We start from the raw sequence: 60,948 nt of genomic DNA, 5'->3' as shown, positions 1-60,948 counted from the left end.
TTTATACCTCTGCTACTTTTGCTTTCTGTGCATCTTACACCATTATGAATAAAATTGCCCTTTTGATGTGATTGCTGTTCATATTACCAGAAATCTTATAGATTCTTCCCTCCTGTATTTCAGGTTCTTGGAGTACAAGGCGGGGCAAGAGACAGATGTCACACAGCCAACTATAGTATCGTTTACCCAGAATGTGCAGGTCTACAGTCTACATTCGCCGAGGCAACAAGCCATCAATGAAGCCATTATCCAGGATTTGATAATTGGGTGTTGTCTGCCTCTGTCAATTGTGGACAATGGACATTTTAGACACTTTCTTGGGATTATGGACAGTAAGTACACACCAATCTCTAGAAGAACAATTTCTGGGAAACGGATACCTGTGCTGGTGAGCCAGGTCAAGCAAACTATTCTGGAGGAGCTAGAGACCCAATCATCTGTGTCATTAACAACTGACCTCTGGTCCGATCGCAGGCTACGCTCTTTCCTTGGAGTAACTTTTTGGCTACCATGCTGGATCCACAGTTTGGCCTTAGCTGGGTGGATCTGGACGCTACCAATGGGGGAAGTGCAACATCACAGAAGAAGTTCAGAAATGAACTGAAGAAGACACTCACAGGTTAGTATACATTTTTATCCAGTTATCTTTTCCATTTTGCAAAAAATATAACATACACTCACTGGCCAAAATAGTTGGAACACCAGTTTTCCATAAAACATAAGAGCTGTCACATGTTTGTTAAGCAAAACCTGCTCTTACTGTTCTTAATCTGATAATCTAAGATGTTTGACTTCCAATTCATGTGCAACTTTTAGATTGTGACTCGCTTTTTTGATGAGCATGACAATTGACTGGTAATCGTATAATTATCAAATAATTTCTGAATCAAATGCTGCTTTTGCCAATAATAAGTGAGGATACTCTCCTGCTAATCTATGACAGAACTAGCAAACATTTTGGTCATCATTCATTGATTTAAACATCATCATTCAACAACCGAAGACTTTCCGTATTAGCTGAAGATTGTACTTTAATGGTACTTGGTTTAATCAGATTAAGAACAGGGGGTGCAGGTTTTGCTTAACAAAACATTTGACAGCTCCTTTATGTTTTATGGAAAACTGTGTTCCACTTATTTTGGCCAGTGAGTGTATATAATGTAATCATGTCATTGCAAAGTGAACTATCTAACCCTTTAAATCTAACGTAACCATTTTTTGTTTGTTTGTTTTTGTGTTTTTCAGATACTTTGATCTTGGAGGTGGAGAACATCATGGAGAGTGGAGATACAACTGACTCAGGGGCCACTGATGTGGATCCAGCCAATGACTCGCCACCAGCCAAATGCCCACGCCTTCTGTCCCGCTACAAGGCCCACAAGAAGCGTAGCTCAGGCCAGAATTCAAGTATTGTAACACAGATCAGCAAATACTTTGATGTCATCCAGGACTCTGACATTGACAATGCACTTGTCTTCTGGGAAAAATACCACGACAGATTCCCACAACTCCACATGTTGGCACTGAAGGTGCTGTCAGTCCCTGCCTCCTCAGCACCAGTGGAGAGGGTTTTCAGTCGAGGAGGCATTATAATGAGACCCCACCGAGCATGTTTAGGTCACAGAATGTTGCAATCTCTCATGTTTCTAAAATGCAACCAAACTCTAATTTAAATTAATTTCCCATTTTGCCATGTTTGTTGTGAAGAATAATTTCCAGCTGTAGAGTAATATTACCAAGGTTAGAGTCATACTGCCTCGCCACTTTTGGCATGCATCATATTGAAAAATGTCAAAAAAAAAAATCAAATCTAGTATATCTGTATTTTGGTTCATTACAGACTCGCCTTTCAAGTGTAGATATGTTCTTCATACATTGATTGTGACAGCAGTTATTGGTTGCTACTTTTGAAGGCACCATATGTCAACTTATTTTCCACTGTGAAATTTGAAAATTTGAAATTTTCTACTGCAGGCCAACAGGCTTTACATTTCAAATAAATATGTTTTTCAATATAACCACTATAGACTCATGCTTCGGTTGATTAACAGCACACTCCCGCATACAGATCATATACTGTATCATCATACAGGTTATTACTTACTGAATAATTTAGCAATCAGTGGCTGATGTGACAATTTGGGGGAGTCATAATTTAGCAGCAGTGAGGTGTTTTTACACTTCTGTTTCATTCTGCCCACTGTGTTGAGCCTTTCTGAAGGTCAGTGATATGGAATTGCAGTGTTTCAGATCAAAGGATTGCCTTCTGTCACTGAGTATATTCTGTACATCCATTTGTGTTTTACTAAAATTGCTAAATAATGCTTTCTTTCGTTGGGAATTTTAACAGAGGAATGGTGTAAATGTTGAGCCAACACTATGATTACAGTCATGGTCTTGAAAACGGTCTCGCATTGGTCTGGTCTCGGTCTTGACTCGGTCTCGCCCCCCCTCGGTCTTGGTCTTGACTCGGTCTCGCCCCCTCAAAGTCTTGGTCTTGACTCGGACTTGATATGCTCTGGTCTTGGTCTTGACTCGGTCTCGGTTTAGGTGGTCTCGACTACAACACTACCAGTAATACCAGTAACCAGAGGCGTCAATTTATCCATAACAATCGCCACTCGTCATATTCTCTTTTTCCACTGCATGAACTTGATACTTTTAACTGCAACATTTGGGCCCAAGACCGCAGAACTGGTAGGAACAACAGCAATGTTGAGGAAACAGACTGAATAAAAAAATTGAGAATGTCTCACAACACTTACCTTGGTCTCTTTCAAAATAACGCTGGTAATGTTATGTAACGTAACGAGTGTTGCGCCTTACGTCACGTAACGAGCAGTTGTCCAGTCCGGCTCTGGTACACACTACTCGGACTAACCGAATCTGCTCTCAAATTCGGTTGTCAATACCTGAATTTTCAGGGAGTGAGTTCGGTTGTAGAATGCGGTTGTCGCTCTTCTTAATAACCGAACTGTGTGTGAACGTAACAGGATTAAGCACTCCAATGAGGAGTGACAACCGTATTTAGTTGCAGTGTGTACGTAGCCCATGAGAGGATCTCTGTCCAGACCTTGTACACTTAACACCGCTGTCCCTCAGAGCTCAGTCCTGGGGCCCATGCTATTCTCTCTGTATACTAAACCCCTCGGCCATGTAATCTCCTCTCATGGCTTCTCCTATCACTGTTATGCTGACGACACTCAACTCTACCTCTCCTTCCCCACCTCAGAAACACAAATTGATGGCCGCATCTCCGCATGTCTTAAAGACATCAGTGCTTGGATGTCTGTGCACCACCTCAAGCTCAATCTTGACAAGATGGAGCCACTCTTTCTCCCAGGGAAAGATTGCCCAATCACAGACCTCTCCATCTCCATTGACAACACCACTGTGTTGCCCTCTCAGACTGCCAAGAACCTAGGGGTGATCCTGGACAACCAGCCGTCCTGCTCTGCCTACATTGCAGCGACAACCTGCTCTTGTAGGTTCTCCCTCTATAACATCCGCAAAATTCGCCCGTTTCTTAGGGAGGGAGGAAGCGGCACAACCCCTGGTCGAGGAACTTGTCATCTCCTGCCTGGACTACTGCAACTCTTCTGGCTGGGCTACCCGCCTCTGCCATCAGACATTTACAGGGCATTCACAATGCTGCAGCCCGTCTGGTGTTCAACCAACCAAAATTCTCTCACATCACTCCCCTCTTCCGGTCACTTCACTGGCTTCCCATGTCCGCACACATCAAATTTAAGACATTGGTAGGCACCTCATTCTGTCCGCTCCTCCACCCTTTCAGGTTGCCTTGCCCCTCCATCACTACGTGGGCTCAGAAGTCGCCCATCCCAGTCGTGACTCTTCTCATCCCTGGCACCACAATGGTGGAACGAGCTTCCCCCTTTTGTCAGAACGGCCGAATCATTGTCCATCGTTCGGCGGAGACTAAAGACACATCTCTTCAGGTTACACCTGGACCCCTCTTGAACTAACCTAGCGTGTAACAATATTCTTCCCCTTCAAAAAAACAAAAAACAAAAAAATCTCTGATTCAAGGAATGCTACTTATTCCTATTAAAAGGCTTAGCTGATGAAGACTGTGATACACGGTTGGTTTCACTACTGTTGATAAAATGCACTTATTACACTTACTTTTTGACCAATAGTTTCATTATATTCAATCTGTTAACATAATCATGAATATTCAACACTATAAAACTAATCCCACTTGCTAATGTCTTACTGCAGAAGTTTTCTTTCTTTACTGGGATGCTCTGTTGAGTAAATGCCTGTGGCAGGTCAGTGTAGTCCTCTAGGCTGCAGACTTCCAGGTCAGACAAAACATAACTGCTCACTTTCTTTTTCTGTCTCATGGTGGTGAGTAATAGCCGGGCTTTCCACCCTTGTAGATTTAGCTGGTGCATGAGCTTTTCAGTGCAGAATGTTGCCGTGCTTTCCTAATCCATGAAAGCATAGGTTGTGACCACCTTCCCGCTTCTTTTGTAATTTGAACTTTACAGGAACAATAGCAAGAATACGCTCAATGTTTCCGGCCCCAATATCTCCACTGGTTTCACTTCCTGTGGACACGAGTGCATTTGTGACTTCACCGGGGACTTCCACACAGCTGTTTTCATTCTTTTTAGTTTTTTCAGTACCTTCCTTTGCCACATGAAGTATGCTTGGATGTTTTCCTTCACATTCTTGACATGACTTTCTCTTTTTGCAGTCCTTGTTCAGATGGCCTTGACAGCCAAAGTCCCTTTGACTTCAAAAACTGTATTCTCTCTTGAAGTGGCTGTTCTTTAATCGCATTACAAGACTCCAGAGTATGACTTTTCTGACAGAAGGGCTTCTGGAAGGCATCTGCAGGTGTGAGTGGATTGTACTTCCTTTCAAAGAGGGTTTTATCATTGTGCTCTCCAGCTGGAGAGACACTAGCTGCGAAGCTGCTTCCCTTATGACCACTTTTCTTAGAGCTTATCTTAGGCTTACCCTTTCCTTCTGAACCAACGTCCAGGATGTCACAAAACACAGGGTCATTAGTGACCTTAGCTTGCCATTATATGAAGTCTACTAAATCTGAAAACCTGGCTCTTCTTCCTTAGCATTCCTGGATCTCAAAGCCTTGGGTTCTCCTCCGCTCTCTCATTTTAAAGGGGAGTTTTGCAACAACAGACTTCATATTCTTTGGATTATCCATCTCATCCATGAACTCCACATCATTCATGGTATTCCGACATCCAATAGGAACAAGGCATATGTAAGTAGTGCCTTCCTATCCTCTGCTTTGATTGCTGGCCACTCCAGAGCCTGTTTTCTAAGGAACTCAGCACATGCTAACAGTGCTTTACGATCTGCCTCTATTCTCAAGCGTGCAGAGCTTGTAGTGGACATCTGTGATGTACGGCTAGTAATAGAGCATGCTGGCTTACTCTCAGAACGAGTGCAGGCTGAAGAAGGCCCTGTCCACACGTACGTATATGGATATTTCTGAAAACGCATTTTTCCCTCCTCAGTTTTACAAAAAAATCCTGTCCACACCAACAGTGTTTTAGAAAATCTCTCCATCCACATGAGAACACAAAAACGATTTAAAACGCCTCTCTCCATCCACATGAGAACACAAAAACGACTTAAAACGCGTTCACATTGCGGATTCCGCTCAAATGCATCATTTTCTATGGAAGGGCGTGGATTTTTCCGCCGTGGTCGGTCACATAAGGTTGTGAGCGGAAAATAGTTCAACTTGAGCGGATAAGATCCGCGCTCACTTCTCACAAGAGGACAACTCAGCGCTACTTTGGTTGCCTGGCAACAAACTGAGCGCTCCGCTTCGTTTCTGCCACTTTTTTCAAAAGCGAGGCGGATCGTGGATTTCAAGCAGAAGAGTGATGTAAGAGAAGTACAGTTAGGTTGACTTGTATACATGTAATCAAACCTAACAGTACTGACTACATATAAACAAACTTGTGGTCCGCCATCGCTTGTAGGTTCCTGACGCATACTCAATACAATTGCCATCCGCAAGTTGAGGTCATGATGTCAGTGTTTTCAAAAAGCTCCGATTCACCAGTCCACACGAATACACAAAAATGTGTAATTTTTCAAAACACGAGTTTAGAAAAATCTCCATCCTGGAAGGCGTTTTCCAAAAGTTCTGTTTTCAGTGACCTAAAACGCCGTTTTCGTGTAGATGGGAGGCCAAAATGCAGTGAAAATACTACGTTTTCAAAAATATCCATATACGTGTGGACAGGGCCTCAGAGACGCTGTCACTGGGTTTTATACCGTCGTCATCATTGCTTTCTTCAGCAGAACCTTTTTGTAATTTCAAAATCCAATCTGTTGCTTGAACAAAATCCTCAAACTCAGCTCATTTGGGCTTGAACCAACTACCGTAAATCCTCTAATAGTGCCCTGTAGTCAATTAAAAGCCGGGTCTCCGATAATGGCCGGGGCCGTGGTCGACACGAACAAATAAAGGCCGGCCTCAAATACAGGCCGGGGAAAAAAACAAAGGAAAGAAGACTAGGTCAAAACCTAGTATATGGCTGGACTCAAATATGGCTCGTACTAAAATATGAGCAAATATACTTATCAAACAGAGGGAATTAGAAATAAAGGCCTGTCTCTAATATAAGCCTGCTTCCAATAAAGGCCTGGTGCCGTCTGCAGTTGAGGTAAATAAAGGCTTGGGCCAATATTAGAGGATTTACGGTAGACTGGTCCTCTTTTCTTCCTTCCTCTTCTATCAGGGGCAATAATTCTGCATTGATCTCTTTAAATTTGCAGAGAAGCTTACTAAACACAAACAGTGTTTCTTCCTTGTCTTCTTTAAGACTTTCTCTATTTCCTTCTTTTTCAGGGTAAGCTGAGCCAATTCACCTTTAAAGCAATATTCCACTTAGTTTTAACATGGGGGTTGTTTGGCAATTGACCGCCATGAAAACCATAATATAAACTAATCACCAAGATTGGATGCAGCTGGGACAAGTTTGTAGTGTTACTTCCAATTCATTTGAATGAGGCCACGGAAATAACCTGATAACTGACATTTAACACGTTTGTGAACAGATTCAACAACAGATCCCGCTACTGTGATTTTCAACTGACGTTTGGCCGTATTTTTTTAGAACATAATTTTGCCAAATAGCTTTTTTATTGATAGAAGAGAACATAGCGGAGGGATGCATGTCTCTGCTATGTTCTTGTGGTGGAGGAATATGCCTATGGTCAAATTATATTTATGTTTACAAACTTAGCTAGCAAATATCAGCTAGCTAGCTTTAGGCTAGCTATAAATAGCTAATCAAACTACAGAAGTTGGATATCTTCCTATCTTGAATATCAATCACACTTCCTTGTCCTTGCAACCTCCACCAGTGGTTTGGTAACGAGGAGAGCTGTCCCCTCTGCAGCGCCCCCAATGCAAGTCTCCAACACATGCTGTCAGGCTGCAAGACCGCGCTGTCCCAAGGGCGGTATAGATGGCGGCACGACCAGGTCCTGAAGAAGCTGGCAGAAGTGTTGGAGGTTAGCAGACAGGATGCGAACAGAAGCATGGCACCACCACCAGAGCACCACATCCAGTTCATCAGGCAGGGAGGGAGTGCCGAAGGAGCCAGACCGAGAGCCCCAACCCGCCTCCTCTCCTCTGGCAAGGAGTGGAACATGAGGGTTGACCTCGGCAGGCAGCTACAGTGTAGGGAGGCTGGCTGGACGTCCATCATCTGCCCTGTCGAGGTAGGGTGCAGAGGCTTAGTCGGTACATTGACAACACGCCTCCTCAGGGACACAGGAATCACAGGAGACAAGTTGCGGAATGCGACAAGAGAGCTGGCAGAGGAAGCAGAGAAGCTTCCGGCTTCTGGAACAGCTTCTGGCTGTGGCTCAGGAGGAAGGATAGGAGTTGGGGAACAATCAACTGACCTGAAGGCCAGCTGTAGGGAATGGCAGGGAGATGTCCCTGCCTGGTCTGTGCATCTCCAAATGACAAACATGATGTGCACACATCAGGCACATTAGAGATCAAATTAGATCAATTTCTATACATTGACCAACTTTTGATTTTTTGCCTCTATGGGAAACACTGCATCTCGCAGTCAAAGACATCCTCTGGAGGCCATCTCACGAAGCGTATGATCTCACAAATGACTGACTGACCTGAATTTGCCTTGTGTCTCCTTAATCCCCCTTCTAACAGTGTACAGCAACAACGCACATATAGCAAGTTTGTTCTCAAAGTGAAGAATTTCATTAGAGAGGAAGTTTGATCAAGTAAAATGATGGGAAATGTAAGAGGGCATTGTTTAAGTTTTTTTTATTCTTTATTTCCACAGCAGAAAGCGTCCGATACATATCCAAGCCAGTATGTAGAACAGTTCATAGGACACTCATTCCATTAAATGAATACATTATGTTGGCTATATGCATATGTATATGTATATGTGCAATTTTCTTTCGTTTGTTTTTCATTTGCTGGATGGAAAGAAAATGAATTCTCCATAAAGTGCCCCAACGCAGCATCATGCTGCGCATAGAGAATGACAAACAAGAAAGCTTAAAACAAACAAAAAACTTTTATGAATTCAAAAGCCATTAATAACACTGCATTGCAACAGTTCAACAATCTTAAAGGAACTTCATACAGTTCCTACAGGAATCTAAGGAACCTGTGAGAATATTTGCATATATATACCAGCATGCTTCATTTTTAATGTTTTGGCTATTTTTATGACTACATGTTTTTAATAGGAGCCCTTTGTATGTAAGGATTGTGCATATTACATATTAAAGACACATTAATGTAGGACTAGATATCAGTATACTAGAAGTTAACAATACAGTCAGTGTCAAAATATTGGATATTTCAAGTAATTGATCTGTTTCACTGTAATAACAGATGTGTATATTTGCAATACTACTGAAAGACTAAAATAGGATTAAGGCTATAGGTTCCTAAACAATTTTGCTTTCAAAATCCCATATTTTTTCCAGACCTTAATTTCTTAACTGGTTTCAAGATTTTTTCCAGTGTTCTATATGATTTATGCTGACAGTCATGTTTCCCAGCCCCTATTAGCTATGCCTGTGAACCGTTTTTTCCATACTGCAACATTTCAAGACCTAGAAATTACTCAATTCTTTTTGCATATGCTTCACCAAATTCTTTTTGTATACATGGATTTGAAGACCTGTGTAGTGATATATCTGAACAGCCATGTGCTCTTTTCCTCATCAATGTTGCTAAGGTCAGTGCACCTATGCTTTTTAGAGTGCAATTCTTCCAGTGGAACAAGATGCAAAAAAAACACTGTTCCAGCCCTGAGTCACATCAGAATAAATAAACAGTAATTCAGTTCAGTTCAATGCTGTTGCAAAGCTTTTAAATCATGCTTTTTTCATTATCTAGCTAACATCTTTATGCAGGACTCCATTTTCTAAAGATGATGGCTAAAAACACAGTGGCTGCTGTGGCATAGAAAATGAAGAAAGCTGTGTTGATTCTTTTGGCCACTCTGGTCCAGTAGCCGGGCTTCCCTCCTTCCTCCTTGCTGCTGAGGAGCAGAGCCAGGCTTTTCTGCAGCTCCCTCAGCTCCTCGGAGAGACTTTCCAAGCCATGGGACTCTCCTGTCAGTTTGCTGCTACTACCCTGCAACAGACATGTGGTAGATTAAGGTTTATGAAGTGGATTATGACCCTGCTAAGATTGCAGTCATTTGACATTGAGCTTTTTGTGAACCAGAATTGAAGTGCAACCCCGTCCTAACCTCTTTGGCCACCGACAGCAGTTCGGACGGTGTGTCGCCACCAGACACATCGCACAGGCATGAACAGCGAGTCCATTTATTCCCTTCTGAAAGGATAGGTTTGACATAAGGATGATTATACCATATTCAAAATAATATGATTCACCGTTATGTATTATAAGTGTGCATGTGACAGAAAATAACTGAAGGTAGTCATTATGATAGAAATAAAAATAATGGAGTGGCCTCTTGGCCTCTGCACAAATTGACCTGATAACTGTCTGGAAGATTACTGTCTTTTTGTGGTCTGGCACATCAATATATGAGCGTTCCTCTTTTTCTTTGTTATAGTGGGTCTCACCTCTGTCCCATTTATGGGAGTTGCCCCTGTCCTGTTTGTCTCCACAGTCCTCGCTCAGGCTGCAGCCAGCGTCTGCCTCCTTCTCCTGGGATGGAGAGTCTTTCCCTATCAGATACATCACCAAGATCGTCTCCAGGACACTCAGCAGCATCAGAGAAAAAATCCCAATGCAGTAGGTCGCTGTGAAGAGCAAGCAGTATCATTAATACAGACAAATAATACTCTCTGTATCAGTATGTACTGTTCCTGTTCATATGAACGACTGAGTCGGAGCTCTTTACCTATAAGTGGAATCCTGTTGGACGTAGCGGGAAGAATGTCGTTGAGGATGAGCTGCATCACCGTGACAGCAAGCAGCACGGTGACTTTGAAGCCCAGCTTCTCCCCCCCGCTGTCTGAGAGGAGGAAGGAGGCCAAGTCCAGAAACAGGAAGAACAGGATGGGCAACAGGAAGTTGACGATGTAGAGGACGGGTCTCCTCTTCATGGTGAACTAGGAGGAGAAGGTCAAGGGTCAGGCTGGATGGACTTCAGGCGGGTTTGACGAATTCAACCAAAGCAACTGTTTAGCATTTGTGTTGGAAAAAACAACTAATCTGCACTAATCTGCTCATGTGTCCATCTTGTAATGCGTACAGTGTATTTGATGCTGCCATGACCTTCTGAGCTGCTGCTATTGAAAGGGTCGACTGTCAGGCTGTCAAACGTCCACTCGTCCTCGCCCTGCATCACCATTTTAGACCACGCTGTAGCCACTTTTGAGTTGGCGAGCGGGCGGAGTTGCAGTTTCTCGACTGAGGCAGGAGAGAAGGAAATAGTGAGGTAACCCAGGGTGCCTGGTGGTGTGTGTGTGACGTAGACAATAAGCCATAAAATTTTTTGCAGCACACGCACATACACACTCACACAGACACGTGCACTTGGACACACAGATTGCCACTCCCTCACCTGAGTGCATGACTGAGCTAAATGTGAGGCTGCAGTTCTGGGTGTCAAAGGGAAAACTGTAGATTTGCATCTTGCAGCTGCTGACCATCACCAGGTCGTTCTTCACATAGACCTCCCCATTGCTGTAAATGGAGAGATAGGGACTTGGAGGGGCCTTATCCTTCTCTGTCCTAGAAGGAAACACACACACACACACACATTATGGCAATTATGCTTGCATCAATATATTATGGATGGCTCTTTCTTCATGGAATACTGCATAACTAAATCTACAGTGTGATATGATATGAAATAAATGCATTGAATGCTACATTCAGAAAGTAAACAATATAGTCATTTCCCTCTGTCTACAAAGAGGGTATGGCAAGAGTCTGGTGATGTTTATGGGCTTCAGACTTTTAGAAGTCATTGTACAGTAAGAATACGCTACACAATAAAAATTACTATTTTGTTAAATAGAAACATAATCTGTTTAAATACTTTTTGTACCCTCAAATGGGGGCAACATGTAAAAACTGTTCTGTAGTTATGTTCTGATGTGATTTAAAATATCCTCAAGTTATTGCTGAGACGTGTGTGTGTGTATGTGTGTGCATGTGCATGTGTGCACGCATACATTCACACTTACATCTCAGCAATACTGATGTCTGGCTTCCACAGAAGTTCAATAGGAAGAATAACTTCATCGATTCCACAGAACGCATCCGGCTCCCAGGAGATGTACTCATTATTCCACATCTGCAGAAGACAACCAGAGGAAAATTCCCAACAAATGAAAGCAATTAAAGAAAAAAGTAAATAACAAGAACAATGAGAAAGAGGGGCAATAGGCATGGGGGACTGAGAGAAAAAGAAATGGATGAGATGATGCCATTTTAAAAAAGAAAGACAGTTGAGTTTCCTAACAGGGTGAGAGGTCAGAGATGCATCGTGTTATCATTTGTTTTAAAGAAAGTGAATCACCCTGAGAGAACTCACCATCTCAACCCAAACGTAAGGAACAAATCTCTGGTCTATCTCAATCTGTGAGTAAACAAATATGTGTCAGAATCTTTCAGGCCAGCAAACATGGCAGCACAACCAGCATAATGACCCCCACACAGCAAAATCATCAGTGTGAATTTAACTCTGAGAGAGTGTCCGCACCCACCAGTTAACTAAACACTTTAGAGCCATAGCAGCTCTATGAGTGAACAAACCATTGATACAACTCAAAGTAATTGTCACTGAAAAATCAACACTTACAAAGTGCAGATAAACACACACAGACACACAGATACACTGATAAATGGACATGATTTGAAAGCCGTAAACCACTTACCACATCTAGAATGGCATAGAGCGTGACATGCAGATCTACCACTGTAGGTTGTGTGTGGTTCCTAACGGGCCGTGTCAATGTGTACAGCTCATTACTTTTGGTCAGGTTCAGGTAGTTCAAGACATCCTGGTAACTACAGCCACTCTGAGAGGACACCCCATCTACAGCCAAAAGATCAACACAGTTTCTCTATGGGAGAAAATATTCTTAAAACATCAGTAGAATTAACAGGGAAATGTGACGCTGATTTTCAAGCTCAAAATTTTGCTTTTAAACTACAATTTGCTTGCCACTGTACAGTAATTGCCTTGATGTCAGAGTTATGTGCTCTTTCAGTTGCTTAATGCATTTTTGTCATAAAAAAAAAAGTACGCAACATTAGCCTATCCTACAGACACCCTGCAAATTGTTACCTGCTCTGGGTATGAATCCATGGTTGAAAGTCACTCACTTCTGAAAACCAAAATCCTTTCAAGTAGTGCTGGTTGTGGTCACTGAGAGGCCATTATGAGTTCTAACAGTTTGGGCGTTGGCAGACATGTGAGATGTTCGCTCTATATTAATCCACTGATTGATGGTTAAATGTGAGCATTTTACAGTCCTTTGAGTTTAATTAAGGCTCTCCATTAGAGCTGCTATACCACCAAATGTTGCATGTTGATCAAATCAAGGCCAGCAGCACGCATTTCTACCCAGCTATGGGTTTAAAAGTTTGATTCTGTTCTCCCAAGATGCTTCTAATCTAATGCAATCTAATGGCCCTTGATTGTAAATATAAGCTGTTAAAAGGTCATTTTGAAAAGAAATAATGATAATTTCATATTCATCCGTTGCAATTCTCACTTTTTAAATTTTTGGTATTCGGTATTAATCAGAAACCTCTGAAATACATGTTTGTCAACAAGACATTTACTGCTGACTGTTTCACACTGGAAGTCTTATTGTGGCTACTGATTAGTTTCATCACCATAAACCCTTTCTGCAGGACCCAAACAGCGGCATGCAAATGGGAAAAAAACAGAGCATAGAAACACAGAAAACCATTCCATCTTTCCAGTTTCTTACCCTTAGAGTTTTTAGTAAGACAGTATATAATAAAATGATAAAGAAAAGGCACTGCTGTGTAATTAAGTTAACAAGCCTCAGCATCAGCACTCCTACTCATCACCAGAATGTTTAGGAAAGAAGTTTATCATTCATCCAAACTGCAAGAACGTTCCAGATAACACCTCACACACCATGCAATATACTGAACATTATTATAGCTTACCTGAGAGGAAGAGTAGCAAAAGAAGACCAATACACATTATAACTGCACCTGTGAGTGTGTATGTGTGTAGAGAAGCATGTGAAGTGCAATCTATGTGAGGAGAGAGCAAATGTGTATCTCTGTGTCCTTCCCCTGCTGTCTGACAGTGTTAGTAAGTCTGTTCCAGCAATAATGCCACTTATACACTACAGGAGGGCTGGGCAAATTGAATGACAAACCTTTTTTTTAATCTTATTGGTCAGTGTAACAGGCATTTGAAGTTAGCGGTCACTCCCACAACGGATATCACAGTAATTCTTAATGGCCTGATAGGAGAGGAGGAGGCAGGAGCTGTGTTGGAAAGAGACTGAGGGGCAAACTGGGCTATAATGATGTTTAACAGCATAGTGCCACAGTAGAGAGCAGTAAGTTGAACAGAATAACACACAAAGACAGGTGAGAATGGCACCTCAATATACACTCCATGTGTTCTGGGCAAACAGCAAAGCAACAATCACAATAAATGCAATACACCAAACAACAACTGTTAAGTGCCTTGCTTAACAGCAGGGAAAGAACAACAACACAACTGTGAATACTTTAGTTGACATTTTTCACCCAAATGAACTGTCACACATACAGGTGAACATATATCAGGTGACTGGTAAAGCTTACAAAACTCCAACAATGATATAACATTTTTGTCATCTCTAAATGCTCCATTCTATACACATGAATATTAGAAAAAGTGAGACAGCGATGACGTAGCAAATGAAGAAAGCTGTGTTGATTCTTCTGGCCGCTCTGGTCCAGTAGCCGGTCTTCCCTGCTTCCTGCTTGCTGCTGAGGAGCGGAGCCAGGCTTTTCTGCAGCTCCCTCAGCTCCTCCAGGATCAGCAGTAACACACCAGACTCACCTGACTGTCTGCTGTTACCAACCTGGATTTGGTAGATGAATGTTGAAGTTGATTATTCTCCTGCTTAGACTGATGATACTGTATTTGACACTTATTTTTTGCAACAAGCAGAGGTGTGACCAAGTCAACTTTGCTCAAGTCTTGAGGCACAAGTCTCAAGTCAAGTCCCAAATCTAAATGTATATTACCAAGTCAAGTCCAAGTCATTAATGTCAAGTCTCAAGTCTAAATGTAGAACAGCAAGTCAAGTCAGAACAAATCAAGTCCAGTATCAATTTAATATCTTAAAGAAAACTAAATATCTTTTCAATGCAATATGGTTTTAATAGGATAAAAACTTGGTAAGAGCATCATGAGTTTGATTTCTATAATCAGATTCAACTTCAATAAATTCAATCATTCCATACAAATTCAGAGAACAGAATTTAAATTCAGTCGTTTGGTGGAACAAATCTGATCACTTTTAAGTCATTTACACACAACAACACAAGATCTTTTGTCAAGACTTGACAAGTCATCAAAATACAAAGTCAAAGTCAAGTCCCAAGTCCTCCATCAGATACGTCACCTAGATCGTCTCCAAGAGACTCAGCAGCATCAGAGCAAAAATCACAATGCAGTAGGTCGCTGGGAGGAGGAAAACAAATTAAAAAGACCAAAAAATACACTATTTATCACTACGTACTGTTATGGCTGATATGAATAAGAAATCAGTTAAGCTAAATGTGTGAGTGTGCGTTGTACATATGGGTGGAGTCTTGTTGGACATGGAGGGCAGGATGTCGTTTAAGATGAGCAGCAGGACTGAGATGGCCAGCAGCACGGTGACCTTGAAGCCCAGCTTCTCTCCCCGATGATCTGAGATGAGGAAGGAGGCCAGATCCAGACACAGGAAGAACAGGATGGGCAACAGGAAGCAACTCAAGAGAAAACTGTGCGGCCCAAGACGAGTTGGAGGAAGGGATGAGTCGCACTTCATCAACTGAGGAGTGGAGAGAGGGAGATACGGAGAGAAGCCAGGAAGGCAGGGAGGAAGGAATTGGAGGCTTACTATTGGTGCTTACAAATGAAAGGTCCAAGTTGTTCGAGTTAAGGTGGATAAATCACACATACAAATGTTCAGTCACTCACCAGTGTACATGACAGTGCTGAAGGTGATGCTGCATCGCTGTGTGTCTAAGGGGAACTTGTGGACGTCCACCTTACAGGAGCTGCCACCTTCAGGTCTTCCTTATTGGAAACTGAAAGTGCAGCTTTCTTGATTCTGTATTAAACTCACTTAAACTGTTGAACTTCGGCATATAGTTGACGCGTGACAAAAAAAAAGTCTCTTCACTCCAAGTTCTTTGTTTTACCGTTTACTGAGGATATGCAAATCAAACAAAGGCACAGGACACGCTGATAAAGGCACGGTCAAAAACTAGTTTTGCGTTCTAGCTAAATGTTGTAGTAAATGTTGAGTATTAGCAATAAGTAAATGTTGAGTATTAGTAATATTTATCAAAACATAAATCTATCCAAACAGAATAAGTCAATATAAGAGATACAAAATATAAATAAAATATATTAACGAGAAATGGCTCTTACATAGCCGGCCCCTAATTGACTAGGCTGATAGCATATCAATTACCATACATGTATACCATTCTAGATACTCCAACATTTGCCGTAACTCTCTCTCTGCGCCTACAAAATTAGTGCCGTTGTCAGAGCGAAGGATCAACACCTGACCTCTTCTGCACATGAAGCGACGCAAAGCGTTGACACATGAGTCTGTGTCAAGCAAGTGTGCCACTTCAAGGTGTACTGCTCTTATGGTTAAGCATGTGAAGAGCACACCATATCTTTTAACCACACAGCTTTTTTAGCCACACATCTTTTAGCCACACATCTTTTAACCACACACCTCTTCTGACCTCGAAGGGTCCGAAGTATTTGTGAATCAGGGGTGGTCAGGCAGTAACCAATCTTCACGCAGGTCTGACATTTTTTGTTCACCTGCCTTTGCGTGTAGTCTTTTACAGGTGCTGCATTCAGAGATCATTCGTCGCACTGCTGAGTTGCCTCTTGGTATCCAATACCGCTGCCTCAGTTTGGCAAGGACATGATTTTTTCCAGAGTGCCTGGTTTCTTGGTGTATGCGCTTAAGGATAAGTGAGGCAATCCGATGGTCCTTATGCAAAATGGCAGGGTGCTTGGCCTCCACAGGCATTGCGGATCTGCTTAATCGCCCACCTACTCTCAAGACTCCTTGGTCCAGATAAAGATCTAATTTGAAGATGTGGGTCTTCTTTGTTTCCTCGCTGTAAGGCTGTGATCTCTTGGTCATACATTTGTCTCTGACTGAAACGAATCAGCTCTAACTCTGCCTTGAATAAATCCTCCACAGTAAGCACTTTCTTTTCCAATCTCTGCTTATGTTTGAGAAGGGATTTTGCTTTGATATGATCACTCTCATGCTGGCAAATGGTCTGCTGGAATTCCTTTCTTTTCTGACTCGTGAAGCAAGATCTCTTTCAAGCGTAGGAACTATGCTGCAGCCATTTGCAGTTTGTACCAACTGGAGTCAACGAGTTGACTTACTGCACCTCTTCTTTCTCTCAACATCCTCCTCTGTTACATGGGTAGGCTGCACTCTGTCTTTAACAAGAAGTCTGGCCCTTGAATCCAGTTTTTACTCTGTAGAAACTTCTCTGCTGTGAAACCTCTTGAGGCTTGATCTGCTGGGTTGATGCTCGTGTTCACATACTTCCACTGGGTGGGCTCTGTAGCTTCTCGGATGTATGAGACTCGATTGGGCACAAATGTCATGAAACGACCGGCATCTTTTTCAATGCATCTCAGGACTGTGACACTGAGCACGTTTACATGGACTGCAATATTCCGATAGTAACCCGATTAAGACAATACTCTGAATAAGACACTGCCATGTAAACAGCATTTTCTGATTACCTTAACCCGAATAAGGTCATAGTCAGAGTAAGCGATTTTAGTCGCATTATTGATGTCCATTGTAGACATGTATACACCTTAATCGCACTATGACGTGCTATCAGAGTTTTCGCAGCATTTTGCGACACGTATGGCAATCCAACTGCTTGACGATGCATGCCTTAGCTTCCAGCGAGTGTTGCGCAACTTGTTTACAGAAGAAAACATGACTGCCACCGGTAAAAAGAAGTCCCAACATTTTGTCCCGACCACGGTAGCAACATGACAGAAAGGGTTTCAGGTTCAATTCTGGAGGGAAACTCGGACGTAGGATGTAGGGACGTAATGCGGGTGTGCGTCTTCAGTCATTAATCGGACTATGCTCTGTAGCATGTAAATGGGAATATGAATGGAATATTCTATAAGCAACTCATGTAAACACCTTAATCGAAATATTGTCTTATTTAGAATAAAGTCAATAGTCGGATTATTGCAGTCCATGTAAACGTAGTCAATGGCGGTCCAGAAAATAGACTCCTCCAGCTGTACCTGTAGCTCTTGTTTTAACTTTTTGGGTTTTTTTACTCCTACCACTGCAGCTGTCAACTCCATCCTGGGAATCGTAATCTGAGTGGTGCAACCTTGATTTAGCCATTAGGAAGGTTGAATGTTTCTGACTTTGTTCATTTGTCAACAGGAGGTAAGACTAGCATCTGAAAAGTGGTGTTATTGATTGTGGCTCCAAATCCTGCTGGCTTGACACATCTGTTGACACTGAAGGATGAGAGTTGTTGCAGGTCTGTCATCCATTTTTGCCATCTCTGCTTTTGGGGAAATTTCATTATCCCATCCTCTTCTGCAGAGGTCTCTCAAGATAAGTTTTAGTGGCAAGATGAATAGTGACACGAACCCCAGAGGGTCGTAGACAGAACTGACAACTGATAAGATTCACCTTCTGGTGCATGGTCTCTCTTGCACCTGTATCTTAAACTTGAACTTGTCTGAGTCTGTGCACCGCCAGATGCACAGTGCTCTCTGAACCGGTAGCTGATCATGGCATAAGTCTAAATCCTTTACTTCTGAGGCTTGTTCTTCTTTGGGGATTGACAACAACAAGACTCTACTGTTGCTAATCCACTTGGTTAAATGGAATCGTCCACTGGAGCACAAAGTCGTGAGGTCCTTGGCAAGAGCAACAGCAAGATTGTCTGTAGCTACAGATTTCAAAAAGTCGTCCACATAGAAATTGTTGAGCATTGTTTCTGCGGCCTCTGTTGCAGTCTTACTCTTTCCATTTTCAGCAGTTTGTCTCATGGCATAAGACACACAGCTGGAGGAGGATGTTGCTCCAAACAAGTGTACATACATGCGGTACTCTTCTGGATCTTGCCTTAGATTACCATCCAGCCACCAAAGGAAACACAACAGGTCTGTGTCCTCATCAGGTATTCTGACTTGATAAAACATGGACTCGATGTCAGCCATCATGGCAACTTGTTGTTCCCGGAACCTTGTCAGAACTCACAACCCTTAACTTCCTCTTTTTCAGCTGGTGTACGCCATGGTGAGGTATAAACCAAACTTTCCCATCAGTGTGCTCTAACTGCTCCTTGGGTATTTTGGCTGCATAGCCCTTCTCGAGTATGCCTCTCATGAATACTCCTGGTGAAGGTCGGGATCTTTGTGGAGCTTTCTTTTGAGGTTAGTAAGGCATTGTTCTGCCACGCAATTGTTGTTTGCCATCTTCACCTCTCTATCTCTCAGAGGCAATCCAATGCAGTAGTGACCATCCACAAGTTTTGTTGACTCTGACACCAATTGCATGAATTGGTGATCTTCATGTGACATCTCTGTCTTTTCATCGCACCGTTTTTTCTGGAAAGTCAGCATTGTATTGTTGGATCCATAAGTCCTCCATGTCAGATACTGAGATTCGATTCACTGTGTGACTCTGTAGTCCAGTGTTATCTGAGCTGACACCTCTTACGATTGGTCCATTGATGACCCAGCCTAGGGCGGTCTTCACAGCATATGGGCCATCATATGGCTGTTACCCCAGCTGGATTTTCCATCTACCGGCAGGACAGAACTACAGAGTCAGGTAAACACAGAGGCGGTGGGATCTGCATTATGGTTAATTCTCGCTGGAGTTCGGATATAGCAGTGCTCACAAAACACTGCTCACCAGACCTGGAGCTCTTAACTATAAAAGTCCGTCCCTTCTACCTCCCTCGGGAATTCAGCTCCGCCATAATCACAGCAGTCTACATCCCCCCGCAGGCGGATAAAACTCTAGCGCTAGAGAACCTTTATGGAGTAATCAATGGACTGGAGAACGCTCACCCTGAGGCAGCTTCTATTGTTGTTGGCGACTTCAATAGGGTTAATATGAGGAAAGTTTTGCCTAAATATCACCAGCATATTAACTTTCCTACCCGTGGTGATCAGACCCTGGACCATTGTTATTCTCAACTACGGGACAGCTACAAACCCCTCCCCCGCCCTGCCTTTGGAAAGGCAGATCACACTTCCATTCTTCTCCTCCCAACCTACAGACAACGACTAAAACAGGGAAAACCGTTTTTTCGGGCAGTTCAACGCTGGAGAGAGGAATCCATTGCCACTCTCCAGGGCTGTTTTGAAACCACAGACTGGCAGATGTTCTGTGTTGCAGCTGATGGGGACATTGATGAATACACAGACGCTGTCTCAGCCTACATCTCCAAGTGCATTGATGACGTCGTCCCGAAAGTCAATGTTAGGACTTTCCCCAACCAAAAGCCCTGGATTAATGGTGATGTCCGTGCTAAACTCAGAGCACGGTCCTCTGCCTATAGCTCTGGGGACCTGGAGGCCTTGAGGAAGTCCAGATACGACCTACGGAAAGCCATCAGAGATGCCAAAAGAGCCTACAGAGACAAGTTGGAGTCTAACTAGACTGGAATGCAGGACTGGAGGCCGGAGACCGGAGAGCAGGACCAGAAACCAGAAACTGGAGTGCAGGACTGGCACTGGTGTTACAGGAATCACTGGGGACACTGGAGACACCGTAGACACAGGAGACACAGGAATTGTCGGTGTCACTGGAGTCGATGGTGTCATCAGAGTCACTGGAGTCGTCGGTGTCACTGGAATCACTAGAGTCACTGGAACCACTAGAGTCACTGGAGTTGACCAGAGACTGGAATACAGGACGGGAGTCCTGCAGTGGCCGTCGGCGGAGATGGCCGGCGGGGAATGGTAGGGCGTCGGCAAATGCGGCCGACGGTTGGGAATCTGGCATGGCTGGAGGAGCCAGAGGAACAGGAGGCTGCTGGAGCACAGCCACAGGAGACTGCAGCAGAACAGGTACTGAAGACTGCGGCAACTCAGGCTCAGCGGATTGCTGCAACACAGGAACAGAAGACTTTAACAGCTCAGAAACAGAAGGCTTTAGCAGCGCAGGAACAGGAGACCACCGCAGCTCCAGGACCGGGCGCTTACGCGGCGCAGGGACAGGAGACCGCCACAGCTCGGGGACCGGGAGTTTCCGCGGCGCAGGGACAGGAGACCGCCGCAGCTTGGGGACAGGGAGCTTTAGCGGAGCAGGAACAGGAGACCGCCACAGCTCGGGGACCGGGAGTTTCCGCGGCGCAGGGACAGGAGACCGCCGCAGCTTGGGGACAGGGAGCTTTAGCGGAGCAGGAACAGACTGGACCTCAGTAGTGCTGCTGAGCAGCAGAGACTCCGTGTTGCTGGGCAGCGGAGACTCTGTGGCGCTAGGCAGCGGAGACTCTGTGGCGCTGGGCTGCTGAGAGAGCCAGTGGCGTCGGGAGCCATCGGGACCTCACCTCCTCTTGGAGACTCTGCAGTTCCCCGTGAAAATGGCAAGGCGAGTCCCTTCATAGGGTGACCGCTGGACGTCAGGGTGACTCCACAGCTGATCCATATTAGTCTCATGGGGTTCAGGAAATGCAGAATCAGGACAGGCAGGTTCAGGACAGGCAGACTGCAGGCTCATGACGCCGAGCCTAACCGACTGGAGTGGAGGCTGGTTGCGAGAAGTCCGAGGTGCAGGCTGAAGGCTAGCAGACCCAAGGCTAGCAGACTGGGAGACAGGCTGGTAACTAGCAGGCCCAAAGCTAGCAAACTGGGAGACAGGCTGGTGGCTAGCAGGCCCGAAGCTAGCAAACTGGGAGACAGGCTGGTGGCTAGCAGGCCCAAAGCTAGCAAACTGGGAGACGGGCTGAAGGCTAGCTGGCCGGTTGCTAGCACGCCGGGAAGCAGGCTGATACACAGGGCGAGATGCAGGCTGGAAGCTAGCTGGTCGGTCGCTAGCAGACAAGGCTGCTAGACGGGCAAGGTAAGCAGGCAGGGAAAGGGGCGGAAACCCCCCAGAGCTTTCCTCCACAGCCGGGAGACGAGAGGGTTGGGGCTTGAGTGCGCTGGGGATTGAGAGTGCAGGGGAGACAGACAAGCAGGCAGGGAAAGGGGCTGAAACCCCCCGGGGCTTTCTTCCACTGCACCGGGACAAGAGAGGGTTGGCTGTGTCCACTGGGTTCATGACTGGCCGGATCATACTGTTACGGCTAGGCAAGTGAACCCAAGTGCAGACACAGAGACAAGAGGCAATGAGCACAGTTCAAAAGACAGTTTATTTACTGGGCTGGTAGCTGGAAGCTACCAGGAATCATGACAGTTGTGGAAGGCGACAAGAGAGCTGGCAGAGGAAGCGGAGAAGAACAGCTTCTGGCTGTGGCTCAGGAGGAAGGATAGGAGTTGGGGAACAACTTCAACTTCAACTTCAACTTCAACTTCAACTTTATTGTCCTCGAGGGGAAATTTGTCTTGCAGCCAGATAAAAACATAGAACACACAGAGACATAGGCACACGGACTCAGATACAAAAAACATGATAAAATACATGAATACATCACGTGACAACAGGAAACCTAGAGTATGTTTAGCCCTCGCTAAAACCATCATCAGCCCCCAGTAGTTAAATGGGAAACTAATCATCAGCTGGATCATCATGAGCATTTAACAGTTTGGTGGCCTGAGAAATAAAATAATTATTCAACCTGTTAGACCTGGCCTTTGGTAGTCTAAATCTCCGTCCGGAGGGTAGGAGCTCGAATTCTCCATACAGAGGATGAAGAGGACACTGTAAAGGCCCTGACACACCAGGCCGACGGTCGGCCATCGGGCAATGTCGGGCCGTCGGTAAGCGTCGGTGTCCCTAGTTTTTGCGGTGTGTCCCGCACCGTCGGCACTAGTCGGACCCTGTCGGCGTCTTTTCGGCCGATTGAGCATGTTGAATTGGCGTCGGAGCCGTCGGTGAGAGAGATTACTCTGATTGGTAGTTCGTGTTTTGCCTCTGGATGATTGGACTGATAAATTCCTTCAACATGTGGAACTGAACAGGAAAGAGCCGAGCGAAATTTTTAAAATCAGAGGTTTCATTTATCTCCAGCTCTCGACACAGGTTCGGGAAAGCCCCTTGAGCCTGTCTGGAGTAACGTTATTCATGATTTCACCCATTTAGTGCGGTTTCTCCTTATTTTTCGCCTCCGCCTCTTCCTTTCTTCTTCCACAACCAAAAGACCAAGGGCTGACAACGCCAGTGCCATTTGTAACTTCTTATCAGACATATGGTTATTTCCCCTCACGCAGGCGCAGAACGTACGTGCTAGTTGGCCATCGGCTGTAGTCTTTGCGGTGTGTTCAAGTGCAACTTTTTGGACCAGACGCAGGCGACGTGAGGCGACGCAACAGTCGGCCTTCGTCGCCGCTGGTTCTTTGAAGTCGGTTTGGTGTGTCAGGGCCTTAAAATATCTCGAGCCTTAGAAGTTGCAATCAACAATCAACTGACCCGAAGGCCAACTGTAGGGAATGGCAGGGAGATGTCCCTGCCTGGTCTGTGCATCTCCAAATGACAAACATGATGTGCACACATCAGGCGCATTAGAGATCAAATTAGATCAATTTCTATACATTGACCAACTTTTGATTTTTTGCCTCTATGGGAAACACTGCATCTCGCAGTCAAAGACATCCTCTGGAGGCCATCTCACGAAGCGTATGATCTCACAAAGTGACAGATGACTGACTGACTGGCCTGAATTTGCCTTGTGTCTCATTACTCCCTCTTCTAACAGCATACAACAACACACATATAGCAAGTTTGTTCTCAAAGTGAAGAATTTCATTAGAGAGGAAGTTTGATCAAGTAAAATGATGGGAAATGTAAGAGGGCATTGTTTTTGTTTTTTTTATTCTTTATTTCCACAGCAGAAAGCATCCGATACATATCCAAGCCAATATGTCGAACAGTTCATAGGACACTCATTCCATTAAATGAATACATTATGTTGGCTATATGCATATGTATATGTATATGTGCAATTTTCTTTCGTTTGTTTTTCATTTGCTGGATGGAAAGAAAATGAATTCTCCATAAAGTGCCCCAACGCAGCATCATCTGCGCATAGAGAATGACAAACAAGAAAGCTTAAAACAAACAAAAAACTTTTATGAATTCAAAAGCCATTAATAACACTGCATTGGAACAGTTCCTCCCATACCTGAAGGAAATCTTAAAGGAACTTCATACGGTTCCTACACGAATCTAAGGAACCTGTGAGAACATTTGCATATATATACCAGCATGCTTCATTTTGATGGCTATTTTTATGACTACATGTGTTTAATAGGAGCCCTTCTTTGTATGTAAGGATTGTGCATATTACATATTAAAGACACATTAATGTAGGACTAGATATCAGTGTACTAGAAGTTAACAATACAGTCAGTGTCAAAATATTGGATATTTCAAGTAATTGATCTGTTTCACTGTAATAACAGATGTGTATATTTGCAATACTACTGAAAGACTAAAATAGGATTAAGGCAATAGGTTCCTAAACAATTTTGCTTTCAAAATCCCATATTTTTTCCAGACCTTAATTTCTTAACTGGTTTCAAGAATTTTTCCAGTGTTCTATATGATTTATGCTGACAGTCATGTTTCCCAGCCCCTATTAGCTACGCCTGTAAACCGTTTTTTCCATACTGCAACATTTCAAGACCTAGAAATTACTCAATTCTTTTTGCATATGCTTCACCAAATTCTTTTTGTATACATGGATTTGAAGACCTGTGTAGTGATATATCTGAACAGCCATGTGCTCTTTTCCTCATCAGTGTTGCTAAGGTCAGTGCAGCTATGCTTTTTAGAGTGCAATTCTTCCAGTGGAACAAGATGCAAAAAAAAGAAAAAAAAAGAAAAAAAAAACGCTGTTCCAGCCCTGAGTCACATCAGAATAAATGAACAGTAATTCAGTTCAATTCAATGCTGTTGCAAAGCTTTTAAATCATGCTTTTTTCATTATCTAGCTAACATCTTTACGCAGGACTCCATGTTCTAAAGATGATGGCTAAAAACACAGTGGCTGCTGTGGCATAGAAAATGAAGAAAGCTGTGTTGATTCTTTTGGCCACTCTGGTCCAGTAGCCGGGCTTCCCTCCTTCCTCCTTGCTGCTGAGGAGCAGAGCCAGGCTTTTCTGCAGCTCCCTCAGCTCCTCGGAGAGACTTTCCAAGCCATGGGACTCTCCTGTCAGTTTGCTGCTACTACCCTGCAACAGACATGTGGTAGATTAAGGTTTATGAAGTGGATTATGACCCTGCTAAGATTGCAGTCATTTGACTTTGAGCTTTTTGTGAACCAGAATTGAAGTGCAACCCCGTCCTAACCTCTTTGGCCACCGACAGCAGTTCGGACGGTGTGTCGCCACCAGACACATCGCACAGGCATGAACAGCGAGTCCATTTATTTCCTTCTGAAAGGATAGGTTTGACATAAGGATGATTATACCATATTCAAAATAATATGATTCACCGTTATGTATTATAAGTGTGCATGTGACAGAAAATAACTGAAGGTAGTCATTATGACCTGATAACTGTCTGGAAGATTACTGTCTTTTTGTGGTCTGGCACATCAATATATGAGTGTTCCTCTTTTTCTTTGTTATAGTGGGTCTCACCTCTGTCACATTTATGGGAGTTGCCCCTGTCCTGTTTGTCTCCACAGTCCTCGCTCAGGCTGCAGCCAGCATCTGCCTCCTTCTCCTGGGATGGAGAGTCTTTCCCTATCAGATACATCACCAAGATCGTCTCCAGGACACTCAGCAGCATCAGAGAAAAAATCCCAATGCAGTAGGTTGCTGTGAAGAGCAAGCAGTATCATTAATACAGACAAATAATACTCTCTGTATCAGTATGTACTGTTCCTGTTCATATGAACGGCCGAGTCGGAGCTCTTTACCTATAAGTGGAATCCTGTTGGACGTAGCGGGCAGAATGTCGTTGAGGATGAGCTGCAGCACCGTGACAGCAAGCAGCACGGTGACCTTGAAGCCCAGCTTCTCCCCCCCGCTGTCTGAGAGGAGGAAGGAGGCCAAGTCCAGAAACAGGAAGAACAGGATGGGCAACAGGAAGTTGACGATGTAGAGGACGGGTCTCCTCTTCATGGTGAACTAGGAGGAGAAGGTCAAGGGTCAGGCTGGATGGACTTCAGGCGGGTTTGACAAATTCAGCCAAAGCAACTGTTTAGCATTTGTGTTGGAAAAAACAACTAATCTGCACTAATCTGCTCATGTGTCCATCTTGTAATGCGTACAGTGTATTTGATGCTGCCATGACCTTCTGAGCCGCTGCTACTGAAAGGGTCGACTGTCAGGCTGACTAACATCCACTCGTCCTCGCCCTGAATTTTATACCACTCTTTATCCAACTGTGAGTGGAGCTGCAGTTCATCGACTGAGGCAGGAGAGAAGGAAATAGTGAGGTAACCCAGGGTGCCTGGTGGTGTGTGTGTGACGTAGACAATAAGCCATAAAAATTGTTGCAGCACACGCACATACACACTCACACAGACAGGCGCACTTGGACACAAAGATTGCCACTCCCTCACCTGGGTACATGACTGAGCTAAATGTGAGGTCACAGTTCTGGGTGTCAAAGGGAAAACTGTAGATTTTCATCTTGCAGCGGCTGACCATCACCAGGTCGTTCTTCATAAGGACCTCCCCATTGTTGCGAATGGAGAGATATAGACTTGGAGAGGTCTTATCCTTCTCTGTCCTAGAAGAAAAAACACGCACACACACACACACACACAGACACACATTATGGCAATTTGCTTGTATCAGTATATTATGGATGGCTCTTTCTTTATGGAATACTGCATAACTAAATCTACAGTGTGATATGATATTAAATAAATGCATTGAATGCTACATTCAGAAAGTAAACAATATAGTCATTTCCCTCTGTCTACAAAGAGAGGATATGACAAGAGTCTGGTGATGTTTATGGGCTTCAGACTTTTAGAAGTCATTGTACAGTAAGAATACGCATAATCTGTTTAAATACTTTTTGTACCCTCAAATGGGGGCAACATCAAAACAGTGCTGTTGTTCTCTTCTGATGTGATTTAAAATATCCTCAAGTTATTGCTGAGACTTCGCACGAGTCTGATAGTAACTGCATCATTTCACATCCAAAGTAATAAGAGTGTGTGTGTGTGTGTGTGTATGTGTGTGTGTGTGTATGCATGTGCGCACACATACATTCACACTTACATCTCAGCAATACTGATGTCTGGCGTCCACAGAGCTTCAACAGGAAGAGTAACTCGATTGATTCCACAGAACGCATCCGGCTCCCAGGAGATGTACTCATTCTTCCACATCTGCAGAAGACAACCAGAGGAAAATTCCCAACAAATGAAAGCAATGAAAGAAAAAAGAAAATGATAAAGAGGGACAATAGTCATGGGGGACTGAGAGAAAAAGAAATGGATGAGATGATGCCATTTAAAAAACCAGAAAGACACTTGAGTTTCCTAACAGGGTGAGAGGTCAGAGATGCATCATGTTATCATTTGTTTTAAACAAAGTGAATCACCCTGAGAGAACTCACCATCTCAACCCAGATGTAAGGAACGAATCTCTGGTCTATCTCAATCTGTGAGTAAGCAAATATCAACAAACCATCAATACAACTCAAAGTAATTGTCACTGAAAAATCAACACTTAAAAATTGTTGTGCAGCAAACTATATTCAAGCACAGATAAACATACTAACGCTATACACAACAACACACACTTACACACACAGACACACAGATACACTGACAAATGGACATGATTTGAAAGCCTTAAACCACTTACCACATCTAGAATGGCATAGAGCGTGACATGCAGATTTACCACTGTAGGTTGTGTGTGGTTCCTAACGGGCCGTGTCAGTGTGTACAGCTCATTACTTTTGGTCAGGTTCAGGTAGTTCAAGACATCCTGGTAACTACAGCCACTCTGAGAGGACACCCCATCTACAGCCAAAAGATCAACACAGTTTCTCTATGGGAGAAAATATTCTTAAAACATCAGTAGAATTAACTGGGAAATGTGATGCTGATTTTCCATCTCTAAATTTCGCTTTTAAACTACAATTTGCTTGCCACTGTATTTGCCTTGATGTCAGAGTTATGTGCTCTCTCAGTTACTTAATACATTTTTGTCATAAAAAAAATCTATTTATGTACTAGTCTTCTAAGTACGCAGCATTAACCTATCCTACAGACACCCTGCAAATTGTTACCTGCTCTGGGTATGAATCCATGGTTGAAAGTCACTCACTTCTGAAAACCAAAATCCTTTCAAGTAGTGCTGGTTGTGGTCACTGAGAGGCCATTATGAGTTCTAACAGTTTGGGTGTTGGCAGACATGTGAGATGTTCGCTCTATATTAATCCACTGATTGATGGTTAAATGTGAGCATTTTACAGTCCTTTGAGTTTAATTAAGGCTCTCCATTAGAGCTGCTATACCACCAAATGTTGCATGTTGATCAAATCAAGGCCAGCAGCACGCATTTCTACCCAGCTATGGGTTTAAAATCTTGATTCTGTTCTCCCAAGATGCTTCTAATCTAATGCAATCTAATGGCCCTTGATTGTAAATATAAGCTGTTAAAAGGTCATTTTGAAAAGAAATAATGATAATTTCATATTCATCCGTTGCAATTCTCACTTTTTAAATTTTTGGTATTCAGTATTAATCAGAAACCTCTGAAATACATGTTTGTCAACAAGACATTTACTGCTGACAGTTTCACACTGGAAGTCTTATTGTGGCTACTGATTAGTTTCATCACCACAAACCCTTTCTGCTGGACCCAAACAGCGGCATGCAAATGGGAAAAAAACAGAGCATAGAAACACAGAAAACCATTACATCTTTCCAGTTTCTTACCCTTAGAGTTTTTAGTAAGACAGTATATAATAAAGTGATAAAGAAAAGGCACTGCTGTTTAATTAAGTTAACAAGCCTCAGCATCAGCACTCCTACTCATCACCAGAATGTTTGGGAAAGAAGTTTATCATTCATCCACACTGCAAGAACGTTCCAGATAACACCTCACACACCATGCAATATACTGAACATTATTATAGCTTACCTGAGAGGAAGAGTAGCAAAAGAAGACCAATACACATTATAACTGCACCTGTGAGTGTGTATGTGTGTAGAGCAGCATGTGAAGTGTAATCTACGTGAGGAGAGAGCAAATGTGTATCTCTGTGTCCTTCCCCTGCTGTCTGACAGTGTTAGTAAGTCTGTTGCAGCAATAATGCCACTTATACACTACAGGAGGGCTGGGCAAATTGAACGACAAACCTTTTTTTTTATTTTATTGGTCAGTGTAACAGGCATTTGAAGTTAGCGGTCACTCCCACAACGGATATCACAGTAATTCTTAATGGCCTGATAGGAGAGGAGGAGGCAGGAGCTGTGTTGGAAAGAGACTGAGGGGCAAACTGGGCTATAATGATGTTTAACAGCATAGTGCCACAGTAGAGAGCAGTAAGTTGAACAGAATAACACACAAAGACAGGTGAGAATGGCACCTCAATATACATTCCATGTGTTCTGGGCAAACAGCAAAGCAACAATCACAATAAATGCAATACACCAAACAACAACTGTTAAGTGCCTTGCTTAAGAGCAGGGAAAGAACAACAACACAACTGTGAATACTTTAGTTGACATTTTTCACCCAAATGAACTGTCACACATACAGGTGAACATATATCAGGTGACTGGTAAAGCTTACAAAACTCCAACAATGATATAACATTCTTGTCATCTCTAAATGCTCCATTCTATACACATGAATATTAGAAAAAGTGAGACAGCGATGACATAGCAAATGAAGAAAGCTGTGTTGATTCTTCTGGCCGCTCTGGTCCAGTAGCTGGTCTTCCCTGCTTCCTGCTTGCTGCTGAGGAGCGGAGCCAGGCTTTTCTGCAGCTCCCTCAGCTCCTCCAGGATCAGCAGTAACACACCAGACTCACCTGACTGTCTGCTGTTACCAACCTGGATTTGGTAGATGAATGTTGAAGTTGATTATTCTCCTGCTAAGACTGATGATACTGTATTTGACACTTATTTTTTGCAACAAGCAGAGGTGTGACCAAGTCAACTTTGCTCAAGTCTTGAGGCACAAGTCTCAAGTCAAGTCCCAAATCTAAATGTATATTACCAAGTCAAGTCCAAGTCATTAATGTCAAGTCTCAAGTCTAAATGTAGAACAGCAAGGCAAGTCAGAACAAATCAAGAGTCCAGTATCAATTTAATATCTTAAAGAAAACTAAATATCTAGGACTTTTCAATGCAATATGGTTTTAATAGGATAAAAACTTGGTAAGAGCATCATGAGTTTGATTTCTATAATCAGATTCAACTTCAATAAATTCAATCATTCCATACAAATTCAGAGAACAGAATTTAAATTCAGTCGTTTGGTGGAACAAATCTGATCACTTTTAAGTCATTTACACACAACAACACAACACAAGATCTTTTGTCAAGACTTGACAAGTCATCAAAATACAAAGTCAAAGTCAAGTCCCAAGTCCTCCATCAGATACATCACCAAGATCGTCTCCAAGAGACTCAGCAGCATCAGAGCAAAAATCACAATGCAGTAGGTCGCTGGGAGGAGGAAAACAAATAAAAAAGACCAAAAAATACACTATTTATCACTACGTACTGTTATGGCTGATATGAATAAGAAATCAGTTAAGCTAAATGTGTGAGTGTGCGTTGTACATATGGGTGGAGTCTTGTTGGACATGGAGGGCAGGATGTCGTTTAAGATGAGTAGCAGGACTGAGATGGCCAGCAGCACGGTGACCTTGAAGCCCAGCTTCTCTCCCCGATGATCTGAGATGAGGAAGGAGGCCAGATCCAGACACAGGAAGAACAGGATGGGCAACAGGAAGCAACTCAAGAGAAAACTGTGCGGCCCAAGACGAGTTGGAGGAAGGGATGAGTCGCACTTCATCAACTGAGGAGTGGAGAGAGGGAGATACGGAGAGAAGCCAGGAAGGCAGGGAGGAAGGAATTGGAGGCTTACTATTGGTGCTTACAGATGAAAGGTCCAAGTTGTTCGAGTTAAGGTGGATAAATCACACATACAAATGTTCAGTCACTCACCAGTGTACATGACAGTGCTGAAGGTGATGCTGCATCGCTGTGTGTCGAAGGGGAACTTGTGGACGTCCACCTTACAGGAGCTGCCACCTTCAGGTCTTCCTTATTGGAAACTGAAAGTGCAGCTTTCTTGATTCTGTATTAAACTCACTTAAACTGTTGAACTTCGGCATATAGTTGACGTGTGACAAAAAAAAAGTCTCTTCACTCCAAGTTCTTTGTTTTACCGTTTACTGAGGATATGCAAATCAAACAAAGGCACAGGACACGCTGATAAAGGCACGGTCAAAAACTAGTTTTACGTTCTAGCTCAACAGCTTCTTTCTTCTAAAGGAAAGAATAAAGTGCACAATCCACCTAATGCTTCTCTGCAGTAAGTAAATAGCCAATGAGAGACAAGCATTAATCTAAGGCAATATAAACGACGTGTTACACAAGTAAATGTTGAGTATTAGCAATATTTATCAAAACATAAATCTATCCAAACAGAATAAGTCAATATAAGAGATACAAAATATAAATAAAATATATTAATGAGAAATGGCTCTTACATAGCCGGCCCCTAATTGACTAGGCTGATAGCATATCAATTACCATACAACATTTGCCGTAACTCTCTCTCTCTGCACCTACAAAATTAGTGCCATTGTCAGAGCGAAGGATCAACACCTGACCTCTTCTGCACATGAAGCGACGCAAAGCGTTGACACATGAGTCTGTGTCAAGCGAGTGTGCCACTTCAAGCTGTACTGCTCTTATGGTTAAGCATGTGAAGAGCACACCATATCTTTTAACCACACAGCGTCCTCTTCTGACCTCGAAGGGTCCGAAGTATTTGTGAATCAGGGGTGGTCAGGCAGTAACCAATCTTCAGGCAGGTCTGACATTTTTTGTTCACCTGCCTTTGCGTGTAGTCTTTTACAGGTGCTGCATTCAGAGATCATTCGTCGCACTGCTGAGTTGCCTCTTGGTATCCAATACCGCTGCCTCAGTTTGGCAAGGACATGATTTTTTCCAGAGTGCCTGGTTTCTTGGTGTATGTGCTTAAGGATAAGTGAGGCAATCTGATGGTCCTTATGCAAAATGGCAGGGTGCTTGGCCTCCACAGGCATTGCGGATCTGCTTAACCACCCACCTACTCTCAAGACTCCTTGGTCCAGATAAGGATCTAATTTGAAGATGTGGGTCTTCTTTGTTTCCTCGCTGTAAGGCTGTGATCTCTTGGTCATACATTTGTCTCTGACTGAAACGAATCAGCTCTAACTCTGCCTTGAATAAATCCTCCACAGTAAGCACTTTCTTTTCCAATCTCTGCTTATGTTTGAGAAGGGATTTTGCTTTGATATGATCACTCTCATGCTGGCAAATGGTCTGCTGGAATTCCTTTCTTTTCTGACTCGTGAAGCAAGATCTCTTTCAAGCGTAGGAACTATGCTGCGGCCATTTGCAGTTTGTACCAACTGGAGTCAACGAGTTGACTTACTGTACCTCTTCTTTCTCTCAACATCCTCCTCTGTTACATGGGTAGGCTGCACTCTGTCTTTAACAAGAAGTCTGGCCCTTGAATCCAGTTTTTACTCTGTAGTAAATTCTCTGCTGTGAAACCTCTTGAGGCTTGATCTGCTGGGTTGGTGCTCGTGTTCACATACTTCCACTGGGTGGGCTCTGTAGCTTCTCGGATGTATGAGACTCGATTGGGCAGAAATGACGTGAAACGACCGGCATCATTTTCAATGCATCTCAGGACTGTGACACTGAGCACGTTTACATGGACTGCAATATTCCGATATTAACCCGATTAAGACAATACTCTGAATAAGACACTGCCATGTAAACAGCATTTTCTGATTACCTTAACCCGAATAAGGTCATAGTCAGAGTAAGCAATTTTAGTCGCATTATTGATGTCCATTGTAGACATGTATACACCTTAATCGCACTATGACGTGCTATCAGAGTTTTCGCAGCATTTTGCGACACGTACGGCAATCCAACTGCTTGACGATGCATGCCTTAGCTTCCAGCGAGTGTTGCGCAACTTGTTTACAGAAGAAAACATGACTGCCACCGGTAAAAAGAAGTCCCAACATTTTGTCCCGACCACGGTAGCAACATGACAGAAAGGGTTTCAGGTTCAATTCTGGAGGGAAACTCGGACATAGGATGTAGGGACGTAATGTGGGCGTGCGTCTTCAGTCATTAATCGGACTATGCTCTGTAGCATGTAAATGGGAATATGAATGGAATATTCTATAAGCAACTCATGTAAACACCTTAATCGAAATATTGTCTTATTTAGAATAAAGTCAATAGTCGGATTATTGCAGTCCATGTAAACGTAGTCAATGTCGGTCCAGAAAATAGACTCCTCCAGCTGTACCCATAGCTCTTGTTTTAACTTTTTGTTTTTTTTAACTCCTACCACTGCAGCTGTCAACTCCATCCTGGGAATCGTAATCTGAGTGGTGCAACCTTGATTTAGCCATTAGGATGGTTGAATGTTTCTGACTTTGTTCATTTGTCAACAGGAGGTAAGACACTGCGCCATACCCTTCGCAACTAGCATCTGAAAAGTGGTGTTATTGATTGTGGCTCCAAATCCTGCTGGCTTGACACATCTGTTGACACTGAAGGATGAGAGTTGTTGCAGGTCTGTCATCCATTTTTGCCATCTCTGCTTTTGGGGAAATTTCATTATCCCATCCTCTTCTGCAGAGGTCTCTCAAGATAAGTTTTAGTGGCAAGATGAATAGTGACACGAACCCCAGAGGGTTGTAGACAGAACTGACAACTGATAAGATTCACCTTCTGGTGCATGGTCTCTCTTGCACCTGTATCTTAAACTTGAACTTGTCTGAGTCTGTGCACCGCCAGATGCACAGTGCTCTCTGAACCGGTAGCTGATCATGGCATAAGTCTAAATCCTTTACTTCTGAGGCTTGTTCTTCTTTGGGGATTGACAACAACAAGACTCTACTGTTGCTAACCCACTTGGTTAAATGGAATCGTCCACTGGAGCACAAAGTCGTGAGGTCCTTGGCAAGAGCAACAGCAAGATTGTCTGTAGCTACAGATTTCAAAAAGTCGTCCACATAGAAATTGTTGAGCATTGTTTCTGCGGCCTCTGTTGCAGTCTTACTCTTTCCATTTTCAGCAGTTTGTCTCATGGCATAAGACGCACAGCTGGAGGAGGATGTTGCTCCAAACAAGTGTACATACATGCGGTACTCTTCTGGATCTTGCCTTAGATTACCATCCAGCCACCAAAGGAAACAGGTCTGTGTCCTCATCAGGTACTCTGACTTGATAAAACATGGACTCGATGTCAGCCATCATGGCAACTTGTTGTTCCCAGGAACCTTGTCAGAACTCACAACCCTTAACTTCCTCTTTTTCAGCTGGTGTACGCCATGGTGAGGTATAAACCAAACCTTCCCATCAGTGTGCTCTAACTGCTCCTTGGGTACTTTGGCTGCATAGCCCTTCTCGAGTATGCCTCTCATGAATACTCCTGGTGAAGGTCGGGATCTTTGTGGAGCTTTCTTTTGAGGTTAGTAAGGCGTTGTTCTGCCACGCAATTGTTGTTTGCCATCTTCACCTCTCTATCTCTCAGAGGCAATCCAATGCAGTAGTGACCATCCACAAGTTTTGTTGACTCTGACACCAATTGCATGAATTGGTGATCTTCATGTGACATCTCTGTCTTTTCATCGCACAGTTTTTTCTGGAAAGTCAGCTTTGTATTGTTGGATCCATAAGTCCTCCATGTCAGATACTGAGATTCGATTCACTGTGTGACTCTGTAGTCCAGTGTTATCTGAGCTGACACCTCTTCGATTGGTCCATTGATGACCCAGCCTAGGGCGGTCTTCACAGCATATGGGCCATCATCCCTGCTATTGATCACCTGCCAAGGCTCAATAGCTTTGTAGGCATCGGTGCCAATAAGCAGTTCGACATCTGCTTCTATATGTCGGATAATTTCTGAAGGTAATCCCACTTGCTAATGTCTTCCTGCAGAGGTTTTCTTTCTTTACTGGGATGCTCTGTTGAGTAAACGCCTGTGGCAGGTCAGTGTAGTCCTCTAGGCTGCAGACTTCCAGGTCAGACAAAACATAACTGCTCACTTTCTTTTTCTGTCTCATGACGGGCTTTCCTCCCTTGTAGATTTAGCTGGTGCATGAGCTTTTCAGTGCAGAATGTTGCCGTGCTTTCCTAATCCATGAAAGCATAGGTTGTGACCACCTTCTCGCTTCTTTTGTAATTTGAACTTTACAGGAACAATAGCAAGAATACGCTCAATGTTTCCGGCCCCAGTATCTCCACTGGTTTCACTTCCTGTGGACACGAGTGCATTTGTGACTTCACCAGGGACTTCCACGCAGCTGTTTTCATTCTTTTTAGTTTTTTCAGTACCTTCCTTTGCCACATGAAGTATGCTTGGATGTTTTCCTTCACATTCTTGACATGACTTTCTCTTTTTGCAGTCCTTGTTCAGATGGCCTTGAGTAAGACAGCTAAAACATAGTTTCAAAAACTGTATTCTCTCTTGAAGTGGCTGTTCTTTAATCGCATTACAAGACTCCAGAGCATGACTTTTCTGACAGAAGGGCTTCTGGAAGGCATCTGCAGGTGTGAGTGGATTGTACTTCCTTTCAAAGAGGGTTTTATCATTGTGCTCTCCAGCTGGAGAGACACTAGCTGCGAAGCTGCTTCCCTTATGACCACTTTTCTTAGAGCTTATTTTAGGCTTACCCTTTCCTTCTGAACCAACATCCAGGATGTCACAAAACACAGGGTCATTAGTGACCTTAGCTTGCCATTATATGAAGTCTACTAAATCTGAAAACCTGGCTCTTCTTCCTTTCCATTCCTGGATCTCAAAGCCTTGGGTTCTCCTCCGCTCTCTCATTTTAAAGGGGAGTTTTGCAACAACAGACTTCATATTCTTTGGATTATCCATCTCATCCATGAACTCCACATCATTCATGGTATTCCGACATCCAATAAGGAACAAGGCATATGTAAGTAGTGCCTTCCTATCCTCTGCTTTGATTGCTGGCCACTCCAGAGCCTTTTTCATGTAGACTGTGGCAATCCTCAGATCATCTCCATAATGTTGCTGAAGTAGCCTCCTAACTTTGTTTTCTGGTCTCATGTACTCACAGCTGCGAACTAGGTCGAGAGGCTCTCCTCTTGTGAACTGCTCAAGATATATATAACTTGTCTTGTGGACTTTCGGTTTTGCTCTCAATGGACTGTTCAAAAGCCCATATGAAGGAACGGAAGGCCAGAGGATCTCCTTAGAATACTGGTATGTCTCTCTGTGGGAGCTGAGACAAGCCTTGCTGTTTGACCAACATCTTTGTTATCTCATTTTGACGCTCCATAACTCTCAACAAACCTTCATCAGACGTGCCGAACTACTGAGAATGACCTGAATCTGATGCTGGAGTAGCTGGTCTATTTGACTTACTTCTATGTTGACCAAGTGCTGAATGAGATTGAGAATTCCCCTTTCTGTTGTGGATAGGGAGTCACTTTCATATTCCTCTTTAATCTTCTCTCTTGAACCTGACATGCATGGCATATTTGACTCATAATAGTTGTTCATCCCATCATGAGTGCTTGGCGTCTGAGGCTGCAATTGCTGTCTGTATCTCTAATTGCTCTTTCTTTGCCTTTAAGCAAGCCTCTTCCATCTCAATTTCCTGTTTCCTCAGGGACACAGCGCGTCCTAACAGTGCTTTACGATCTGCCTCTATTCTCAAGCATGCAGAGCTTGTAGTGGACATCTGTGATGTACGGCTAGTAATAGAGCATGCTGGCTTACTCTCAGAACGAGTGCAGGCTGAAGAAGGCCCTGTCCACACGTACGTATATGGATATTTCTGAAAACGCATTTTTTCCTCCTCAGTTTTCAAAAAAAATCCGTCCACACCAACAATGTTTTAGAAAATCTCTCCATCCACATGAGAACGCAAAAACGATTTAAAGCGCCTCTGCAGCGTTCACGTTGCAGATTCCGCTCAAATGCATTATTTTCTATGGAAGGGCACGGATTCCACACGCACCGACAGCTGCACGGCGGATCGCAGATTTTTCCGCCGTGGTTGGTCACGCAAGGTTGGTTGTGAGTGGAAAATAGTTCAACTTGAGAGGATAAGATCCGCGCTCACTTCTCACAAGAGGACAACTCAGCGCTACTTTGGTTGCCTGGCAACAAACTGAGTGCTCCGCTTCGTTTCTGCCACTTTTTTCAAAAGCAAGGCAGATCGCAGATTTCAAGCAGAAGAGTGATGTAAGAGAAGTACAGCTAGGTTGACTTGTATACATGTAATCAAACCTAACAGTACTGACTACATATAAACAAACTTGTGGTCCGCCATCGCTTGTAGGTTCCTGACGCATGCTCAATACAAATAAAACAACAATTGCCGTGTGCAAGTTGAGGTCATGATGTCAGTGTTTTCAAAAAGCTCTGATTCACCAGTCTTTGATTCAGAGTTTTGAAAAATCTCCATCCTGGAAGGCATTTTCCAAAAGTTTTTCAGTGACCTAAAACATTTTTGTGTGGACTGGAGGCCAAAACGTGAAACGTGAAAATACTACGTTTTCAAAAACCTCCATATACGTGTGGGCAGAGCCTCAGAGACGCTGTCACTGGGTTTTATAACATTGTCATCATTGCTTTCTTCAGCAGAACCTTTTTTTAATTTCAAAATCCAATCTGTTGCTTGAACAAAATCCTCAAACTCAGCGCATCTGGGCTTGAACCAACTAGACTGGTCCTCTTTTCTTGCTTCCTCTTCCATCAGGGGCAATAATTCTGCATTGATCTCTTTAAATTTGCAGAGAAGCTTACTAAACACAAACAGTGTTTCTTCCTCAATTAACACCACATTGTTCTTGTCTTCTTTAAGACTTTCTCTATCTCCTTCTTTTTCAGGGTACTTAGTTTTAACCACTTAGTTTTAACATGGGGGTTGTTTGGCAATTGACCGCCATGAAAACCATAATATAAACTAATCACCAAGATTGGATGCAGCTGGGACAAGTTTGTAGTGTTACTTCCAATTCATTTGAATGAGGCCACGGAAATAACCTGATAACTGACATTTAACACGTTTGTGAACAGATTCAACAACAGATCCCGCTACTGTGATTTTCAACTGACGTTTGGCCGTATTTTTTAGAACATAATTTTGCCAAATAGCTTTTTTATTGATAGAAGAGAACATAGCGGAGGGATGCATGTCTCTGCTATGTTCTTGTGGTGGAGGAATATGCCTATGGTCAAATTATATTTATGTTTACAAACTTAGCTAGCAAATATCAGCTAGCTAGCTTTAGGCTAGCTATAAATAGCTAGTCAAACTACAGAAGTTGGATATCTTCCTATCTTGAATATCAATCACACTTCCTTGTCCTTGCAACCTCCACCAGTGGTTTGGTAACGAGGAGAGCTGTCCCCTCTGCAGCGCCCCCAATGCAAGTCTCCAACACATGCTGTCAGGCTGCAAGACCGCGCTGTCCCAAGGGCGGTATAGATGGCGGCACGACCAGGTCCTGAAGAAGCTGGCAGAAGTGTTGGAGGTTAGCAGACAGGATGCGAACAGAAGCATGGCACCACCACCAGAGCACCACATCCATTTCATCAGGCAGGGAGGGAGTGCCGAAGGAGCCAGACCGAGAGCCCCAACCCGCCTCCTCTCCTCTGGCAAGGAGTGGAACATGAGGGTTGACCTCGGCAGGCAGCTACAGTGTAGGGAGGCTGGCTGGACGTCCATCATCTACCCTGTCGAGGTAGGGTGCAGAGGCTTAAGGTCTTTGCGCACCAAGTCCGTATTTTTCGTATGCGTTTTTTGAATCTGTCATCCGATAAAAATCGTTATGCACAGAAACCTTGCACACTGAGTCTGATGCGTTTTATTATTCTATTCATTGCGAAAATTCGCAATAGGAGACAAAATGAAGTCGTCAAGCAGTGAGGATGATTTTGTGGTCCTCTCACTTCTTAGTAGAAAAAGAAAAAGAAAATATTGGGTCCATCCGATCCTGAGAAGGCGTCAAGAGCAAGGAGAGTTTCACCTGCTGATAAAGGAGCTGCAGAATTATCCCGATCGTTTCCAGGTCTATTTCAGGATGTCAGTGGTGGTCCAGTTAGTTTACAGACAAGATCATGGTCAATAGTTGTCCTGTGATCAGTCTGTTTATGGACTGCAAATGGTAAATGGACTGCATTTATATAGCGCTTTTCTAGTCTACTGACCACTCAAAGCGCTTTACAACAATGCCTACATTCACCCATTCACACACACATTCATACACCGATGGCAGCAGGCTACCACGCAGGGTGCTGGTGCAACCATCGGGAGCAATTTGGGGTTCAGTATCTTGCCCAAGGACACTTCGACATGCGGACTGGAGGAGCCGGGGATCAAGCTGGTAGTATCAGTTTTTTGAGGCTGTGCCGGAGATCCTAGTAGATCCAGTCGTGCATAATGGTAATTACCTCCGCCAAGGAGGTTGTGTATTCGGTGCCGTTTGTTTGTTTGTTTGAATGTCTGTCAGCAGGATTACGGAAAAACTACTGGCCCACTGGTAGCATGGGCCAAGGAAGAACCCATAAAATTTTGGAGCAGATCCGGATCCGACTCACGAACAAGCCTCACGGACAAGCCTCACGAACAAGCAATTGGTCTTGGCGGAGGTCTGCGGTCTCCGAGTGCCCTTCTAGTTGGTAATGTAATTGGTAATTGGTAATGGCAATTCCAAGCTGTTCTGAAATCACCTGCCACAATCTATCTTTAAATTCCACATCTCTGTATTCTTTACTTTGTTTGTTGTCGAAGTGCTTTGTGCTGGGTGACGAAGTGAATCAGCTTATCAGATGCCATTTTGGATGATGAATAACAACAGTATGGTGGCTCTGAGTGGTCAAACAACTCTCTAAAGGCTTTTGACGGATGCGAAAAAACGCAGAAAATCGAACCTGTTCAGAAAACCTTAATGACGGACGAAAGTTTTGGAGTCGGTGTGTAAACGTGATTGACACAATGTGAGGTCGTATTCATTTTTAAACGTGCGACAATTTTGGACAAAAAATACGGACTTGGTGTGCAAAGGCCTTTAGTCAGTATATCGACAACACGCCTCCTCAGGGACACAGGAGTCACAGGAGCCAAGTTGCTGTTACGGCTAGGCAAGTGAACCCAAGTGCAGACACAGAGACAAGAGGCAATGAGCACAGTTCAAAAGACAGTGGAGGGGGTCCAGAGGAGGGATTCAGGGGCCTGAGGGACCACTCAGGAGGACGGCGACGATGGCTGGGCCACTCAGGAGGACGGCGACGATGGCTGGGCCACTCAGGAGGTCGACGACGATGGCTGGGCCACTCAGGAGGTCGGCGAAGATGGCTAGGCCACTCAGGGGGTCGGCGAAGTAGGCTGGGCCACGCTGGAGGTCGACGACGCAGCTGGAAGTCAGGGAATGCAGCCGGCGTCAGGAGTTCAGGACCGGAGTCCAGCAGTGGGAGTGCAGGACCGGAGGCCGGAGACTGGAATGCAGGACTGGAGGCCGGAGGCCGGAGACCGGAGCGCAGGACCGGAAACCGGAAACTGGAGTGCAGGACCGGAAACCGGCGGCTAGAGAGCAGGACCGGCACCGGTGTTACAGGAATCACTGGGGACACTGGAGACACCGGAGACACAGGAGACACAGGAATTGTCGGTGTCACTGGAGTCGTCAGTGTCACTGGAGTCGATGGTGTCATCGGAGTCACTGGAGTCGTCGGTGTCACTGGAATCACTAGAGTCACTGGAACCACTAGAGTCACTGGAGTTGACCAGAGACTGGAATGCAGGACAGGAGTCCTGCAGTGGCCGTCGGCGGAGATGGCCGGCGGGGAATGGTAGGGCGTCGGCAAATGCGGCCGACGGTTGGGAATCTGGATATGGCTGGAGGAGCCAGAGGAACAGGAGGCTACTGGAGCACAGCCACAGGAGACTGCAGCAGAACAGGTACTGAAGACTGCGGCAACTCAGGCTCAGCGGATTGCTGCAACACAGGAACAGAAGACTTTAACAGCTCAGAAACAGAAGGCTTTAGCAGCGCAGGAACAGGAGACCGCCGCAGCTCCGGGACCGGGAGCTTACACGGCGCAGGGACAGGAGACCGCCGCAGCTCGGGGACCGGGAGTTTCCGCGGCGCAGGGACAGGAGACCGCCGCAGCTCGGGGACCGGGAGCTTCCGCAGCGCAGGGACAGGAGACCGCCGCAGCTTGGGGACAGGGAGCTTTAGCGGAGCAGGAACAGACTGGACCTCAGTAGTGCCGCTGAGCAGCAGAGACTCCGTGGTGCTGGGCAGCGGAGACTCTGTGGCGCTGGGCAGCGGAGACTCTGTGGCGCTGGGCTGCTGAGAGAGCCAGTGGCATCAGGAGCCATCGGGACCTCGCCTCCTCTTGGAGACTCTGCGGTTCCCCATGAAAATGGCAAGGCGAGTCCCTTCATAGGGTGACCGCTGGACGTCAGGGTGGCTCCACAGCTGATCCATATTAGTCTCATGGGGTTCAGGAAATGCAGAATCAGGACAGGTAGGTTCAGGACAGGCAGACTGCAGGCTCATGACACCGAGCCTAACCGACTGGAGTGCAGGCTGGTTGGGAGAAGTCCGAGGTGCAGGCTGAAGGCTAGCAGACCCAAGGCTAGCAGACTGGGAGATAGGCTGGTAACTAGCAGGCCCGAAGCTAGCAAACTGGGAGACAGGCTGGTGGCTAGCAGGCCCGAAGCTAGCAAACTGGGAGACAGGCTGGTGGCTAGCAGGCCCAAAGCTAGCAAACTGGGAGACAGGCCGGCGGCTAGCTGGCCGGTTGCTAGCACGCCGGGAAGCAGGCTGATACACAGGGCGAGATGCAGGCTGGAAGCTAGCTGGCCGGTCGCTAGCAGACAAGGCTGCTAGACGGGCAAGGTAAGCAGGCAGGGAAAGGGGCTGAAACCCCCCAGAGCTTTCTTCCACAGCCGGGAGACGAGAGGGTTGAGGCTTGAGTGCGCTGGGGATTGAGAGTGCAGGGGAGACAGACAAGCAGGCAGGGAAAGGGGCTGAAACCCCCCGGGGCTTTCTTCCACTGCACCGGGACAAGAGAGGGTTGGCTGTGTCCACTGGGTTCATGACTGGCCGGATCATACTGTTACGGCTAGGCAAGTGAACCCAAGTGCAGACACAGAGACAAGAGGCAATGAGCACAGTTCAAAAGACAGTTTATTTACTGGGCTGGTAGCTGGAAGCTACCAGGAATCATGACAGATGCGGAAGGCGACAAGAGAGCTGGCAGAGGAAGCGGAGAAGAACAGCTTCTGGCTGTGGCTCAGGAGGAAGGATAGGAGTTGGGGAACAATCAACTGGCCCGAAGGCCAGCTGTAGGGAGTGGCAGGGCGATGTCCCTGCCTGGTCTGTGCATCTCCAAATGACAAACATGATGTGATGCACACATCAGGCACATTAGAGTTCAAATTAGATCAATTTCTATACATTGACCAACTTTTGATTTTTTGCCTCTATGGGAAACACTGCATCTCGCAGTCAAAGACATCCTCTGGAGGCCATCTCATGAAGCGTATGATCTCACAAAGTGACAGATGACTGACTGACTGGCCTGAATTTGCCTTGTGTCTCATTACTCCCTTTTCTAACAGCATACAACAACACACATACAGCAAGTTTGTTCTCAAAGTGAAGAATTTCATTAGGAAGTTTGATCAAGTGAAATGATGGGAAATGTAAGAGGGCATTGTTTAAGTTTTTTTTATTCTTTATTTCCACAGCAGAAAGCGTCCGATACATATCCAAGCCAGTATGTAGAACAGTTCATAGGACACTCATTCCATTAAATGAATACATTATGTTGGCTATATGCATATGTATATGTATATGTGCAATTTTCTTTCGTTTGTTTTTCATTTGCTGGATGGAAAGAAAATGAATTCTCCATAAAGTGCCCCAACGCAGCATCATGCTGCGCAGAGAATGACAAACAAGAAAGCTTAAAACAAACAAAACTTGTATGAATTCAAAAGCCATTAATAACACTGCATTGCAACAGTTCCTCCCATACTTGAAGGAAATCTTAAAGGAACTTCATACGGTTCCTACACGAATCTAAGGAACCTGTGAGAATATTTGCATATATATACCAGCATGCTTCATTTTGATGGCTGTTTTTATGACTACATGTTTTTAATAGGAGCCCTTCTTTGTATGTAAGGATTGTGCATATTACATATTAAAGACACATTAATGTAGGACTAGATATCAGTATACTAGAAGTTAACAATACAGTCAGTGTCAAAATATTGGATATTCCAAGTAATTGATCTGTTTCACTGTAATAACAGATGTGTATATTTGCAATACTACTGAAAGACTAAAATAGGATTAAGGCTATAGGTTCCTAAACAATTTTGCTTTCAAAATCCCATATTTTTTCCAGACCTTAATTTCTTAACTGGTTTCAAGATTTTTTCCAGTGTTCTATATGATTTATGCTGACAGTCATGTTTCCCAGCCCCTATTAGATACGCCTGTAAACCGTTTTTTTCCCATACTGCAGTGAAGACCTAGAAATTACTCAATTCTTTTTGCATATGCTTCACCAAATTCTTTTTGTATACATGGATTTGAAGACCTGTGTAGTGATATATCTGAACAGCCATGTGCTCTTTTCCTCATCAATGTTGCTAAGGTCAGTGCACCTATGCTTTTTAGAGTGCAATTCTTCCAGTGGAACAAGATGCAAAAAAAAGCAAAAAAAAATAAAAAAAACTGTTCCAGCCCTGAGTCACATCAGAATAAATAAACAGTAATTCAGTTCAGTTCAATGCTGTTGCAAAGCTTTTAAATCATGCTTTTTTCATTATCTAGCTAACATCTTTATGCAGGACTCCATGTTCTAAAGATGATGGCTAAAAACACAGTGGCTGCTGTGGCATAGAAAATGAAGAAAGCTGTGTTGATTCTTTTGGCCACTCTGGTCCAGTAGCCGGGCTTCCCTCCTTCCTCCTTGCTGCTGAGGAGCAGAGCCAGGCTTTTCTGCAGCTCCCTCAGCTCCTCGGAGAGACTTTCCAAGCCATGGGACTCTCCTGTCAGTTTGCTGCTACTACCCTGCAACAGACATGTGGTAGATTAAGGTTTATGAAGTGGATTATGACCCTGCTAAGATTGCAGTCATTTGACATTGAGCTTTTTGTGAACCAGAATTGAAGTGCAACCCCGTCCTAACCTCTTTGGCCACCGACAGCAGTTCGGACGGTGTGTCGCCACCAGACACATCGCACAGGCATGAACAGCGAGTCCATTTATTCCCTTCTGAAAGGATAGGTTTGACACAAGGATGATTATACCATATTCAAAATAATATGATTCACCATTATGTACTATAAGTGTGCATGTGACAGAAAATAACTGAAGGTAGTCATTATGATAGAAATAAAAATAATGGAGTGGCCTCTGCACAAATTGACCTGATAACTGTCTGGAAGATTACTGTCTTTTTGTGGTCTGGCACATCAATATATGAGCGTTCCTCTTTTTCTTTGTTATAGTGGGTCTCACCTCTGTCCCATTTATGGGAGTTGCCCCTGTCCTGTTTGTCTCCACAGTCCTCGCTCAGGCTGCAGCCAGCGTCTGCCTCCTTCTCCTGGGATGGAGAGTCTTTCCCTATCAGATACATCACCAAGATCGTCTCCAGGACACTCAGCAGCATCAGAGCAAAAATCCCAATGCAGTAGGTCGCTGTGAAGAGCAAGCAGTATCATTAATACAGACAAATAACTACTCTCTGTATCAGTATGTACTGTTCCTGTTCATATGAACGACCGAGCCGGAGCTCTTTACCTATAAGTGGAATCCTGTTGGACGTAGCGGGCAGAATGTCGTTGAGGATGAGCTGCAGCACCGTGACAGCAAGCAGCACGGTGACTTTGAAGCCCAGCTTCTCCCCCCCGCTGTCTGAGAGGAGGAAGGAGGCCAAGTCCAGAAACAGGAAGAACAGGATGGGCAACAGGAAGTTGACGATGTAGAGGACGGGTCTCCTCTTCATGGTGAACTAGGAGGAGAAGGTCAAGGGTCAGGCTGGATGGACTTCAGGCGGGTTTGACAAATTCAACCAAAGCAACTTTTTAGGATTTGTGTTGGAAAAAACAACTAATATGCACTAATCTGCTCATGTGTCCATCTTGTAATGCGTACAGTGTATTTGATGCTGTCATGACCTTCTGGGCTGCTGCTATTTAAAGGCTCGACTGCCTGGTTCTGAAACGTCCACTCGTCCTCGCCCTGCATCATCATTTTAGACCACGCTGTAGCCATTTTTGAGTTGGCGAGCGGGCGGAGTTGCAGTTTCTCGACTGAGGCAGGAGAGAAGGAAATAGTGAGATAACCCAGGGTGCCTGGTGGTGTGTGTGTGACGTAGACAATAAGCCATAAAAATTGTTGCAGCACACGCACATACACACTCACACAGACAGGTGCACTTGGACACACAGATTGCCACTCCCTCACCTGAGTACATGACTGAGCTAAATGTGAGGCTGCAGCTCTGGGTGTCAAAGGGAAAACTGTAGATTTTCATCTTGCAGCTGCTGACCATCACCTGGTCGTTCCTCACATAGACCTCCCCACTGCTGTAAATGGTGAGATAGGGACTTGGAGGGGCCTTATCCTTCTCTGTCCTAGAAGGAAACACACACACACACACACACACACATTATGGCGATTATGCTTGCATCAATATATTATGGATGGCTCTTTCTTTATGGAATACTGCATAACTAAATCTACAGTGTGATATGATATGAAATAAATGCATTGAATGCTACATTCAGAAAGTAAACAATATAGTCATTTCCCTCTGTCTACAAAGAGGGTATGACAAGAGTCTGGTGATGTTTATGGGCTTCAGACTTTTAGAAGTCATTGTACAGTAAGAATACGCTACACAATAAAAATTACTATTTTGTTAAATAGAAACATAATCTGTTTAAATACTTTTTGTACCCTCAAATGGGGGCAACATGTAAAAACTGTTCTGTAGTTATGTTCTGATGTGATTTAAAATATCCTCAAGTTATTGCTGAGACATGTGTGTGTGTGTATGTGTGTGCATGTGCATGTGCATGTGCGCACGCATACATTCACACTTACATCTCAGCAATACTGATGTCTGGCTTCCACAGAAGTTCAATAGGAAGAGTAACTTCATAGATTCCACAGAACGCATCCGGCTCCCAGGAGATGTACTCATTATTCCACATCTGCAGAAGACAACCAGAGGAAAATTCCCAACAAATGAAAGCAATGAAAGAAAAAAGTAAATAACAAGAACAATGAGAAAGAGGGGCAATAGGCATGGGGGACTGAGAGAAAAAGAAATGGATGAGATGATGCCATTTTAAAAAAGAAAGACAGTTGAGTTTCCTAACAGGGTGAGAGGTCAGAGATGCATCGTGTTATCATTTGTTTTAAAGAAAGTGAATCACCCTGAGAGAACTCACCATCTCAACCCAAACGTAAGGAACGAATCTCTGGTCTATCTCAATCTGTGAGTAAACAAATATGTGTCAGAATCTTTCAGGCCAGCAAACATGGCAGCACAACCAGCATAATGACCCCCACACAGCAAAATCATCAGTGTGAATTTAACTCTGAGAGAGTGTCCGCACCCACCAGTTAACTAAACACTTTAGAGCCATAGCAGCTCTATGAGTGAACAAACCATTGATACAACTCAAAGTAATTGTCACTGAAAAATCAACACTTACAAAGTGCAGATAAACACACACAGACACACAGATACACTGATAAATGGACAGATTTGAAAGCCGTAAACCACTTACCACATCTAGAATGGAATAGAGCGTGACATCCAGATATACCACTGTAGGTTGTGTGTGGTTCCTAACGGGCCGTGTCAATGTGTACAGCTCATTACTTTTGGTCAGGTTCAGGTAGTTCAAGACATCCTGGTAACTACAGCCACTCTGAGAGGACACCCCATCTACAGCCAAAAGATCAACAGTTTCTCTATGGGAGAAAATATTCTTAAAACATCAGTAGAATTAACAGGGAAATGCAATGCTGATTTTCAAGCTCAAAATTTTGCTTTTAAACTACAATTTGCTTGCCACTGTACAGTAATTGCCTTGATGTCAGAGTTATGTGCTCTTTCAGTTGCTTAATGCATTTTTGTCATAAAAAAAAAAGTACGCAACATTAGCCTATCCTACAGACACCCTGCAAATTGTTACCTGCTCTGGGTATGAATCCATGGTTGAAAGTCACTCACTTCTGAAAACCAAAATCCTTTCAAGTAGTGCTGGTTGTGGTCACTGAGAGGCCATTATGAGTTCTAACAGTTTGGGCGTTGGCAGACATGTGAGATGTTCGCTCTATATTAATCCACTGATTGATGGTTAAATGTGAGCATTTTACAGTCCTTTGAGTTTAATTAAGGCTCTCCATTAGAGCTGCTATACCACCAAATGTTGCATGTTGATCAAATCAAGGCCAGCAGCACGCATTTCTACCCAGCTATGGGTTTAAAAGCTTGATTCTGTTCTCCCAAGATGCTTCTAATCTAATGCAATCTAATGGCCCTTGATTGTAAATATAAGCTGTTAAAAGGTCATTTTGAAAAGAAATAATGATAATTTCATATTCATCCGTTGCACTTTTCACTTTTTAAATTTTTGGTATTCGGTATTAATCAGAAACCTCTGAAATACATGTTTGTCAACAAGACATTTACTGCTGACAGTTTCACACTGGAAGTCTTATTGTGGCTACTGATTAGTTTCATCACCATAAACCCTTTCTGCAGGACCCAAACAGCGGCATGCAAATGGGAAAAAAACAGAGCATAGAAACACAGAAAACCATTACATCTTTCCAGTTTCTTACCCTTAGAGTTTTTAGTAAGACAGTATATAATAAAATGATAAAGAAAAGGCACTGCTGTTTAATTAAGTTAACAAGCCTCAGCATCAGCACTCCTACTCATCACCAGAATGTTTAGGAAAGAAGTTTATCATTCATCCAAACTGCAGGAACGTTCCAGATAACACCTCACACACCATGCAATATACTGAACAATATTATAGCTTACCTGAGAGGAAGAGTAGCAAAAGAAGACCAATACACATTATAACTGCACCTGTGAGTGTGTATGTGTGTAGAGAAGCATGTGAAGTGTAATCTATGTGAGGAGAGAGCAAATGTGTATCTCTGTGTCCTTCCCCTGCTGTCTGACAGTGTTAGTAAGTCTGTTGCAGCAATAATGCCACTTATACACTACAGGAGGGCTGGGCAAATTGAACGACAAACCTTTTTTTTTATTTTATTGGTCAGTGTAACAGGCATTTGAAGTTAGCGGTCACTCCCACAACGGATATCACAGTAATTCTTAATGGCCTGATAGGAGAGGAGGAGGCAGGAGCTGTGTTGGAAAGAGACTGAGGGGCAAACTGGGCTATAATGATGTTTAACAGCATAGTGCCACAGTAGAGAGCAGTAAGTTGAACAGAATAACACACAAAGACAGGTGAGAATGGCATCTCAATATACACTCCATGTGTTCTGGGCAAACAGCAAAGCAACAATCACAATAAATGCAATACACCAAACAACAACTGTTAAGTGCCTTGCTTAAGAGCAGGGAAAGAACAACAACACAACTGTGAATACTTTAGTTGACATTTTTCACCCAAATGAACTGTCACACATACAGGTGAACATATATCAGGTGACTGGTAAAGCTTACAAAACTCCAACAATGATATAACATTCTTGTCATCTCTAAGTGCTCCATTCTACACACATGAATATTAGAAAAAGTGAGACAGCGATGACATAGCAAATGAAGAAAGCTGTGTTGATTCTTCTGGCCGCTCTGGTCCAGTAGCCGGTCTTCCCTGCTTCCTGCTTGCTGCTGAGGAGCGGAGCCAGGCTTTTCTGCAGCTCCCTCAGCTCCTCCAGGATCAGCAGTAACACACCAGACTCACCTGTCTGTCTGCTGTTACCAACCTGGATTTGGTAGATGAATGTTGAAGTTGATTATTCTCCTGCTAAGACTGATGATACTGTATTTGACACTTATTTTTTGCAACAAGCAGAGGTGTGACCAAGTCAACTTTGCTCAAGTCTTGAGGCACAAGTCTCAAGTCAAGTCCCAAATCTAAATGTATATTACCAAGTCAAGTCCAAGTCATTAATGTCAAGTCTCAAGTCTAAATGTAGAACAGCAAGTCAAGTCAGAACAAATCAAGAGTCCAGTATCAATTTAATATCTTAAAGAAAACTAAATATCTTGGACTTTTCAAAGCAATATGGTTTTAATAGGATAAAAACTTTCAACTTCAATAAATTCAATCATTCCATACAAATTCAGAGAACAGAATTTAAATTCAGTTGTTTGGTGGAACAAATCTGATCACTTTTAAGTCATTTACACACAACAACACAACACAAGATCTTTTGTCAAGACTTGACAAGTCATCAAAATACAAAGTCAAGTCCCAAGTCCTCCATCAGATACGTCACCTAGATCGTCTCCAAGAGACTCAGCAGCATCAGAGCAAAAATCACAATGCAGTAGGTCGCTGGGAGGAGGAAAACAAATAAAAAAGACCAAAAAATACACTATTTATCACTACGTACTGTTATGGCTGATATGAATAAGAAATCAGTTAAGCTAAATGTGTGAGTGTGCGTTGTACCTATGGGTGGAGTCTTGTTGGACATGGAGGGCAGGATGTCGTTTAAGATGAGCAGCAGGACTGAGATGGCCAGCAGCACGGTGACCTTGAAGCCCAGCTTCTCTCCCCGATGATCTGAGATGAGGAAGGAGGCCAGATCCAGACACAGGAAGAACAGGATGGGCAACAGGAAGCAACTCAAGAGAAAACTGTGTGGCCCAAGACGAGTTGGAGGAAGGGATGAGTCGCACTGAGGAGTGGAGAGAGGGAGATATGGAGAGAAGCCAGGAAGGCAGGGAGGAAGGAATTGGAGGCTTACTATTGGTGCTTACAAATGAAAGGTCCAAGTTGTTCAAGTTAAGGTGGATAAATCACACATACAAATGTTCAGTCACTCACCAGTGTACATGACAGTGCTGAAGGTGATGCTGCATCGCTGTGTGTCGAAGGGGAACTTGTGGACATCCACCTTACAGGAGCTGCCACCTTCAGGTCTTCCTTATTGGAAACTGAAAGTGCAGCTTTCTTGATTCTGTATTAAACTCACTTAAACTGTTGAACTTCGGCATATGGTTGACGCGTGACAAAAAAAAAGTCTCTTCACTCCAAGTTCTTTGTTTTACCGTTTACTGAGGATATGCAAATCAAACAAAGGCACAGGACACGCTGATAAAGGCACGGTCAAAAACTAGTTTTGTGTTCTAGCTCAACAGCTTCTTTCTTCTAAAGGAAAGAATAAAGTGCATAATCCACCTAATGCTTCTCTGCAGTAAGTAAATAGCCAATGAGAGACAAGCATTAATCTAAGGCAATATAAACGACGTGTTACACACACAAGTAAATGTTGAGTATTAGCAATATTTATCAAAACATAAACCTATCCAAACAGAATAAGTCAATATAAGAGATACAAAATATAAATAAAATATATTAACGAGAAATGGCTCTTACATAGCCGGCCCCTAATTGACTAGGCTGATAGCATATCAATTACCATACAACATTTGCCGTAACTCTCTCTCTGCACCTACAAAATTAGTGCCGTTGTCAAAGCGAAGGATCAACACCTGACCTCTTCTGCACATGAAGCAACGCAAAGCGTTGACACATGAGTCTGTGTCAAGCGAGTGTGCCACTTCAAGGTGTACTGCTCTTATGGTTAAGCATGTGAAGAGCACACCATATCTTTTAACCACACAGCGTCCTCTTCTGACCTCGAAGGGTCCGAAGTATTTGTGAATCAGGGGTGGTCAGGCAGTAACCAATCTTCAGGCAGGTCTGACATTTTTTGTTCACCTGCCTTTGCGTGTAGTCTTTTACAGGTGCTGCATTCAGAGATCATTCGTCGCACTGCTGAGTTGCCTCTTGGTATCCAATACCGCTGCCTCAGTTTGGCAAGGACATGATTTTTTCCAGAGTGCCTGGTTTCTTGGTGTATGTGCTTAAGGATAAGTGAGGCAATCTGATGGTCCTTATGCAAAATGGCAGGGTGCTTGGCCTCCACAGGCATTGTGGATCTGCTTAATCGCCCACCTACTCTCAAGACTCCTTGGTCCAGATAAGGATCTAATTTGAAGATGTGGGTCTTCTTTGTTTCCTCGCTGTAAGGCTGTGATCTCTTGGTCATACATTTGTCTCTGACTGAAACGAATCAGCTCTAACTCTGCCTTGAATAAATCCTCCACAGTAAGCACTTTCTTTTCCAATCTCTGCTTATGTTTGAGAAGGGATTTTGCTTTGATATGATCACTCTCATGCTGGCAAATGGTCTGCTGGAATTCCTTTCTTTTCTGACTCGTGAAGCAAGATCTCTTTCAAGCGTAGGAACTATGCTGCAGCCATTTGCAGTTTGTACCAACTGGAGTCAACGAGTTGACTTACTGCACCTCTTCTTTCTCTCAACATCCTCCTCTGTTACATGGGTAGGCTGCACTCTGTCTTTAACAAGAAGTCTGGCCCTTGAATCCAGTTTTTACTCTGTAGTAAATTCTCTGCTGTGAAACCTCTTGAGGCTTGATCTGCTGGGTTGGTGCTCGTGTTCACATACTTCCACTGGGTGGGCTCTGTAGCTTCTCGGATGTATGAGACTCGATTGGGCACAAATGTCGTGTCGCATCATTTTCAATGCATCTCAGGACTGTGACACTGAGCATGTTTACATGGACTGCAATATTCCGATATTAACCCGATTAAGACAATACTGAATAAGACACTGCCATGTAAACAGCATTTTCTGATTACCTTAACCCGAATAAGGTCATAGTCGGAGTAAGCGATTTTAGTCGCATTATTGAAGTGCATTGTAGACATGTATACACTTTAATCGCACTATGACGTCCCATCAGAGTTTTCGCAGCATTTTGCGACACGTACGGCAATCCAACTGCTTGACAATGCATGCCTTAGCTTCCAGCGAGTGTTGCGCAACTTGTTTACAGAAGAAAACATGACTGCCACCGGTAAAAAGAAGTCCCAACATTTTGTCCCGACCACGGTAGCAACATGACAGAAAGGGTTTCAGGTTCAATTCTGGAGGGAAACTCGGACATAGGATGTCGGGACGTAATGCTGGCGTGTGTCTTCAGTCATTAATCGGACTATGCTCTGTAGCATGTAAATGGGAATATGAATGGAATATTCTATAAGCAACTCATGTAAACACCTTAATCGAAATATTGTCTTATTTAGAATAAAGTCAATAGTCGGATTATTGCAGTCCATGTAAACGTAGTCAATGTCGGTCCAGAAAATAGACTCCTCCAGCTGTACCCGTAGCTCTTGTTTTAACTTTTTGTTTTTTTTTACTCCTACCACTGCAGCTGTCAACTCCATCCTGGGAATCGTAATCTGAGTGGTGCAACCTTGATTTAGCCATTAGGAAGGTTGAATGTTTCTGACTTTGTTCATTTGTCAACAGGAGGTAAGACACTGCGCCATACCCTTCGCAACTAGCATCTGAAAAGTGGTGTTATTGATTGTGGCTTCAAATCCTGCTGGCTTGACACATCTGTTGACACTGAAGGATGAGAGTTGTTGCAGGTCTGTCATCCATTTTTGCCATCTCTGCTTTTGGGGAAATTTCATTATCCCATCCTCTTCTGCAGAGGTCTCTCAAGATAAGTTTTAGTGGCAAGATGAATAGTGACACGAACCCCAGAGGGTTGTAGACAGAACTGACAACTGATAAGATTCACCTTCTGGTGCATGGTCTCTCTTGCACCTGTATCTTAAACTTGAACTTGTCTGAGTCTGTGCACCGCCAGATGCACAGTGCTCTCTGAACCGGTAGCTGATCATGGCATAAGTCTAAATCCTTTACTTCTGAGGCTTGTTCTTCTTTGGGGATTGACAACAACAAGACTCTACTGTTGCTAATCCACTTGGTTAAATGGAATCGTCCACTGGAGCACAAAGTCGTGAGGTCCTTGGCAAGAGCAACAGCAAGATTGTCTGTAGCTACAGATTTCAAAAAGTCGTCCACATAGAAATTGTTGAGCATTGTTTCTGCGGCCTCTGTTGCAGTCTTACTCTTTCCATTTTCAGCAGTTTGTCTCATGGCATAAGACACACAGCTGGAGGAGGATGTTGCTCCAAACAAGTGTACATACATGCGGTACTCTTCTGGATCTTGCCTTAGATTACCATCCAGCCACCAAAGGAAACACAACAGGTCTGTGTCCTCATCAGGTATTCTGACTTGATAAAACATGGACTCGATGTCAGCCATCATGGCAACTTGTTGTTCCCGGAACCTTGTCAGAACTCACAACCCTTAACTTCCTCTTTTTCAGCTGGTGTACGCCATGGTGAGGTATAAACCAAACTTTCCCATCAGTGTGCTCTAACTGCTCCTTGGGTATTTTGGCTGCATAGCCCTTCTCGAGTATGCCTCTCATGAATACTCCTGGTGAAGGTCGGGATCTTTGTGGAGCTTTCTTTTGAGGTTAGTAAGGCATTGTTCTGCCACGCAATTGTTGTTTGCCATCTTCACCTCTCTATCTCTCAGAGGCAATCCAATGCAGTAGTGACCATCCACAAGTTTTGTTGACTCTGACACCAATTGCATGAATTGGTGATCTTCATGTGACATCTCTGTCTTTTCATCGCACCGTTTTTTCTGGAAAGTCAGCATTGTATTGTTGGATCCATAAGTCCTCCATGTCAGATACTGAGATTCGATTCACTGTGTGACTCTGTAGTCCAGTGTTATCTGAGCTGACACCTCTTACGATTGGTCCATTGATGACCCAGCCTAGGGCGGTCTTCACAGCATATGGGCCATCATATGGCTGTTACCCCAGCTGGATTTTCCATCTACCGGCAGGACAGAACTACAGAGTCAGGTAAACACAGAGGCGGTGGGATCTGCATTATGGTTAATTCTCGCTGGAGTTCGGATATAGCAGTGCTCACAAAACACTGCTCACCAGACCTGGAGCTCTTAACTATAAAAGTCCGTCCCTTCTATCTCCCTCGGGAATTCAGCTCCGCCATAATCACAGCAGTCTACATCCCCCCGCAGGCGGATAAAACTCTAGCGCTAGAGAACCTTTATGGAGTAATCAATGGACTGGAGAACGCTCACCCTGAGGCAGCTTCTATTGTTGTTGGCGACTTCAATAGGGTTAATATGAGGAAAGTTTTGCCTAAATATCACCAGCATATTAACTTTCCTACCCGTGGTGATCAGACCCTGGACCATTGTTATTCTCAACTACGGGACAGCTACAAACCCCTCCCCCGCCCTGCCTTTGGAAAGGCAGATCACACTTCCATTCTTCTCCTCCCAACCTACAGACAACGACTAAAACAGGGAAAACCGTTTTTTCGGGCAGTTCAACGCTGGAGAGAGGAATCCATTGCCACTCTCCAGGGCTGTTTTGAAACCACAGACTGGCAGATGTTCTGTGTTGCAGCTGATGGGGACATTGATGAATACACAGACGCTGTCTCAGCCTACATCTCCAAGTGCATTGATGACGTCGTCCCGAAAGTCAATGTTAGGACTTTCCCCAACCAAAAGCCCTGGATTAATGGTGATGTCCGTGCTAAACTCAGAGCACGGTCCTCTGCCTATAGCTCTGGGGACCTGGAGGCCTTGAGGAAGTCCAGATACGACCTACGGAAAGCCATCAGAGATGCCAAAAGAGCCTACAGAGACAAGTTGGAGTCTAACTAGACTGGAATGCAGGACTGGAGGCCGGAGACCGGAGAGCAGGACCAGAAACCAGAAACTGGAGTGCAGGACTGGCACTGGTGTTACAGGAATCACTGGGGACACTGGAGACACCGTAGACACAGGAGACACAGGAATTGTCGGTGTCACTGGAGTCGATGGTGTCATCGGAGTCACTGGAGTCGTCGGTGTCACTGGAATCACTAGAGTCACTGGAACCACTAGAGTCACTGGAGTTGACCAGAGACTGGAATACAGGACGGGAGTCCTGCAGTGGCCGTCGGCGGAGATGGCCGGCGGGGAATGGTAGGGCGTCGGCAAATGCGGCCGACGGTTGGGAATCTGGCCGGACGACGGCAGGCATGGCTGGAGGAGCCAGAGGAACAGGAGGCTGCTGGAGCACAGCCACAGGAGACTGCAGCAGAACAGGTACTGAAGACTGCGGCAACTCAGGCTCAGCGGATTGCTGCAACACAGGAACAGAAGACTTTAACAGCTCAGAAACAGAAGGCTTTAGCAGCGCAGGAACAGGAGACCACCGCAGCTCCAGGACCGGGCGCTTACGCGGCGCAGGGACAGGAGACCGCCACAGCTCGGGGACCGGGAGTTTCCGCGGAGCAGGGACAGGAGACCGCCGCAGCTTGGGGACAGGGAGCTTTAGCGGAGCAGGAACAGGAGACCGCCACAGCTCGGGGACCGGGAGTTTCCGCGGCGCAGGGACAGGAGACCGCCGCAGCTTGGGGACAGGGAGCTTTAGCGGAGCAGGAACAGACTGGACCTCAGTAGTGCTGCTGAGCAGCAGAGACTCCGTGTTGCTGGGCAGCGGAGACTCTGTGGCGCTAGGCAGCGGAGACTCTGTGGCGCTGGGCTGCTGAGAGAGCCAGTGGCGTCGGGAGCCATCGGGACCTCACCTCCTCTTGGAGACTCTGCAGTTCCCCGTGAAAATGGCAAGGCGAGTCCCTTCATAGGGTGACCGCTGGACGTCAGGGTGACTCCACAGCTGATCCATATTAGTCTCATGGGGTTCAGGAAATGCAGAATCAGGACAGGCAGGTTCAGGACAGGCAGACTGCAGGCTCATGACGCCGAGCCTAACCGACTAGAGTGGAGGCTGGTTGCGAGAAGTCCGAGGTGCAGGCTGAAGGCTAGCAGACCCAAGGCTAGCAGACTGGGAGACAGGCTGGTAACTAGCAGGCCCAAAGCTAGCAAACTGGGAGACAGGCTGGTGGCTAGCAGGCCCGAAGCTAGCAAACTGGGAGACAGGCTGGTGGCTAGCAGGCCCAAAGCTAGCAAACTGGGAGACGGGCTGAAGGCTAGCTGGCCGGTTGCTAGCACGCCGGGAAGCAGGCTGATACACAGGGCGAGATGCAGGCTGGAAGCTAGCTGGTCGGTCGCTAGCAGACAAGGCTGCTAGACGGGCAAGGTAAGCAGGCAGGGAAAGGGGCCGAAACCCCCCAGAGCTTTCTTCCACAGCCGGGAGACGAGAGGGTTGGGGCTTGAGTGCGCTGGGGATTGAGAGTGCAGGGGAGACAGACAAGCAGGCAGGGAAAGGGGCTGAAACCCCCCGGGGCTTTCTTCCACTGCACCGGGACAAGAGAGGGTTGGCTGTGTCCACTGGGTTCATGACTGGCCGGATCATACTGTTACGGCTAGGCAAGTGAACCCAAGTGCAGACACAGAGACAAGAGGCAATGAGCACAGTTCAAAAGACAGTTTATTTACTGGGCTGGTAGCTGGAAGCTACCAGGAATCATGACAGTTGTGGAAGGCGACAAGAGAGCTGGCAGAGGAAGCGGAGAAGAACAGCTTCTGGCTGTGGCTCAGGAGGAAGGATAGGAGTTGGGGAACAACTTCAACTTCAACTTCAACTTCAACTTCAACTTCAACTTTATTGTCCTCGAGGGGAAATTTGTCTTGCAGCCAGATAAAAACATAGAACACACAGAGACATAGGCACACGGACTCAGATACAAAAAACATGATAAAATACATGAATACATCACGTGACAACAGGAAACCTAGAGTATGTTTAGCCCTCGCTAAAACCATCATCAGCCCCCAGTAGTTAAATGGGAAACTAATCATCAGCTGGATCATCATGAGCATTTAACAGTTTGGTGGCCTGAGAAATAAAATAATTATTCAACCTGTTAGACCTGGCCTTTGGTAGTCTAAATCTCCGTCCGGAGGGTAGGAGCTCGAATTCTCCATACAGAGGATGAAGAGGACACTGTAAAGGCCCTGACACACCAGGCCGACGGTCGGCCGTCGGGCAATGTCGGGCCGTCGGTAAGCGTCGGTGTCCCTAGTTTTTGCGGTGTGTCCCGCACCGTCGGCACTAGTCGGACCCTGTCGGCGTCTTTTCGGCCGATTGAGCATGTTGAATTGGCGTCGGAGCCGTCGGTGAGAGAGATTACTCTGATTGGTAGTTCGTGTTTTGCCTCTGGATGATTGGACTGATAAATTCCTTCAACATGTGGAACTGAACAGGAAAGAGCCGAGCGAAATTTTTAAAATCAGAGGTTTCATTTATCTCCAGCTCTCGACACAGGTTCGGGAAAGCCCCTTGAGCCTGTCTGGAGTAACGTTATTCATGATTTCACCCATTTAGTGCGGTTTCTCCTTATTTTTTGCCTCCGCCTCTTCCTTTCTTCTTCCACAACCAAAAGACCAAGGGCTGACAACGCCAGTGCCATTTGTAACTTCTTATCAGACATATGGTTATTTCCCCTCACGCAGGCGCAGAACGTACGTGCTAGTTGGCCATCGGCTGTAGTCTTTGCGGTGTGTTCAAGTGCAACTTTTTGGACCAGACGCAGGCGACGTGAGGCGACGCAACAGTCGGCCTTCGTCGCCGCTGGTTCTTTGAAGTCGGTTTGGTGTGTCAGGGCCTTAAAATATCTCGAGCCTTAGAAGTTGCAATCAACAATCAACTGACCCGAAGGCCAACTGTAGGGAATGGCAGGGAGATGTCCCTCCCTGGTCTGTGCATCTCCAAATGACAAACATGATGTGCACACATCAGGCGCATTAGAGATCAAATTAGATCAATTTCTATACATTGACCAACTTTTGATTTTTTGCCTCTATGGGAAACACTGCATCTCGCAGTCAAAGACATCCTCTGGAGGCCATCTCACGAAGCGTATGATCTCACAAAGTGACAGATGACTGACTGACTGGCCTGAATTTGCCTTGTGTCTCATTACTCCCTCTTCTAACAGCATACAACAACACACATATAGCAAGTTTGTTCTCAAAGTGAAGAATTTCATTAGAGAGGAAGTTTGATCAAGTAAAATGATGGGAAATGTAAGAGGGCATTGTTTAAGTTTTTTTTATTCTTTATTTCCACAGCAGAAAGCGTCCGATACATATCCAAGCCAGTATGTCGAACAGTTCATAGGACACTCATTCCATTAAATGAATACATTATGTTGGCTATATGCATATGTATATGTATATGTGCAATTTTCTTTCGTTTGTTTTTCATTTGCTGGATGGAAAGAAAATGAATTCTCCATAAAGTGCCCCAACGCAGCATCATGCTGCGCATAGAGAATGACAAACAAGAAAGCTTAAAACAAACAAAAAACTTTTATGAATTCAAAAGCCATTAATAACACTGCATTGGAACAGTTCCTCCCATACTTGAAGGAAATCTTAAAGGAACTTCATACGGTTCCTACACGAATCTAAGGAACCTGTGAGAACATTTGCATATATATACCAGCATGCTTCATTTTGATGGCTATTTTTATGACTACATGTGTTTAATAGGAGCCCTTCTTTGTATGTAAGGATTGTGCATATTACATATTAAAGACACATTAATGTAGGACTAGATATCAGTGTACTAGAAGTTAACAATACAGTCAGTGTCAAAATATTGGATATTTCAAGTAATTGATCTGTTTCACTGTAATAACAGATGTGTATATTTGCAATACTACTGAAAGACTAAAATAGGATTAAGGCAATAGGTTCCTAAACAATTTTGCTTTCAAAATCCCATATTTTTTCCAGACCTTAATTTCTTAACTGGTTTCAAGAATTTTTCCAGTGTTCTATATGATTTATGCTGACAGTCATGTTTCCCAGCCCCTATTAGCTACGCCTGTAAACCGTTTTTTCCATACTGCAACATTTCAAGACCTAGAAATTACTCAATTCTTTTTGCATATGCTTCACCAAATTCTTTTTGTATACATGGATTTGAAGACCTGTGTAGTGATATATCTGAACAGCCATGTGCTCTTTTCCTCATCAGTGTTGCTAAGGTCAGTGCAGCTATGCTTTTTAGAGTGCAATTCTTCCAGTGGAACAAGATGCAAAAAAAAGAAAAAAAAAGAAAAAAAAAACGCTGTTCCAGCCCTGAGTCACATCAGAATAAATAAACAGTAATTCAGTTCAATTCAATGCTGTTGCAAAGCTTTTAAATCATGCTTTTTTCATTATCTAGCTAACATCTTTACGCAGGACTCCATGTTCTAAAGATGATGGCTAAAAACACAGTGGCTGCTGTGGCATAGAAAATGAAGAAAGCTGTGTTGATTCTTTTGGCCACTCTGGTCCAGTAGCCGGGCTTCCCTCCTTCCTCCTTGCTGCTGAGGAGCAGAGCCAGGCTTTTCTGCAGCTCCCTCAGCTCCTCGGAGAGACTTTCCAAGCCATGGGACTCTCCTGTCAGTTTGCTGCTACTACCCTGCAACAGACATGTGGTAGATTAAGGTTTATGAAGTGGATTATGACCCTGCTAAGATTGCAGTCATTTGACATTGAGCTTTTTGTGAACCAGAATTGAAGTGCAACCCCGTCCTAACCTCTTTGGCCACCGACAGCAGTTCGGACGGTGTGTCGCCACCAGACACATCGCACAGGCATGAACAGCGAGTCCATTTATTCCCTTCTGAAAGGATAGGTTTGACATAAGGATGATTATACCATATTCAAAATAATATGATTCACCGTTATGTATTATAAGTGTGCATGTGACAGAAAATAACTGAAGGTAGTCATTATGACCTGATAACTGTCTGGAAGATTACTGTCTTTTTGTGGTCTGGCACATCAATATATGAGTGTTCCTCTTTTTCTTTGTTATAGTGGGTCTCACCTCTGTCACATTTATGGGAGTTGCCCCTGTCCTGTTTGTCTCCACAGTCCTCGCTCAGGCTGCAGCCAGCGTCTGCCTCCTTCTCCTGGGATGGAGAGTCTTTCCCTATCAGATACATCACCAAGATCGTCTCCAGGACACTCAGCAGCATCAGAGAAAAAATCCCAATGCAGTAGGTCGCTGTGAAGAGCAAGCAGTATCATTAATACAGACAAATAATACTCTCTGTATCAGTATGTACTGTTCCTGTTCATATGAACGACCGAGCCGGAGCTCTTTACCTATAAGTGGAATCCTGTTGGACGTAGCGGGCAGAATGTCGTTGAGGATGAGCTGCAGCACCGTGACAGCAAGCAGCACGGTGACTTTGAAGCCCAGCTTCTCCCCCCCGCTGTCTGAGAGGAGGAAGGAGGCCAAGTCCAGAAACAGGAAGAACAGGATGGGCAACAGGAAGTTGACGATGTAGAGGACGGGTCTCCTCTTTATGGTGAACTAGGAGGAGAAGGTCAAGGGTCAGGCTGGATGGACTTCAGGCGGGTTTGACAAATTCAGCCAAAGCAACTGTTTAGCATTTGTGTTGGAAAAAACAACTAATCTGCACTAATCTGCTCATGTGTCCATCTTGTAATGCGTACAGTGTATTTGATGCTGCCATGACCTTCTGAGCCGCTGCTACTGAAAGGGTCGACTGTCAGGCTGACTAACATCCACTCGTCCTCGCCCTGAATTTTATACCACTCTTTATCCAACTGTGAGTGGAGCTGCAGTTCATCGACTGAGGCAGGAGAGAAGGAAATTATGAGCTAACCCAGGGTGCCTGGTGGTGTGTGTGTGACGTAGACAATAAGCCATAAAAATTGTTGCAGCACACGCACATACACACTCACACAGACAGGCGCACTTG

General features: G+C 44.4%; 4 protein-coding genes and 2 pseudogenes across 4 annotated transcripts in view; 1 reads left to right on the top strand and 5 right to left on the bottom strand.

The window, feature by feature from the left end:
• Positions 1-510: 510 nt before the first annotated feature.
• LOC144542997 (uncharacterized) lies at positions 511-3,981 on the top strand (annotated as a pseudogene).
• Positions 3,982-9,418: 5,437 nt separating this feature from the next.
• Positions 9,419-13,682, bottom strand: LOC139915648 (5-hydroxytryptamine receptor 3A-like). The gene is made up of 10 exons (XM_078290922.1): positions 13,646-13,682; positions 12,376-12,536; positions 12,033-12,077; positions 11,683-11,792; positions 11,055-11,224; positions 10,743-10,900; positions 10,389-10,599; positions 10,108-10,287; positions 9,768-9,853; positions 9,419-9,649 (listed from the first exon to the last, which is right to left on the bottom strand). The coding sequence occupies exons 1-10, from the start codon at positions 13,680-13,682 to the stop codon at positions 9,419-9,421; spliced, it is 1,389 nt and encodes a 462-aa protein (XP_078147048.1).
• Positions 13,683-20,400: 6,718 nt separating this feature from the next.
• Positions 20,401-29,010, bottom strand: LOC139908941 (uncharacterized). Its single transcript, XM_078290921.1, has 13 exons — positions 28,974-29,010; positions 27,687-27,847; positions 27,436-27,480; positions 27,096-27,205; positions 26,426-26,595; positions 26,132-26,271; positions 25,778-25,988; positions 25,497-25,676; positions 25,204-25,289; positions 24,859-25,085; positions 21,487-21,738; positions 20,955-21,229; positions 20,401-20,756 (listed from the first exon to the last, which is right to left on the bottom strand). Exons 1-13 carry the CDS (start codon positions 29,008-29,010, stop codon positions 20,401-20,403), a joined length of 2,250 nt encoding a protein of 749 aa, XP_078147047.1.
• Positions 29,011-43,936: 14,926 nt separating this feature from the next.
• On the bottom strand, positions 43,937-48,204 carry LOC144542995 (5-hydroxytryptamine receptor 3A-like). The gene is made up of 10 exons (XM_078290920.1): positions 48,168-48,204; positions 46,900-47,060; positions 46,558-46,602; positions 46,208-46,317; positions 45,566-45,735; positions 45,254-45,411; positions 44,900-45,110; positions 44,618-44,797; positions 44,286-44,371; positions 43,937-44,167 (listed from the first exon to the last, which is right to left on the bottom strand). The coding sequence occupies exons 1-10, from the start codon at positions 48,202-48,204 to the stop codon at positions 43,937-43,939; spliced, it is 1,389 nt and encodes a 462-aa protein (XP_078147046.1).
• A 1,351-nt stretch (positions 48,205-49,555) lies between these two features.
• LOC139908939 (5-hydroxytryptamine receptor 3A-like) lies at positions 49,556-54,457 on the bottom strand (annotated as a pseudogene).
• A 4,945-nt stretch (positions 54,458-59,402) lies between these two features.
• Positions 59,403-60,948, bottom strand: part of LOC144537851 (5-hydroxytryptamine receptor 3A-like) — a 4,155-nt gene continuing 2,609 nt past the window's right edge. Inside the window, exons 6-10 of the mRNA XM_078290919.1 lie at positions 60,680-60,819; positions 60,326-60,536; positions 60,045-60,224; positions 59,752-59,837; positions 59,403-59,633 (exon numbers count right to left, since the gene is read on the bottom strand). Coding sequence (XP_078147045.1) covers positions 59,403-59,633; positions 59,752-59,837; positions 60,045-60,224; positions 60,326-60,536; positions 60,680-60,819 — 848 coding nt within the window. The remainder of the gene's footprint in view (positions 59,634-59,751; positions 59,838-60,044; positions 60,225-60,325; positions 60,537-60,679; positions 60,820-60,948) is intronic.

Source organism: Centroberyx gerrardi, chromosome 20 (genome assembly GCF_048128805.1).
Source record: "Centroberyx gerrardi isolate f3 chromosome 20, fCenGer3.hap1.cur.20231027, whole genome shotgun sequence".
In the NCBI taxonomy this organism is placed as follows: domain Eukaryota; kingdom Metazoa; phylum Chordata; class Actinopteri; order Beryciformes; family Berycidae; genus Centroberyx; species Centroberyx gerrardi.
Note: the sequence above shows the minus strand (reverse complement) of the source record. Positions and strands in the feature narration are given on the sequence as shown.

Coding starts and splice junctions, on each gene's coding strand:
- LOC139915648 (XM_078290922.1), bottom strand. CDS start 13,682: ATGTGTATTGGTCTTCTTTTGCTACTCTTCCTCTCAG. Junction 11,793..12,032: donor CTTACGTTTGGGTTGAGATG/GTGAGTTCTCTC, acceptor TGTCTTCTGCAG/ATGTGGAATAATGAGTACAT. Junction 11,225..11,682: donor GACATCAGTATTGCTGAGAT/GTAAGTGTGAAT, acceptor GTTTCCTTCTAG/GACAGAGAAGGATAAGGCCC.
- LOC144542995 (XM_078290920.1), bottom strand. CDS start 48,204: ATGTGTATTGGTCTTCTTTTGCTACTCTTCCTCTCAG. Junction 47,061..48,167: donor TTTGCTACTCTTCCTCTCAG/GTAAGCTATAAT, acceptor TTTTGGCTGTAG/ATGGGGTGTCCTCTCAGAGT. Junction 45,736..46,207: donor GACATCAGTATTGCTGAGAT/GTAAGTGTGAAT, acceptor GTTTCCTTCTAG/GACAGAGAAGGATAAGGCCC.
- LOC139908941 (XM_078290921.1), bottom strand. CDS start 29,010: ATGTGTATTGGTCTTCTTTTGCTACTCTTCCTCTCAG. Junction 26,596..27,095: donor GACATCAGTATTGCTGAGAT/GTAAGTGTGAAT, acceptor TTTTTCTTCTAG/GACAGAGAAGGATAAGACCT. Junction 21,739..24,858: donor TTTAGAACATGGAGTCCTGC/GTAAAGATGTTA, acceptor CCTGTGTATCAG/CCTGCTTCCCGGCGTGCTAG.